The sequence below is a fragment of the Lotus japonicus genome, chromosome 2 (assembly GCF_012489685.1).
Source record: "Lotus japonicus ecotype B-129 chromosome 2, LjGifu_v1.2".
Lineage (NCBI taxonomy): Eukaryota > Viridiplantae > Streptophyta > Magnoliopsida > Fabales > Fabaceae > Lotus > Lotus japonicus.
Genome location: NC_080042.1, coordinates 65,388,175 through 65,460,263, shown reverse-complemented (window position 1 = coordinate 65,460,263; position 72,089 = coordinate 65,388,175). Strand labels below are relative to the sequence as shown.

Sequence of the window (72,089 nt, the reverse complement as noted above, 5' to 3'; positions counted from 1 at the left end):
TATTTTTGGACACGGTACCCAAGCAAATAGGTTTCGGCCACTATAGAAAATAGGGTTTTCGAACTTTTTCTTCGATCTAAATCAATTCTTAGGTATTCTTAGGCGATATCTAGGCCAGGGAAACTCTCAGAAAAATTATCGGGTCGAAAACTGTCGCAGGGGTATTTTGGTCATTATTTTCAGCTCAGAATTTCAAAATTGGAATTTCGAAAAAAAAATTGGATGGGATCGATCCTAACGACATTTATAACAACTAATCCTACTAAAGCTAAGCTCAGTCGTGAATTTTCAGCTTAAAGAACGGAACTTTACCCAAAAATGGGTTTTTCCAACAGAAATTGATCCCGGCGGCATTTCGGCGAGATTCAACAGAAAACAACCGGATATTCACGCTCTAGAGTAAGTAGGCAATAAGTTTAGACACCAAAATCGGCTTATTTGGACAGTTTTACAAAAAGCTCCAAACTTTGAGCTCAGAAAAACATAGAAAAAGTCAACAGATCTGACGATCAGAAGTGAGGGATAGTAACTATACCTCGATGTCTACGCGTAGCAACGAACGGAACGACGATCGGTCAAGATTTGAAAAAAAATCACTTTGCCTCCAATCCTCCAAGAGCTCTCGGCCGTGTGTGTTGTGTTTGTGATTTTTTTTTGTTTTTTTTTCATTTTTCATACTATATATAGGAAATGGGAAATGCAGAAAAATGAGAATTTCGCGATTCCGATTTTTCCTACTGATTCCAACGTATTTTAGACACGATATTCTTCCCGCTGAATCTTCTAATTCTCCAAAGAAATATCAGTATGATTTTTGGTTTTCGAGGCTTGTTTTTAATGTTTACCGGCTTAAAAATGCACTTTATGCACTTTATGCTTTTGACCTCGGATGCAGAAACTTCCTTCTGAAGAAAGATTCGGAACGTCGATTAGAGTGGGCTTGCGCGGATGAAATCTTTACTTGAAGCTCCGAATAGAAAAAGTCTTCATCGTCCGTCGATTTTAGGGTTTTTGAACTATCAGGGATTCCGTTTCGGCAAACTTCCGAGAATTGGAATTTGACGTTCGTACATTCCAGAGATTCGCATCGAAATACTTGTTTATAGACGAATAAGAGAAATTCTAACATTTCTCTGAAGATTTTTGGAATTAGTTTCCATCGCGTCCTAAAGTGTAAATTAGCTATTTACTAGTGTCTTTGACCTAGGCTTAGGCGAATATTAATCGTGCTATAACTCTTATCGGTTTTGATACAATCCTTGAACTTTTCCTGAACCTTCTCCTTCATAAATTTATTTCATCCAATAAACTCTTGTTCAGGTTTCCCTTTACGATACATCGAACTTATTCGTTAATAAGGAATTCACTAATTTATTTTAAGCTTAAAATCTTGGGTCTCACACATTCCAAAATTTAATCAGTTGTTGTTTTGTCTTGGGTCACTTTTCGTTATTTTTTTTTTCTCAATCTACATGAGAGGATTGTTCTCATGATTTACTTTATTTATCAATAAAATTCATTTCAACAATAAAGTACAAGATTAATTGTTATATGCAATTACAGATTCCTTTGTTGTATTAAGTTTATTTTTTTTCAGTAATATAAACAGACGTCATCTAAAGTTTATATTCAATTAGTCATTCGCTATTTTCGTAATTCATTCTGGATTTTTTTTCAAGTTTATATATAAAAAAAACTTTAGTCAAATACCAAAAACACGTTTTTATCTTACCTTTTTTAAAATATAAAACCGTTTTTAATTACCTATTTAAAGTTAGTCTAATATCAATAACATTAATTTCTAAATAATTCTCTTTTATAAATTGAAAAAAAAAATGTTTTTATAGTGAGCAATTAAATGCATAATTAGTCAATGTTAAAAGCAATTAATTACATTTCCCGTTTTGTTTCTTTTTAAAATTTACGTGATTTGTGCAATTATTAAATAGTTTTTTCTTTCATTATAAAATGCTTTAAATTATTGACGTAATTTGTATTCAAATCATAAAAGACATTAAATGCTATTACCAATAAATGATATAGTCAAATTTTTAGAAAAAAAACATACCGAATTAATTACTTACTTATTTTTTTTTGTTACAAGAGGAAATCAATTAATTACTTCTTTCCTTTAATTTCCTCATCTAATTATTTATTTAAAAAATTAAAATTCGAACTTAAATAATTATTTCCTTTAATGTCCTTATATAAAAAATTAATAACATTTTCCCGTTTTGTTTCTTTTTTAAAATTTACATGATTCATTCATTAAAAAATAATTTAAATTAGCAATAACATTAACTGCGAAATAATTTCCTTTTATAAATTGAAAAAAAAAACGTTTTGTAGAATCAACAATTAAATGCATAATTAGTCAATGGTAAAACCAATTAATGACATTTTCCCGTTTTGTTTCTTTTTAAAATTTACGTGATTTGTACACTAATTAAATAAGATATTCTTGCATTAAATAATGATTTAAATTATTGACGTAATTTGTAATTAAATCATAAAAGACATTAAATGATATATGCAATATATGCTAAAGTAAATTTTTTTAAAAAAAAAAACTGCCGAATTAATGACTAACTTAATTATTTTTTGGTTATAAGAGTAAATCAGTTAATTACTTATTTAATTCATCTAATTATTTATTTAAAAAATTAAAATTTGAAATTAATTAATTAACTAATGACATTTTCCCATTTTGTTTCTTTTTAAAATTTACGTGATTTGTGCACTTAGTAAATACTTTTTCATTAGTTAAAAAATGCTTTAAATTAGCAATAACATTAACTGCTAAATCATTTCCTTTTATAAATTGAAAAAAAAATGTTTTTTATAGTCAGCAATTAAATGCATAATTAGCATATGGTAAAAGCAATCAATAACATTTTCCCGTTTTGTTTCTTTTTAAAAATTACGTGATTTCTACACTTATTAAATAGTTTTTTCATTCATGAAATAATGCTTTAAATTATTGAAGTAATTTGTAATTAAATCATAAAAGACATTAAATGCTATATGCAATAAATGCTAAAGTCAATGTTTTTTTTAAACCTGCCGAATTAATGACTAACTTAATTATTTTTTGATTATAAGAGTAAATCAGTTAATTACTCATTTAATTCATCTAATTATTTATTTAAAAAATTAAAATTCGAAATTAATTAATTATTTCCATTAATTTCCTTATATAAAAAATTAATAACATTTTCCCATTTTCTTTCTTTTTAAAAATTTACATGATTCATTCATTAAAAAATAATTTAAATTAGCAATAACATTAACTGCGAAATAATTTCCTTTTATAAATTGAAAAAAAAAAAACGTTTTTTAGAATCAACAATTAAATGCATAATTAGTCAATGGTAAAACCAATTAATGACATTTTCCCGTTTTGTTTCTTTTTAAAATTTACGTGATTTGTACACTAATTAAATAGGATATTCTTGCATTAAATAATGCTTTAAATTATTGACGTAATTTGTAATTAAATCATAAAAGACATTAAATGATATATGCAATATATGCTAAAGTCAATTTTTTAAAAAAAAAATTGCCGAATTAATGACTAACTTAATTATTTTTTGGTTATAAGAGTAAATCAGTTAATTACTTATTTAATTCATCTAATTATTTATTTAAAAAATTAAAAATTGAAATTAATTAATTATATCCATTAATTTCCTTATATAGAAAACTAATGACATTTTCCCATTTTGTTTCTTTTTAAAATTTACGTGACTTAGTAAATACTTTTTCATTAATTACAAAATGCTTTAAATTAGCAATAACATTAACTGCTAAATCATTTCCTTTTATAAATTGAAAAAAAAACGTTTTTTATAGTCAGCAATTAAATGCATAATTAGCATATGGTAAAAGCAATCAATAACATTTTCCCGTTTTGTTTCTTTTTAAAAATTACGTGATTTCTACACTTATTAAATAGTTTTTTCATTCATTAAATAATGCTTTAAATTATTGACGTAATTTGTAATTAAATCATAAAAGACATTAAATGCTATATGCAAAAAATGCTAAAGTCAATTTTTTTTAAAACCTACCGAATTAATGACTAACTTAATTATTTTTTGATTATAAGAGTAAATCTGTTAACTACTCATTTAATTCATCTAATTATTTATTTAAAAAATTAAAATTCGAAATTAATTAATTATTTCCATTAATTTCCTTATATAAAAATTTAATGACATTCTCCCGTTTTGTTTCTTTTTAAAATTTACGTGATTTGTGCACTTAGAAATAATTTTTCATTAATTAAAAAAATGCTTTAAATTAACAATAACATTAACTGCTAAATCATTGACTTTTATAAATTGAAAAAAAAAACGGTTTTTTATAGTCAGCAATTAAATGCATAATTAGGCTATGGTAAAAGCAATTAATGACATTTTTCCGTTTTGTTCCTTTTTAAAAATTATGTGATTTGTACACTAATTAAATAGGTTTTTCATTCATTAAAAATTGCTTTAAATTATTGACGAAATTTGTAATCAAATCATAAAAGACATTAAATTCTATATACAAAAAATGCTATAGTCAATTTTTTTAAAAAAAAAACTGCCGAATTTATTAATTACTTTTTTTTGTTACAAGAGGAAATCAATTAATTACTTATTTAATTCAACTAATTATTTACTTAAAAAAATAAAATTGAAATTAATTAATTACCTCCTTTAATTTCCTTTTATAAAAAATTAATGACATTTTCCCGTTTTGTTTCTTTTTAAAATTTACGTGATTTGTGCACTTATTAAATAGTTTTTTCATTCACTAAAAAATTCTTTAAATTAGCAATAACATTAACTGCTAAATAATTTCCTTTTATAAATTGAAAAAAAAAACATTTTTTATAGTCAGCAATTAAATGCATAATTGATCAATGGTAAAAGCAATTCATGACATTTTCCCGTTTTGTTTCTTTTTAAAATTTACGTGATTTGTGCACTTAGTAAATACTTTTTTCATTCATTAAAAAATGCTTTAAATTACCGATAACATTAACTGCTAAAAATGACATTAAATTCTAATTATAATAAATGCTATTTTCGATGGTAAAAGCAATTAATGACATTTCCCCGTTTTTAAATACATTAATTTGTAATCAATTCATAAAAGACATTAAATGCTAATTATAATAAATTCTATATTCGATTAAAAACCCTTTTTAAATTATTAATTACTTATTTAATTCATTAATTATTTATTTAAGGAAATTAATACATTAATTTGGAGTCAATTAATAAAAGACGATAAATGCTAATTATAATAAATGTTGTATTCGATTTAAATAAAAAACCCTTTTTAAATAATTAATTACTTATTTAATTCATTAATTATTTGTTTAAGGAAATTAATTACTTATTTAGTTCATTTTCTTTTATGAATTATAGAAAAAGGTTTTTAATATGTGTTTTAGTCATTATTTCAAAATTAATGTGAGTCAAATATCAATAACATTAACAGCTGAAATCATTTCTTTTTATAAATCTAAAGAAAAAACGTTTTAAAATAAATTCATAATTAATCAATGGTAAAAACAATGACTACTATTTATTTAATGATTTTTTAATTCATTTTGAAATTTCTAAATTTTAATTACTTATTTAGATTAAAATACGACATGTATTAAATGCTGATTAATGAATTATCGTTGTATTAAATTAATTTTATTATTTATAGTATATTATTAAAAACATTAATAATTTTATTTGATTAAGATATATTTTAGTCAATTACTAAATAACATTAAATAATATTAAAAATTATTTCAATATCATTTATTATTTAAAAAATTAAAGGTTGTCAAATATCATTAAAAGTTAGTCAAATATCAATAAAATTAATTGTTGAACTCATTTCCTTTTACATTAATTGTCAGCAAATACAAAAATATAACGGATTGTGTTTCTTTTACTTTTTTAAAAAATGTTTTCAATATACCAAATTAAGGTATCTAAAATAATTAATTTCGTGTCAATGATCAAAACATTAAGTATTATATTCTTTTACTTTTTAATAACTTTTTTTGCAATACACCTATTTAATGGTTTTAAAATTCATTAATTATTGGTCAATTAATAATAAAAACCATTAACTTTTTTTGCACACCAATTTAATGTATTTTAAATAGCTTAATTTTTGTCAATGATGACAAAATTAACTATGACATATCCTCTCCGTTCATTAAAAATATCGGTTTTTGTTCTAAAAAAAAAAATATCGGTTCAAATACACAAATTTTAATGGTTTTGAATGCAAAATTATTATAACTTTTAAACTCTATATTAATTTCATTTTAAAAAACGTGTTTAGAATTCAATGTCTTTTAGTGTTAGTAAATGCATTAATTTTTATTCAAGGAAAAAAGCCGTAAAATTTAATATCCAATTTAGTTTTAGAAAAAGTGATTAAATAAACTTATTTAATTTTTTTCTAATAAATGAATGCCAATCAATCAATATTAACATTAACTACCATAGTCATTTCCCTTTTTATAAATAAAACTCATATTTAGTATACATGTTCAACGGTTTTTCAAATAATTTGATTTTTAGTCATTGATTTTCAGACAATGAAAAAAACATTAATTACTATATCTCATTCATTTAAACAAAATTTTAATATACAAATTTAAGGATTTTTTGCTACAGTACTTTTGAGTGAATTGATAATTGATAATTACACGCATATTATAGTGAGACACAATTTGAGACTCTATGTAATTTGTTGCTTTCCTTCCTCTATGCGTCGGGCCTCAAAATCAATTATCAGAAATCAGAATTGATAGGTTGTAATGTCCCTGAGGATGAAGTATCAAGGCTTGCAAACTTGTTTGGTTGGAGAGTGGGCTGCCTACCCATTCAGTATTTGGGTGCCCCTCTTGGTGGGAATCCAAGGAGATTAGTCTTTTGGAGGCCAATGTTGGAGAAATTGCGCAACAAGGCAAGGTCCTGGAATTCAAGCTTTATATCACTAAGTGGGAGATTAGTGTTAGTAAAATTTGTTCTGTGCACCATTCCGCTGTTCCTAATGGCGATATTTAAAGCTCCAAAAGGTATTGTGGAGGAGGTTGAAAAGATCTTCTGTGCCTTCATCTGGGGCCATTCTCAAGGTCAGCGCAAAATCAATTGGATTGGGTGGGATCATATGTGTTTGAATAAGGAAGCAGGTGGTTTGGGTCTTGGTTTTATTGAGTGGCGAAACAAGGCACTTCTTTTAAAATGGGCGTGGAGATATGGCAGGGAAAAGGACAGTTTGTGGAGAAAATTTCTAATAGAAAGATATGATCTTGAACCTTGCTCTCTATTGTTGCATAAAGGCTCTCGTTACTTGTCAAGGGGTTCCAGAATCATTCAGGATATATGGAGTACTTTACAAGATGACAATTTGATGGCATTGGGTTTTAGAGACAATCTTATGATTTCAATAGGTGATGGCAAATGTTCAAAATTCTGGTTGGACCCATGGATTAGTGAGAGAGCTCTTTGTGATCTGTTCCCTAGATTATTCACCTTGTGTGAAAATAAGGGTGCATTGGTTGATGATGTGGGCTCTTATTATGGAGGTAGATGGCATTGGAACTTGTCGTTCCGCCGTGAGTTTTTTCAATGGGAAGAGGAAATTCATTCTCAATTCTGCTCTGTAATAAATAGCTTAATCCCAGCTTCTGGAAAATCAGATGAGATTATTTGGTGCCTGAATCGAACTGGTCTTTTTCTGTAAAAGAGTTATGCTTTTGGTATGAAAATCAGTTGTATAATCATCATAGCTGGCAGGTTCCGAAAGCTGTTTCAAAGCTTCTCCCTCCAAAGGTTGCTCTATTCTTTTGGCAAGCACAGCGAAACCGTATTGCTACAAAGGAAAATTTACAAGCCAGAGGTGTTATTTTAAATGATTCCGTAAACTGCGTTTTGTGCAATGAGGTGTGTGAATCTTCATCCCATCTCCTTCTACATTGCTATCCTATATGGCGTTTGTGGGTTTCTATCTTAAACCGAGAAGGAACCTTATGGGTAATGCCTGCTTCTCTTGAGAATCTCATTTTGGAATGGGATTCTCTCCCTAGATTATCTGATAAAATCCTTTGGAGTCTCATTCCCTATGCTTTATCATGGTCTATCTGGACATCCCGAAATGAGGTATGTTTTAATCAGAAACCTTTTATTAGCTCTGAAGTTTGGGATTTACATGTACTTCGCATTGGCTGGTGGCCTCTCCCATTGCTTCAAAAATCCTCATATTCTCTAGATCAACTTTCGCGGAATTTTGAGAGTATTAAGCTTGTTGTTAACTCTCCTCGAGCTCGTTTTGCAAGCTGGCTTCCTCCAGAGCCAGGTATAATTAAAGTGAATGTTGATGGTGCTGCTAAAGGTAGCCCGGGGATTTGTGGCATTGGTGGTGTTCTAAGAAACTGCAGGAATGAAATCTTAGGCTTCTTCTCCAAAAATACTGGTTTGGGCTTTGCTTTTGAAGCTGAAGTTAAGGCTGTTCATGAGGCTCTGCAGTTCTATTTGCTTAGAATGATTCGCAATATTTCTATTGAAAGCGACTCCTCTTTGGCAGTGGGTTGGATCAATAACTGCAGCAATAGACCATGGAAGCTTCTAAGCATGCTAAACCAAATTGATCAATGGCTTGTGGAGGTGAATTGCTTGAAAGTGTCTCACATCTACAGGGAAGCGAATTCTGAGGCAGATAAGCTGGCCAAAAGAGGTGCTAATCACTCTAAGGATCTGGTTTATTTCAATGAGTCTATAGCTTGGTTGGGCTCTTAATGGTTTCGGTTCTTTGTATTTTCCTTATATAGAGGTTACCTTTTGTTTACTGTATGTTGACCCTTATCATAATATTTCATGTTTGGGGCTTTTCGCTAATATTGGGATCTTTTGTCTATTGCTTGAGTACTTTTTTTCCCCCTCTGGTTTTTTCCCATTGGGTTTTTCCTTTGGGGGTTTTAATGAGGCTCGGCTCTAGATCCATTGTGTTCCCAATTTTTAGCTCGGGGGGTTAGGCTTTACTTTTGCTAGTTCTAGATCTGTTCTCTTGCTTTGCCTTTCCATCTACTTGAGAGGATTGTTCTCATGACTTTTTCATTAATAATATCATGACTTTTATTCTCAAAAAAAAAATTACACGCATATTATAATTTTTTATAAATTAATGATAAATGGTTTCAAATTAAAATTTAACTTTGTCAATTTTTTCATATCTATATATTGAAGGTGACCAGTTGCAAAATTTGTGTTTGGCTGAGATAGAAAAAATACTACAATGAAATGACAAATCTCTAAAGGATCATAGTTGCCTGCCCTACCCGATATTTGATAATTTGGAACAGTTTCAAAACAAGTTCATAGTAGATGAGCTTAACTATAACAAACAAGAAATGACAGCTAAACAGGCATCCTACATAACAATGATGACAGCAGAACATAATGGTGTATATTACAACATAATGCAGTCGGAAATTAGTCCCTCCCCGGAAAATTTACAAATTTGGGTCCTCTCGTTTGCAATAAGTCTGGGGGAGATCCTCATCGGAGCCCGGAGCTCCGGCGAGTGATGAATAGACATGCTGACTGGACAAATGATGCTGATGTGTCAAGGAAAAAAAATTAAAAATTAAAATAAATATACAAATCAATTTTAATTAATTAAAATTTCCTAATTGACCTTAACATCTAACTAATCCTAATCAAAGTCCAAAAACTAATCTAATTAACATAATCTGATTCCCCCAAAATTAATCTACAATTTCCCCCTCAAATTACCCCCAAAATCGAACCCTAATCATATTCAACCTGTGTTTCTATTCTTCAACCTCTTTCAAGTCATATCATTGTACCAAATGGAAGTCTACGGTCCTATACACACATATCAAATTCTTTTTTGAACGAACACAAATCAAATTCTGATATCAAGGGATTATGATCTTCATCCTCATCCATCTTGCTTTTACTTTTAGCATTTTCTTTGCCTTTCAAACCAGTGCTCAATAGTACAGTTTGTCCACCAGATTTCTCCACCAAACCTGCAACCTCACCATCACCCCCACCCAACCGAAACCCCAAACCCCCACCCCAAACCGCAACCTCAATCCAACAATTAAAACCCTAAAACATGAGTTCCAAGACCGAACAACAGCCAAGCCACCTTCAACCTCAGAACCAGCGATCCACCCTAGCTTCCAATCTCAATCCATAAAAACTCAACCCAGAAAAACACTGATTGAAGCCAGAAGAAGAAGAAGAAAAATCAAGAATCGTAGGGAAGAAGGTTAGATCTGGTGCTCAATTTATGAATCCCCTCATTGTTTCAGCCATGGAAGAGAAGAGGCAGAGATCGAGAGAGAGATCACCTCTATTCCTCCTTTTCCAGATCTGGGTTCATCACCACCCAAACCCAGACGCGAACGTCAGTCAACTTCAGCCACCACGCCTAGCCACCACCAACACCACCCAAACCCAACAACCGAGCCACCACCACCACCACCCAAACCTAGCCACCGAGCCACCACAACCCAGAAACTTGCAATTGGAGCCAGAAAGAAAAAGGGGAGAAAGAGAGATCCGCAGAGAAGGTGTGTGGAGGAAGAAAGGAAGAGGCAGAGGTTGAGGGGATGAAGATGATGAGATGGAGAAGATGAAGATGATGAACAAGGAGATGTGGATTTGAGCTTTTCTGTGTTTAACGTGTTTAACTTCACCATGGATTTTTTTGATAAGCAGATTAGGGTTATTAGTTAATAGGTTTAATTTTAGTTAATTTGATTAATAAATCTTGTTTAATTTTAGGTTTAATTTATTTAGGGAAGATTGTTGTGATTTTTATTTTTTACTTAATAAGTTTCATATCAATTAATTAATTTGGTGTAATTTGAGTTTTTAATTTATTTAATTTATTTAATTTTATTTAGTTTTCTGACTTGTATTTTAATTTTTATTTATTTTTAAAATCCACTTAAGCATTTTTATTCCAGTCAGCATGCCAAGTCATCACTCGTTGGAGCTCCGGGCTCCGGTGAGGATCTCCTCCAAACTTATTGCAAACGAGAGGACCCAGATTTGTAAATTTTCCGGGGAGGGACTAATTTCAGACGGCGAGACAAAGACAGGGGCCAAGTAGACGATTAACCCTAATTATTTTGGTCAACAACCAAACATAAACTTTTATACAATAAACCAACATGTACAAACTATGAATAACAATCGACGACTAAATTTTTTTCCAGGGAATATAAGCTAACTGTTGGTTTAAACTACACTACAGTAATGTTCAATCCTAACATTCCACAAGCAGTGTGTTATAGACACGGGTATGTATGTAGTGAGGATATCATATTACTTTGAACAAGTTTAGTGGACAATAACAACATAGTTTTTGTTTGTGATTATTTGAGTGTGAAGTAGTTCCTACTCAAGTAATGAACGTTTTGATTGAAAGATTAAAAGTTGTTGAAGAAGGTGAGTTCCTAAAGCTTTTTCCAAGCACAAAGATTAAAAATTTGGTTTCATACAGATCAGTATGTTTTCCTCACTTTTAATTTAATTTATTAGACATTGATTTTCATTCAACAATTGAATTAATTAAACCATTACCTATTATATTATTTAATTAGTATTAATGATACATTTATTAATTTAGTAAAAAACTTATAATGTTAGCATTACACTACCCCAAACGTGTATTAAATAAAAAAAATGGGGATATAAATTTAGATACACTAACTACAAAATTAAATAATTATTAAATAAAATTAATAATGAGCTGTTTTTATTTTTTTAACGTATAATCACCTATTCAATACTTTTAAAAATGCACTAAATTGATAATTTATTATAGGAAAGTAATCACACATTAAAATTGAGATAAAATACGAATAATTTATATCATAAACTCTTATAATCTTTCATTATTTTTAATTGCTTTAAAATCATAACATTATAATAGGAATAAAAATATTTTGATACACGTCTTGAACAGATTTAAAATAGATTAATTTTTACTCAATGGGAGAAATGATTAACTACTGTATTTATTTCTTAAAATAAAAGTTTCTAAAACGGGTATTTAATGGTTTTTTAAGACATTAAATTATTACCAATTTTAAAAAAAGGATAAAAAAAGGTTTTTAGAAATAAATAACGTATTTAAAAAATTTAAATTCAGCTATTTAACGGTTATTAAACACTTAAATTTAAACCATTAATTTATTATTACAACGTACAATATCTATTGTACATGCCGCAATTAAGGAAATTGTGAGCACAGATGATTGGTATTATCATGATTGCGAATGTCACACATCAACATACTCCGACGGAGCACAATATTATTTTCCAAAATGCAACAAGCGCATAACTTCTACCATACGGTAAACTCCAAATTGCATAAATTAATTAATTTGATCAATATACAATCTATTTCATTATTTCTGTTTACATTAGGTACAAGTTGTTTATAAATGGTGCTGATAATACTGGCTCTGCAACTTTGACCATTTTTTTTTATCGCGAAGGTTGTTATTTGATCAATAAAAAAAGCAATGATATAGTGGAAAAAAGGGAAAATGTGAACATATTCATTTAAAAATAAATACTTTTTTTTTGGAAAACCAAAAGAGAAGGCTAACCCAAACTATGAAAAAAAATACTTTTACATTGCTCAATTAATTCATAATATATTTATTTTTTCATTTTATATAAAATACAATCTAGAACGGCTACATGGAACACCCCCCAAGAGAAATTGTTGATTTAGTCCACAAGGAATTTCTTTTCAAAGTAGAGGGGAAGGATAGATGCGGATGATGGTTTAAATCAGCATTTAACGTCCTGAAAATTTGCAATGACCCGCAAATAATTTCAAAATTCAAATCAAAGGTATAATTTTAAAACTTTTATTGCTAAATCATAATTGTTTATATCTACTTCATGATTTCTGATATTTTTGTTTCACATGTGAAATCTCTGACTGAGTTGTTGGTTATAATTATTGTAATATAGGTTTGTTTAAGTCAGTGGACTACTCATTGAATCTTACTATAACTGATCGAATGCAAATACCAACAATTAAAAGGAATATCAATGCATACAAATATTTGCATTTGAATTAATACCAACAAATAATTATCTTTTAAGAATAATTAACATTATGCATATTTAAAAAAAACTTTGCATGTCATAAATGTGATATAAAAAAAATTAAAGTCTTTAATGAAACATTATAAATTAGATATTACCAATTGTAGTAATAATAAATTAATACTGAAAATGCTCAAATTTAAAATTTTGAATGAAGTCGTTGAACATATCCAAAGAGATGGTCACACTGACGTTGACTCAATTGTTGATATACCACTTAAGATTGCCTCAGATTCCTGGAACCAAAAACTCGCGATGGATGCTATTGCAAACAACGTTTCTGATTCCAACAAAGCCAATAATCGTCGCTCCGACGAAGGTTCCATACCAGAAGATGTTGGAAATACAGATGCAAAAATGTAATGTTGAAGAGGATGGAGGTGGAGAAGATTTAGTATCATTTCCTTAAGATTGCTTACAAATAAATAGCCTATGTGCCAAACTTTTCCTTATTCGTCTTTAGCAACAATGACAATTTGTTTTTTTTTTGAATATTTACCTATGTGGTCAATTTCAATAATTTAAACAATTTTTCTTATTTCGTATATTGACCGTGATTATCAAATATTCAATAAATTGTTTCATATTCGTAAATCTACGTGCATAAATCTATTTATATGTGTTTTACACCCTACACCACATTACTTTGCAAAAAAAAAAACGCCGACAATGGCCTATTTTTTAGAACAATATTCTTTAAAACACACTAAAAAGAGACAAACACAAATGTGCAAAAAAATACTAAAAAAAAACACATAACTCTAATTAATAAAAATAGTATAAAATATTTATTCAAAAAAATTTAAACAAAAATTTAAAATTAAACTCCCTGTGCAAGGCACGGGTCATAAACTAGTACATATTGGAAAGGACAGTGCACTGAGGCCCAAATGATTGGCCCAATCATGCATACTAGAGAGAACATTCTAGAGTAGAGCTAAATTAATTAACTAATACTTATTATTCAAAGAAACTACTCTTAATACTTATAATCAATGTTTGCAGAACCGGACCGGTCATTGAACTGGTTGAGGCACCGGTTTAAGGTTTATTGGTTGGACCGTGGTTGAATCGGGGTCCAACCGGTGATCATTAAATAATATTTTTTAAATTGTTTACATGGTATATTAAACAATATTTATAACAAATGTGATATTTATAAATTTGAAAAAAAAATACTTTTTTTATTCATTATTTCACTAGATGTTAACTTTGATTCATTTATTACGAATAAAAACAAGAAGTGAAAGTTTTATTATATATTACGTGCAAGAAAGTCTATATTAGTTCATTTAGTAATGACTAGACAAAAAAAAGCCCAGCCCAAATTAAACCCTAATACACTAATACTAGGGTGCAGACACAAAACACCCAAGATTGAAGACCTGCGCAGCCAGCAAGCAGCCTCCCTTCTTTCTTTTGCAGCTTGAACTTTCTGGAGTAGACACAAGAAGGTATGAGCTCCTTCTATCTCGTGGTCATCCAAGCCATAAAGAACCATATTTCATCTTCTTCTATTAATTCTTTCCTCTTATGCTTTTATTTTCATCTTCAAATACTGGCATAACATCTTTGCATCTCCACAGTGTACCATCTCCGGCCGACGTTGACCGGCGCGACATCTCACCCTATTTCACTCTCTCACCGTCACGCCGCCGCATCTCTGAGAAGCACAGGTGCGTCTTTCTCTTAGTGATGCTGATATTAAAGGTCCATTTTCGGGTACTAAAAAAACTAATAAATAGATTTATTCTTCATTAATTATGAAAATGGAATTTTACTGAGCTAATGAAATTTCAGAGATCCACTATTTTGAGTGGAGATGTTATCATAAGTCATCTGGCAGCATACTCAAAGCGTAAATATGTTGTTTTCCTGGTATCCTGTGTACCCATTTTTATTCTTGATTTATTACAAATATAAAGGTCTTTAGGATATGCTAAACCGAATGGTCTTCTTGTGAATATATTGTGCCCTTCAAGTAATTAATGTTACAATTATGATGACAAACAGCAATTCTCACTTTTCATTTAGCCACATGTTTAATAACCCAAATAGCTGAGCTCTTCGCTAACATAGGTCTGTTTGGCTTTACTTCCTCTCTATACAAATAGGAAAATGTAAGTGTCTTGAAATACGTGTAGAATGGCATTTTGCTGGGTTAAATCTGTAGTAAATATGCATATGCAAGATAGGTTTACAAAGCCCCAGTTCTGTAGTAAACATGCATTTTGCGACACTATGATTTAGATAATGAATTTATGAGTTTTGCTATTGAATATTCCATGATAGTAATTTTGTTGCTCATTGCCGTATTTTTTTTTCAGATACATTCTATTTAGCTCATTTTGATACATATTATTTGGGCTCTAGACCCGAGCCCGTGTTAGCCTAGGCATAGGAGATGTCTCGGTGGTTTGTCGTGAGAGGCCTAGTGTCTACCGTCAATCATCGAGTCATCACCCAGATTATTACTGACCCCTTGATTAATCAGTGGATAGGGAATACCTACGTCTGATTAATCCTGTGGCCAGGACCTTGTCTGTCTACGTGACGGGGTAATCTGGGGACCAAAGTTTAGAGGTCAAAATGTCCTTCATCATCTACTTGCATGATTTAAAATTAATACTATCCTTCGTAATTAAACATTTCCAACATACTTGCATGTCTACTTGCATGTTCCCTAATTCAATAATTTTTTTTCTTAAGTAAACTTATGTGGTAAAATTTAGGCTTAAATGCACTTTTGGACTCCCAAGCTTACATTTTTTGCGATTGTTGACCATTGTCTTATTTTTCTACAAATTGAGATCATAAGATAATGGTCAACAATCGCAAAAAATGTAAACTTGGGGGTCCAAAAGTGCATTTAAGCCTAAATTTAATAAAAGCCTTCATCTTTATGGTATCCTTTATTAAGAATGTGAACTTAAGGTTAATTGATGAAGATTTTGAATTTTGGGTATCTTTGTTTTTTTTTCTTGTTAGATTCTGATAGTGAGATTAATTTATGATTATAAGTAATTATTACTTGGTCTATGCATGATAATTTGATGTTTCTAAGCTCGATTATATACACATACATAGTGTAATATGTGTGAGCTCATAAGGGGGTTTGTTAAGTACTATTATGTTGTAAAATTTAATAAAAGCCCTCATCTTTCTTTGTATCCTTTATTAAGGTCTTAAATGCTTGTTTGTGTTGATTTTTTGAGTTGAATTAAGTAGTTTATTCATTGGTAGTAATATCTTCTCCATCTATTCTTTTTCTTGCAGAATAGACAAATTTTGTTAACAAGTCCAAATGGAGGGGGTTCAAGCTGTGCCAGATATAAAGAGAAACATAAAGGTTTCAGCCGTGATCGATGACTATAAGGAACTCAAGAGAATTGTGGGGCTGGTTCCTAAAGGTATAACTTGCGAGTTTACAAGGGCGTATGGGCGATTTTTGAGCCTACTATATATCGAAGTAGACGTGGATGTTTTGAGCGCTTTGACTCAGTTCTGGAATTCGAACATCCGGTGTTTTGAGTTCTCCCAATTTGATGCTGTTCCTACTCTAGAGGAGTATACTACCATGATGGATTGTCCGATAATGGATAAGGTAGGTGTATACCTTTATAAGGAGCAGCATGTGGAGATATCAAAGGTGATAGGTCCCCTAAATATTCCAGAAGATTGCCTTAAAAAATGCCTTGCAAAGGATGATAACAACCAGGTCCGTGGTTTGAAAAGAAACATGCTTGAAAAACATCTTGACATGCTAGTTAAAATGAGAAATTGGGCCGCTTTCAAGAAGACTTTGCTCCTCATCATTTTTGGGGTAGTTCTCTTCCCTCGTGGAAAGACGGAAATTGACCGAGCCGCCATGGATGCCTACTTTCAATTTGTAGAAAATAAGGCGTGCCCTATCCCAGCGGTACTAGCAGAAACGTTGCGCACTGTGGATGTGTGTCGTAATAAAAAGAAACAAGGGAATCTTCAGTGTTGCCTTCAGTTACTTTACGTGTGGATTATAACTCATTGTTATGTCCGCCGCCATATGGACGTTTCTGCTCCGATTGCACTGGTGGATTTTCACAAAATACCGGTGAAAAAAATGACGGTCCTTGAATGGAAGGAAGAATTCGCAAAGCTAGAATCAGAGAAGTTCTTCTGGGTGTGTCCTTGGTATAAACCGAAAGATATAATCATTGGTTGTGGAAGTTTCCATCATGTCCCGCTGATGGGGACAAGAGGGTGTATATCCTACACTCCTATTGTGGCTCTTCGCCAGCTCCGACAGGTCCAAGTCAAACCATTGAAAGAGCAGCTTGGAGGATATAATTTCGCGTATACCGTTGGAAATGCCCTAGAAACAAATCTAGTGAAACGCTCTTGGAAACATGTCCACAGAAAGAAAATAGAAGGTACTGGAACACCTCGTCCTACCGTTACTCCTGAGTACACAGAATGGAGAGAAGCCAGGGATGTTCAAATTTATGTGCCTAAGGAGAGGATGCCTACAACTAAAGACTTGGCAGATATGACCATTCGTATTGAGGAGCTCACAGCACTGGTACATCAGTTGCAGCTAGAGAATGAGGCTAAAGATTTTAAAATTTCCAACCTAGAATATGAATCTCATAAGAAGGACCAGAAAATACAAAACCAAACTGAGAAGATAAACGAGCTTGAGGAAGATTATAGAAAATGTTATAAGATGTCAAAGAGGCCAAGAAGCGATGGAGGAACGTCATCAGCCACAAAGTTCCAAGAAGAAATTAGGGATTTGAATATGTTGATTAAAAAAAACTCAGATGAGAAAAGCAGATTGGAGAGTGTATGTAGAAGTTTAAGAGATGAAAATCGAAGGCTAGAAACATCATCCCAGGAGATGAAAAAGGAGTTGGAGTCTAAAATTAATCAGATGGAAATTACGGTTGGATTGACAAGAATGGCCGAGATAAGAAGGGATACAGATCTCAGAGCTAAGCAACAACAAATTGATGCCTTGGAAAAAGAAATCCAAGTTTATGAGGAGAATTTTGAAAAATTGCAAAATTGCCACTGAAATGTGAGACTCTTGAGACGAACGGGTTTTGCTTTGCTTTTATCTCTCTAGCCTCTGTTTCTCATATATTTTGGAATATATGTTGACACCTGTCATGGTTTGTTTTTCAATTGGTATTAGTTCTTGCTTAAAAGAGAAGGCTGCGTAATGTAATCTTTGGGTTTAAGAATGAATCAGTCATTTGATCCTTTAACATAAAATATTGACCGTCTCCTAATTTTGTGACTCACCATTTCCTCTGCATATTTATTTAGCATCATTTTCATTTAGATCCAATTATTAAAAAGAATATCATAGTCATATTAGTATCTATTGAATCTATCTCTAAAGTAGATAGTCACTACTAAAAATTATAATATACCCTTTAAAATAACTCTCTTTTAGTTTAAATCTCGCGTCATGCATTGATGGAATAAAACACTTTATCAACATATATCAAACATTTTCATATTTTCTCTTCATTTTTCATTTTTAAATATGTATATCACCTCACCTATTTAAGTTTTTTTTTCTAATCCTAGTTAAATTCATTTTTTTTCTAATTTGTCATTAATCAATATATCAAAACTATTTTAATCATCTAATCATTAAAAAAAGACTTTGTCATCATACATTTTAATGGTAGAAAAGTCATGTCACAATTGACTTTTGTTAATTATTCTAATGTCATTAATAACTATTAAATGCAATATTAATAAATTAATTATTTTCAAAAGTATGAAATTATTTAGGCTTAATTTCACAAATGTGCGATCTGCACCCCCTCTGTATAAAACGTGCGGTCAAGGTCCTTGACGTTTCTAAAACGTGCGATTAATGTCCTTCTTTTAGGTTTCGTCTGTTGACCAAACAGAATGCTGACGTGGCACTTATTTGATTGTGGTGAGGTATGGGTTAATGGTGGCGATTGCAGGTGCGTGGGGTGGGTTTGTTGAGGTTACAGATTGATTGGGGTGAGGTTAGGGTTGTGATTGCAGGTGGGTGGGAGAGGGAGTTGGTTGGGTGTTGATTGAGGATTTTATCTAGGTTTGAGTTCTTTTGTATTGATTAGGGAAGTTGAAGAGAAGCTTCTGGATAAATTTTGTTTTGAAATAATTTTTATTTTTATTTTTTGAAATAATGTTGAAATAATTTTATTTAGAAAATAAATTTTTAATTAATTAAATAATGCCACGACAACATTTTCCGTTCTGTTGACCAAACGAAATGCTGACATGACACTTATTTGATTGTGGTGAGGTATGGGTTAAGGGTGGCGATTGCAGGTGCGTGGGGTGGGTTTGTTGAGGTTGCAGATTGATTGGGGTGAGGTTAGGGTGGTGATTGCAGGTGGGGGTGGGAGAGGGAGTTGGGGATTTTATCTGGGTTTGAGTTTTTTGTTTTGATTAGGAAAGTTGAAGAGAAGCTTCTGGATAAATTTTTGTTTTGAAATAATTTTTATTTTTATGTTTTGAAATAATGTTGAACTAATTTTATTTAGAAAATAAATTTTTAATTAATTAAATAATGCCACGACAGCATTTTCCATTTGGTCAACTAAGGAACCAAATAGATTTGGACGGAATGACGTTAATCGCACGTTTTAGAAACGTCAGGGACCTTGACCACACGTTTTATACACAGGGGGTGCATATCGCACATTTATGAAACATTAGGAACCCAAAGTGGAATTAAGCCAATTATTTAATATTTAAATTATTAAAAAAATCAGAAAATATAAATATGACATGATCTAACTACTAATTATAGTATGAGAGAAAAATGAAAATAAGTTATATATAAGGGTGGTGCCCACTAGGGTGGGCAAGTAGCATTTTGGTCGACCGGTGCACCAGGGGATATTTTAGACTTTTCCCTTTCTTTCCTTCTCCCTTTCACTCTGCCTTCCACACTACCCTGAGTACCATCCTCAACAGAACATGAAACACCCTCTTACTCTGATGATTCTGATTATTAAGCTGCTTTAATATACTGGACAATGAAATTAAAATTTCCATTACTTATTATTATTTCTACTCCTCGATCTCAAATGATTTCAATATCTGTTATGTATATTATATAGGTAAAAATAAATTGGGGCCTTAAATAAGTTTGGGGCCTTAGGCAATTGCCTAATTATTCCAAAGCTTTACACGACCCTGAGCAGAGCTGATAGTTAATTAGTGTGGCCATGATGACGTCACCGAAAGTCTTCCTGATAATGGTGACCAAGTGACTTGTCTTGTTGATGAAGAGCTAACAACAATCTAACATTGTAAGATTTAGGAAAGTATTAAGCACTCACTACTACAGAAATGACATTTTGCCACTCCTCAATTGTCACGGTTATAGGCAGAACCGTGGCTAAAGCTCAATTGTCACGGTTATAAGCGGAACTGTGATAATAAGGGATAATATTTTTTTTTTAGGGACCGTGACAATAGAAATTTTTTGCCCAATTTTTCCTCTCTCCCACACTCTTCAAATTTTTTCAGAAGAAAACCCTAAACCTTCTCCCTCCGACTATCCCACTCTCCACACTCCAACCCTTCAAAACGACAACCGCAGATCCAAGCTCTCTCTTCTCGAGGTCAACCTCGCAGTTGAGGCGTGTGGTGTGTAATCCATTTATAATTTGGTCTTTAACCCAATATGAAAATCCCCTAAAATTTTATGCCTGGCACCCCACCGATGTTCATGATCCTAACTTTCTCATGTTTTTAAAGGTTGAACTTTCTCTTTTCAAGATTCAAATCCGCTAGTGGAGCTAGCTTAAAAGGGTTAGATATGTTTTTGACTCATAAAATATGAATTTTTGTCCCTAAATTTTTCTTTGAAACAAGTTTGAGTCTTTCTCAGGGTCAGGGACTAAATAATATACATGTTTGAGTCTTTAGGAGGGACTACAAAATATCCAAGAACTAAAAATGTAATTATAATATTAAAAATTACTATAGATGTGGTCTTTCAAAACGCAGTGTTAGGAACTTAAACATATGTGTATTTTCAAAATTTAAAAATAATTTTGTTTTACAAAACAAAGACCATCAATTTATTATTTTGCAGGGAGAAAAACACATTTACGCAATTGAAATATGTCAAAATGGTGTTTCCTTTTTTTTTTAAATCAACTAGCAAAATATATTAAGCAATAGAAGACATAGAAGTCAATACATCTTTGTTAATATAATCAAGTGGACCAGTTAACAGAGCCTCTTCTACCCATACCTGGTCGGAATAAGTAGAAGCATTTCGAGCTAGAAAAAGTCAATGAAACCCAAACGTGTAATAAAATAAAAATTAAAAGACACAAAATCTAGATAAAAGTTGGAACAATCTCGCATAATCGCATCTAAATAAGAACACCCATTGGAGCCCCTCTTCCACTATAAGAACATAGACAGGAAACCAGTCTCAAAGCACACCACTTGAAACTGAGTTCGACCTAACCGCAATGGCCACTTGAAAGCTGCTGCCTCTCCTAGCAAGCTCGATAGACAAGACACGGGGTAGAAGGTGGCTACCGCCATCACCTGCCCACGATCGTTTGTAGCCACTCGCGTTGATCCCTACCTTCCATGCAATTTCGAAGTTTATCTTTATGATACCAAAAAGGTGTTTCTTTAATCTTATATGTAGCCATGTACAGGGGCGTAGCCAGGATTTTCACACGGGGGGTGCTATTGATCAAACAAAGTATTTATATGTGCATGTTTGATAATACTTTAAAAAATTATCGTGGACAAAAATAATGTGAAGTTACTTTTACAGACTATAATTTTGGTGCGTGGTTTTTATTGTACATTCAAACATTCACTAAATGAAAAAAAAAAATATTTTTCGTCATGAACAGAAGAGTACGTTTATATATCAATCACATGAATTACGAAACTACCAAAATTTATATCTCATATTTATCTCTTATTTAGCAATGAAATTTTTAGTAATTTTATATCTAATAGTTTTACATTATTTTACTCAAATAATATTCAGTTTTTAAACTTACTTATGGGTATAATTTCCACATACAAATTCTATATTTTATACTTTATTTTATCAAATTTTATTATATCAAACGTAATTTTATTAAATAGTGACTCTACATGAAAAATCAATTGATATTTTCTATAAATAAAATAAATATATAAATAGTTTGAGTATAAGAGATCCCAACAAAAAACTGTGTTTGTTATCTAAAAAAGTAATAGAAAACAACACATGAAAATTGGTATGAAATATTTATCATATTGACCAATAATGTTCTAGTGTTACGTTTAGGAGTTTAATGGATATGCACTGACAGTGTAAAATAGTTTTACACAGTCAGCCAATTGAATTCCGCCAAATCAGAAAATATCTTATTATTTTAATTAAAATTAAAGTCAAATATAATTATCTCTCCTATGTGACATGCTTTGATTGGATGTCTGTGTAAAACTATTTTACACTGTCAGTGCATATCCATTAAACTCTACGTTTAGTTTACTGGTAATTGATTTTCATTATATTCTTCTTGGAATGGGTTTGACTCCCATTTGCCCCGTTTTGTCCATTTTTTAAATCATTTTTCGTAAAAAAAAATGGCAGATTAAGGATTCGAACCTGAGTCCTGCATAAAAATGATTATATTGCTTACTGCTGCACCTCACGTAGTTTATGCTCTATTTTAACTTTTACATTATATTATCGTCATCCCAGGGGCTAGAAAAAAATTTCCATAGTATCAATATGAAAAACTAAAATATCCGGGGGTGCGGAGCACCGGTAAGCCACCCCGGTGGCTCCGCCCCTGGCCATGTAGATGAGTTTGGATAAATTAACTATGTCAAAATGGTGAGTTTCATTTCCTTTTTAGGTTGAAATACGTGTAGATGACCGTTTGCATAATAATCAAATACAAGTAATCATCGTCCACAGATAAAAGGCAGTAACAAGACGCTATGTAAAGTGATTTAATCAAACAAAACAAAAAAATGAATAAAAATTGGAAAAATGAAAAGAACCTCCAAATAATAATTTAGAAAAATAATTTAAAGGGATTATATTAAATTAAAAGTGTTACAATCATGAGGGGCCCCACATTGCTCAGTGCTGTTGGCTCTGTTCGATTATGTGTCGGTGCATAAGTGATTTTCTCTCACCGCGTTATATAATCAATTAATTATATAATACAACTCGTGCCACTTTATTAGACTTTACAACATGAGAAATACCAATCTTTTCCATAAATTAAATGCAGAAAATGAATAAATTATTGATAACTGAATTAAGAAATTGATAAAAAGAAAAAAAAGAGGACTGAAACTCAATCATGGTGAAGAGCTACGCTGACAAGGTACAAGGAATCCTTTCTCTCATTGATGCGTTTGCACAATCATTTGACTTTCTTTCTTTACTTAGTGATTATACCCGTGCATCGCACGGGCTCTAAATCGTTAATATCATTGAAAAAATTACAGTTAATTTAATCCAACCATGATTCCTCATTTTATTATTATTGGAATCCCACAGTATCACATATATTTATATTATTTATTTTTTAAATTTATAATTTAAAATTAAATCAATGCTCCAATTAAAAAATAATTAATTAATATTTATAACAATATAATTTAAAATTAGATTTAATTAATATTTACATTCGGATAAAGGGGTCTAAAGTAGGCGCAAAATCAGCTCTAGTGGTTAACCCATACAATGCACGAAGACTAAATCATTGATTTCACTTTGATTTCATTTAATAAATTAAATTGAAGTTATCATAGTCCTAAAACATCTATTCTCTATAGGGAGAGACATAGCTTGGCTGCAACCCCAAGTTCATAGAATCAAGCCTTCTATGATTTGAAATAGAAATACAATAACCAAAAGAAATACAATAATTATAAAAGGAGTCACCACATCTGCTCAAATGTTCAAATCACTCGGTTGATATCAGCTTGGCTCTGCAAGAAAATAATAAAATAAGAAAGAACATTTTTTTATCGGTCCAAAATGCAGAGAAGGAATGTGTTCTAGGAATGAACATTGAAGAGAGGTATAGTACCTAGAGGTAGAGGGATTGTGCTAAGAGAGAATGAGAATGAGAGAGAGAGTGCTGAATTTCAAGTGTTATTTCATCAAATGAGCCAAAAGTCCCTTACAATTGATAACTACCTCCTATTTATAGAGCTTGGGTACTACCTATTGGGCCAATTGGGCCTCCGAGATCAAGGCCCAATTTAAGGCCAAGGCCCCGCCTCGGGGCGGGCTACATGCCGGGCGTTGCCCCTCTAGGGGCTCGCCCAGTCCACTAGTCCACAAGACACCGAGCTCGAAGTATGAGAGCTAAGTGTGTCTTTTAAATGCCTTCATACGTGTCCTATTGTATACTGGGATCTAAGCTGTTAACATGACTTGAGAAAAGTGTGGTAAACTACGTCGCCAACATGGCGTGTGTAAAAGGAAACTAACATCTTTAGCTACCTGGCCCACTGACTCGGCGAGCAACCCGAGCCGGCAAGTCCACAAGTCCACAAGTCCACAAGTCCACCAGCGGCGAGAGCGATCGCTCCGTGCTGGCGATTAAATGGAGCGGGTACACGATCGCTCGCCGGCGGGCGAGGTGGCAGGCGTGGTCACGTACTGATTATCCCACCATGGGCTGGCAGTATTCCCGGCGAGCGACTAAACTTTGTTGCTGGTATCACCTGTCAGGCGATGGTGTTTGGATTCTTTAGTGGCGAGGCCTTTCGCGCTTTCCCTTATTTCAAAAACCTTTAAAATTCCTAACTGCCCCACGTGACCGCCCACGTGATGCGTCAGTTAAATCAATTTCCCTCTTTCTCCGGAACCGTCACTTCACTTTTCATAACCGTCCCATCATGCGCAGTAACTCCCCATTACATCCCATCATGCGCAATAACTCCCCATTACACGCAACCCATTTCCCCAAAAAACCATCATGACTCCCAACCTTCCCCACGCGTCCAACACGCGTCACTCTTCCGGCCCTTCCCCTTTCCCTATAAAAACCCTCCTTCCCTACAAACATCCCTTTCCGAAACCTCTCTTCACCTCCCTAATCGCTTACCAAACCCCCTCTGCCAACTTCCGTTCCGGAGCCGTTGCCTATCACCCCTTCCGCTACCCACTCTTCACATCTTACTCCGGTGAGTCCTACTGCCTTTATCTTTGCATCATATACATACTCATCTTTTCCTTTCTTTCACTTCGCTGTCTTCTAAAAATGGCTTCAAATCCTACCTCCCCTAATCACTCCTCTTCCACCTCCGGAAGCGACCCCGACTCCACCGCCGCCGGCGGCCTCCGTTTAGAGGTCCCAGAGATCCCTTCTTACCGATTAAAAACCTTTGCCACTCTGCCCCTTCCAGTCCAAAATGCCCCCACCCACGAGGCTATAGACCAACCTTCCATTTTCCAGGATAGCGATCTCATTGTGCAATTCGTGAGCTCCCTGGGTGGTTTGTCCAATGACGATGAGTTTAACGCCAAACTCCGGATCTGGATCTGCAGTTCCGGGGATCGCCCCTGGCTTCATAAGCCAAACGGCGACGTAAAGAGATCCCACTTTTTCTTTGCGTACGAATACATGTTTAGTGAGCTTGGAATCAGGCTTCCCTTCTCGCCCTTTGTCCAAACCGTCCTCCGCGACATCAACGCGGCTCCCTGCCAACTTCACCCCAACGCCTGGGCCTTCATTCGGTGCTTTGAAATCTTATGCGCCGCTGTTGGCATCGCCCCATCCCCCACCAGTTTCTTCTACCTCTACGATGTCGACCCCAAGTCCATCAAAAACAAAGGATGGATTTCCTTGAAGGCCCGGGCCGGCCGGAAGTGCTTGCATCCCCACAAAAGTAACACGAAGTCCTCCTTCGCGCGGAAGTACTTTCGTGTGGCGGTTCACCCCGCCTACCCAGAGGCATTCACCCTTAGGGACGGGACCGCCCTTTTCCCTCTTTATTGGACGGAGAAGCCCAATGGGATCACCGATCCTTCAGAGGAATCTTTGTCTGCCAACGACAAAGCCTTTCTTAATCTCCTTGCCCCACTTCCCATCCTCGACTGCACAACAGTCCTTGAGGGCGCTGACCTCTCAAGAACTCCCAAATACTTAGGTTGTCCATAGTTTACTTTTATTGTCGACATTTTCTTTCCCGTTTCCTATGCTGTCACTGATCCTTTTGTATTGTTGCAGAAGATATGAACTTCACGAACGCCGAGCTTCTGAAGGCTCGCGAGAGGAGAATGGCTCGCTTTTCCCCAAAGTTCAACGCCGAGGGCGACGGGAAAAAACGGGGCGGTGCCGAGAACCAAGGTGAGGGCGCCAAAGCCCCTAAGAGGAGAAAATTGGTCAAAGCCTCCTCCGTCGCCGACACTTCAAACCCTGGCGCTCAGCCCACCACTGCCGCTGCGTCCAAAGGCAAAAGTGTTGCTAAAGCCTCCGCCGCCACAGCTACCGAGACAACCACTGTCCCGGCCTCCAAATCTGCCACCGCGGACGTGGCCTCCGCAGCCGCCGCCAAGTCCACTACTGTAGGTGCTACAGCTGCCTCCACCGGTGCTGCAACTACCTCTGCTAATCAGTCACCAACCGCTGACACAACCGCCAACATCTCCCAACCCTCAACTGTTGAGGAGCCCGCCACCATTAATGCCACAACAGCTTCCGCGTCATCTGATGCTCCTGCCGGGGGGAAAAGAAAAGAAAATGAAATCCCCAAGTCTCCTCCCCGCTAGGACGCACCTCCTAGCCCGCCCCCAACAGATGATGGGTGCCCCGTGTCTTCTCCACCTCGCCGCGAAGAGGGACCTTCTGATGTCGCCACTACCCAGATCGAGCAGGCTCCTGGTAAAGAGAGCGGTTCTTCCAGCTACTACAACATGCTTCCCAACGCCATTGAACCCTCGGAATTCTTGCTTACCGGCCTCAATCGCGAAGTCATAGAGAAAGAAGTTTTGAGTCGGGGCATTAATGAAACCAAGGAGGAAACTCTTGCTTGTCTCCTACGCGCTGGGTGCATCTTTGCTCATGCATTTGAAAAGTTCAACGCCGCCACCGTCGAAGTTGAGCGGTTGAGGACCGAGAGCGCTCAGCATCAAGAAGCCGCCGCCGCTTGGGAAAAACGCTTCGACAAACTGGCGACGCAGGCAGGGAAAGACAAAGTTCAAGCCGACAAGTTGATTGGCTCGGCGGGAATTAAAATCGGCGAACTGGAGGATCATCTGGCGTTGATGAAGGAAGAAGCGGATGATCTTGATGCAAGTCTTCAAGCTTGCAAAAAGGAAAAAGAGCAAGCTGAGAAGGACCTGATCGCCAGCGGCGAAGCACTGGTTGCTAAGGAGTCAGAGCTCGCAACATTGCGCGCTGAGCTGGAGTTAGTGAAGAGGGCGCTGGCGGAGCAAGAGAAAAAGTCTGCTGAGTCCTTGGCCCTGGCGAGGTCTGACATGGAGGCGGCGATGCAAGCCACGTCCGAGGAAATCAAGAAAGCAACCGACGCTCATGCCGAGGCCCTCGCCATAAAAGATGCCGAGATTGCTTCCCAACTGGCAAAAATCAAAGTGCTCGAGGATGAGCTGGCGGCGGAAAAAACCAAAGCCACTGAGGCGAGGGAACAAGCTGCTGACATCGCCCTTGACAACCGCGAGCGCGGTTTCTACCTCGCCAAAGATCAGGCCCAACATTTGTACCCGAACTTTGACTTTAGCGCCATGGGAGTAATGAAAGAGCTAACCGCCGAAGGACTGGTTGGTCCCGACGATCCTCCCCTGATTGACCAACACCTCTGGACAGCGACTGAAGAAGAAGAGGAAGAAGAAGAACAGGAGAAAGAGAAAGAAAACAATGAATAATGTAATTTTAACATCACTTTAGCTTTTACTGTCACCTTGTAGTGTACTTTTCCGCCATTCATCTATGTTTAAGCAACCCTTCGCCATAGCTTTTTATATCGCCGTTGGATATTTTGTAAATCATGTTGGAATGCTTTCGCCGTACATTTTTTGGTCGCCGCCTTCTTATTGCTTAAAAAATTTAAGAATGAATTTCATAGTTTAACGCCCCAACACGCCGGAGCAGTAAAATACTCAACATCCTGAGTGACCAAGCACTCGCCTTCCACCTTATTCATTCGCCGACCTTATATCTTGCGCTATTTTTCACGCGTCATATGATTGAATTACGCCTAACGATTTCGTGCATTAATTTTAACTAGGACTTGTTGCTTGGTATTCCACCACCAAGACTTTAGACGTTTTCCCCAAAGGAAGAAACGACCTCCATTCTCGAGGGCTTCGCCCGGGGCTTTGCCCGCTCGGGGCTTACAATGCTTGGATCCCAATGGCCATTTGGGGGTCCCAAGACTTTTGCCTAGTTAACGGTGCTCGTCGTATTCTGGCGAGACTTACCCAGCACATCGTTTACGGGACCGGCGATCACGTCAGACTTTCCGGGGGGTGATTCCCAGGCGTCAAAGGCCATTTGTGGAATCGCCGCCACCTTCAGGGTTCCAGCAAGCCCCTTTGGGGATCAAGCTTGTCCCACTTAGTGATCGCCGTAATTCTTTATGTCGATCGGCAATTCCGATCGTCAGGGAATCCCTGGAATTTTTGGACACGAATTTCGTGAATTTTCGTTTTATTTTATTGATGGAGCGCCTCATTAAAAAACTCCTTTCGGAGAAAAAGAGCACACTTTGTTATTGCAATACATTGGAGAATTTGAAAACACTTCAGAAAATTTTAAAGATATCTGGCTCCGGCGACTCCGCCTTGTTCACTTTCTCGCCTGCGATCAACTATAATAGTAGCGCAAGCTCAAACCATTGAACGACCGAGGTAACCGCCTTCCATCAAGCTCTTCTAAGTGATAGGCCCCATTACCAAGAACTTTAATAATGCGGTAGGGCCCTTCCCAGTTAGGAGTAAGCTTGTTTCCCGGGGCTCCCGATCGCCACTTGAGGACCAGGTCGCCGACCTACATATCTCGGACGCGAACCCTGCTGTTGAACTTTGCCGCCACGCGCTGCTTCATCGCTGTTTCCCGAATGTGCGCCTCATCACGCGTTTCCGACAAAAGGTCCAGCTCCATCGCCATGTTGGCCTGATTTTTCCCTTCAAAATCTGGTTGAGTCCGCCATGTAAAGTTGTCAATCTCCACCGGCAACATGGCATCTACCCCATAGGTCATTCTAAAGGGGGTTTCCCTTGTAGTAGATTGCACAGTGGTGTTGTACGACCACAGCACCACCGGAAGTTCATCCAGCCAAGCTCCCTTAGCCTCCGCAAGCCGTCGTCTTAGTCCTCGTAGAATTACCCTGTTTGCAGATTCCACCTGCCCGTTCGTCTGCGGATGCTCAACAGAGGCGAACCTCATCTGTATGCCCATTTCCTTGCAAAACTCCCTTGTTTGGCTGCTTGAAAACTGGGTCCCGTTGTCAGATACGATCGCCCTTGGGATCCCGAACCTGCAAACAATATGCTTCCAGTAGAAATTGACTATCTTTGCAGAAGTAATCTTGGCCAGGGGCTCAGCCTCAATCCACTTAGTGAAGTAGTCCACCGCCACTAATATAAACTTCATTTGCGCCCTGGCGGTCGGAAAAGGTCCGACTAAGTCCACACCCCACATGGCGAAAGGCCATGGGGCGCTCATCGTTACCAACTCTTTTGGCGGTGCCTTAGACAAATCCGCAAACACTTGACATTTCTTGCACTGCTTCACGAAGTCCATACAATCTTTCCTGAGGGTGGGCCAGTAAAAACCCGCCCTCAACACCTTGCAAGCCAAAGACCTTCCCCCGATGTGGCTCGCACACACTCCTTCATGTACTTCAGACATTATCGCCTCGTACTTCTCTGGCGGTACGCATTTTAACAACGGCGTTGAAAAACCACGGCGATACAAGTGTCCGTCAATGAGAGTATAGTGGCTCGCCTCCCGCCGTTGTTCCTTCGTGCATTGCTCCACTTCCGCCGGGTCCCCCGCCAAGATAGATATTATGGGACCCATCCATGTTCCCCCTCTGTTCACGCATGCCATGAGCTCGCCTTCGATGCTTGGGTACGCCAGCGTTTCCTGAATCACACTTTTGTTATTGCCGGGCTTCCGCGTGCTCGCCAATTTGGCCAGCGCGTCCGCCCGCTGATTTTCTGCCCGAGGAACGTACTCTACCACGACCTCTTGAAAAAGTGTCATCAAATATCGTACCCGCTCAAGGTATTTAATCAGATTGGGATCTTTGACCTGGAAAGTTCCCTTCACTTGATTCTCCACCAATTGTGAGTCCGTTCTTATCAACAAACTCCCGATCTTCACTTCCCGCGCCAACTTCAATCCGGCGATGAGAGCTTCATATTCTGCCTGGTTGTTCGTTGCTTTGAACTCGAATTTCAGCGATTGCTCCAATACTAGTTCCCCCGGCCCTTCTAACGTTACTCCCGCGCCGCTGCCACTACTATTGGAGGATCCATCCACGAAGAGAGTCCACTGAGTGTCCACTCTTTCAAACCGATCTGGAGTCAACTCGACCACAAAGTCTGCTAGCGACTGCGCACCAACCGTGCCCCGCTTATCATATTGTAATCCATACTCTGACAATTCAACCGACCAGGCGACCAATCTACCTGATAAATCCGGTTTTTGTAACACTTGTCTCAAGGGCAAATCCGTCCGCACCTTCACGGGAAAACTCTGAAAATAAGGTCTCAACCGCCGGGCGGTGACGAGGACCGCCAGCGCCGCCTTCTCAATTTTCTGATATCTGACCTCTGCGCCCTGGAGTGTGTGACTAACAAAATAAACAATTCGATGCTCGCCATCTACCTCCTGCAACATCACAGAACTCAGAGCACTATCGCTCACAGCAAAATACAAATGCAGCGGGTGTCCCTGTATTGGTTTCGACAAAATTGGTGGTGACGATAGGAGTTCCTTGAGGCGAACAAAAGCTTCCTCACACTCCGCCGTCCACTCAAATGCGACATTCTTGCGAAGACACTTGAAAAAAGGGAAAGATCTGTCACCAGACTTAGGAAGAAACCGGGATAATGCTGCTATTCGCCCTGTTAAACGTTGGACCTCTTTCACATTAGAAGGGCTTTTCATCTGCTGAATCGCCTTGCATTTATCTGGGTTTATCTCTATTCCTCTGGATGTGATCATGAATCCCAAAAACTTGCCACCCTGAACACCAAAAGAGCATTTCTCCGGGTTGAGGCGCATATTGTGCTTCCTTATCTCGCCAAATGCTTCCTTCAGATCTTGATGATGGTCCAAACCACGTACTGATTTAACTATCATATCATCAACGTAAACCTCCATGTTTCTTCCCACCTGCCCAGCAAAAACCCTATCCATCAATCTTTGGTAGGTCGCCCCAGCGTTCTTTAGTCCAAACGGCATGGTGCGATAGCAATAATTGACTCTGGCGGTCATGAAAGCCGTTTTGTCCTCGTCTGCCGGGTGCATGCGGATTTGATGATAGCCAGAATAAGCATCCATCAAGCTAAGCAGTTCGTTGCCCGAGGCACCATCAACAAGGCTATCGATGCTAGGAAGAGGATACGAATCTTTTGGACATGCTTTGTTTAAATCTGTGTAATCTACACACATTCGCCATTTCCCGTTCGCCTTCTTCACCATTACGACGTTCGCCAACCACGTCGGATACTTCACTTCCCTGATGAACTCTGCCGCCAGCAACGTGTCAACTTCCTGTTGCACCGCCTTCCCTTTGTCGCCACCCAAGCGCCTCCTGAGTTGTGAAACTGGCTTGACACTTGGATTCAATGCTAATCGATGGCAGATGAAGTTTGGATCAATTCCAGGCATGTCTTTGCAGCTCCAAGCAAACAAGTCTAAGTTCTCCCCAAGCAGCTTTGTCAGGCGCGTCTCCTGCTCTTCCGTCAGTCTGGTCCCAATCTTCAAAGTGCGATCGCCAAACTTTAGCGCCTTCGTTTCCTCAATTGGCGTGGGCCTATTTACTCGCCCCTCGCCCCGTGGGTCAAGATTTTCATCCGAAGCTTCAATTTCATAACATCTATGACCGACCAACGCACTCTTCTTGCCGTACAAGTTAAGGCAATTATTGTAACACTCCCTCGCCATCTTCTGGTCCACCTTCAGCTTTCCAACCTTTCCACTGCTTAGCGGATACTTGACCGCCAAGTGGGCTGTTGAAATTACAGCACAAAGGCGATTCAATGTATTTCGCCCAATGATGACATTGTAAGACGCCACCACCTGGAGAACCAGATACCTTACCTTCAAAACCCTGGCACACTCATCTTCCCCAAATATTGTGTCTAGATCAATGTATCCTCGCACCATTACTTGCTCCCCCGCGAAACCTACCAAGGTGCCCGCATATGGAGTCAGATCATTGTCAGTTAGTCCCAACTTGTCAAATGCATCACCATAGATAATATCAGCCGAACTACCCTGATCCAGGAGTACCCTTCTAACGTTGAAACTGTTCATCCTTAACTGCACCACGATCGGGTCATCCTTATGAGGCTTTATCCCCTCAAAGTCTGCCATCGAGATTGTTATGTCAGGGTGTACGAATCCGAAAGCGACCTCATGAACGAAATTAACGGCACGAACATGGCGTTTCCGCGCCGCATGGGTGTCGCCACCGCCGCCAAATCCTCCGGCGATGGTGTTTATGGTCCCGACGGGCGGTCCTGAGTGTTGAGCGAACGTGTCATCAACCCCTCTCGTGGCGATAGCCGCTGATTCTTGCTTTTTCTTGCCCTTAGTATCCGCTCGCTCCTCTTCTCGCTTATGCGTTTTGTTGTGATCGCCGTTGTTGCGCCACTGGCCTTGGCGATTCCCTTGATATCCCGCCCGAATCAACTTATCAATTTCCCGCTGCAAAGTCCAGCAGTCGTCCGTGCCGTGCCCGGCGGACCGATGGTATTCACACCACTTCTTGGGATTGGCGTCCCGTGATTGATACTTAGGGGCCTCCGGCTCATCCACTAGATTTACGCCCCTCGCCTCGCGGAGTATATCTGTTAATTCAGTATTCATCACCATGTCAGCTTCCTCCCGCTGGCGATGGGACTTGGATTGCCACGGCCGACGTTGTTCATAATCATCACGCCGTGGATACAACTGCTCCTTGGTCGGCCTCAATGCCGCCTTCCCTTTATCTTGCCTTTGCTGCTTGCCATCCCCCTTATCTTCGCCATTCTTATCTTTTTTCGCGCGCTTGGGCGACGTGTCGCCCTTTTCCAACTTCGCGCGCTTTCTTTTGAAAGCGTCGTCCTCCTCGTCAAGGATATAAGTGCTGGCGCGAGCACGCATCTCTTCCATTGAACGCGCCGGCTTACGTGTCAATTTGCTGTTCAACCCTCCCGGTAGCAAACAGTTTTTAAATGCTAGAGCACAAGCTCGAGGCTCCTCGTCCTCTACTTTGACCGACGCCGCGCTGTACCTTGCCATGTACTCCTTCAGTGACTCTCCTTCCTTCTGGCGAATATTGTATAGGTCATTGATCGTCACCGGCTGATTCTTATTCGCCGAGAATTGCACTAGAAACTTGGATGAGAAGTCTCTGAAATTCGAAATCGATCCGCGCGGCAAAGTTGTGAACCACGCCATCGCCGTCGATTTGAACGTCGATGGAAACATCCTGCACTTCACCGCATCTGACGCCGCAATTATCACCATCTTCGTATTGAAATACAGAAGATGATCCTTCGGATCGGAATCTCCGCTGTAAGAATCCAGAACTAACGTTTTCATATTATCCGGAATCGCCACACTCTCAACATCCTCCGAGAACGGACGGAACTCAGCCACGGAATCTGCTTCTCTGCTTCCATCGTCTCGCTGCTCGCGACGGTAGAAATCCAACTGAGCCTGTAGATGCTCATTCCATTGCTGGATGTTGCCAATGCTGCGCATCAAATGGCGCCATTGCTCCTGTGTTACCGCCGGTTGTTGCTCCGGAGCAGGTGAATTCTCTGGTGAGCGCTCCAGAGATCCAACCTGTGAAGGCGATGGAGGAGGTGGTGATGGAGGAGGAGAAGGCGGCTGTACTCCCGCCGTTCGTACCGGAGAATCCAGGACCACACGATGAGGCCGCCGAGGCGGCGAAATTCGCTGTCGCACTGGTGAATGATGTAAGGCCCAAGTTTTAACGCTTTGGATAAGTGAATAAAATAAAAGAGTTATTTGATTAAGATAAATTTGGGAAGGAAAAAGGTTCAGGAAAAGTCCAAGAATTTATCGAAAAACCGATAAGAGTTATAGCACGACTAACATACGCTTAATCCTAGGTCAAAGGTATTAGTGAATAGTTAATTTACGCTTTAGGACACGATGGAAACTAATTCCAAAAATCCTCAGAGAAATGTTAGAACTTCTCTTTTCCGTCCTTAAACAATCATTTCGATGCGAAATCCTGGAAAGTACGAACATCAAATTCCAATTCTCGGAAGTTTGCCGAAACGGAATCCCTGATAGTTCGAGAAAACCTAAGATCGACAGACGATGAAGACTTTTTCTATTCGGAGCTGCAAAAGAAGATTCCACCCGCGTTCTCCTATTTCTCTCATCATTCCTAATCTTTCTTCAGAAGGAAGTTTTCTCATCCGACGATCACTGCAAAAAGTAGTTTTTCGGGATAAACCGACTTACACCGACTTATGCCGATTTTGGATCTTTTGGTTTAATTCCAAGAATCCTGTTTTGAGTTCTGGAATTCTGTCGCCAGAACCTATCTTAGAATTCGCAGAGGAACGCGCAGGAAAAATCGGAATCGCAAAAAAATCATTTTTCTGTTTTTTCCAAAACCTATAAATAGCTCAAAAATTAGATTTTTTGCCAAAAACTACCCATTTCCCTCCCCAAACCCGCGAGCATCAAGAGAGAGAGAGAGATCCGGATCTTCGTCGTTTCTTGCCCGTTTGCTTCACCGATCGTCACTAATCGAAGACCTCGAGGTAGGTAAACTATACTCTCCTTCGAATCGTCGTTTCTGTCCACTTCTCCTACGACTTTCTGAGTTCAAAATTTTGAGGTTTTTGAAAAACTGTTCAAATACGCTGATTTCAGCGTCTAAACTTCTTCCCTGCATGCTCCTGAGCGTGTTCTGCGGATTAGATTTTGTCAAATGTCGACGAAATGCCGCCGGGATCAATTTCTACCTTAAATACCCATTTTTCGGCAAAGTCGCAACCTTTACGCTCTAATCTATCGACTTGCTTAGTGCTAGTAGGATTTGTCTTCATAAACGTCGTTGTGGACGTCCCCATCCAATTTGTTTTTCAAAAATCCAATTTTGAAATTCTGAGCTAAAAATAATGACCAAACTACCCCTATATCAGTTTTCGATCCGAAAATTTTTCCGAGCCTAGAACCGTCTTAGTTACGGCTTATGTTAACCTAGGAACCAAGTTTGATCGAAGAAAAATCGACCCTCCCAATTAAAGGAAGTGGCCGAGAGCTATATCAAGGGGGGGGGGAGAATCCGATTTTTCGAAAACTTGTCTTAACGCGTTAGATTGTCGTATCACGGAGGTAGTAGTGTACCGTGTAACCCTAGGACTCTTTGATTGCTGAGTTTCTGACTCTTGGTGTTGATTTCTGTGATTTTTGCTTAAGGTTCGTTTGAGGAGATTCCCAGAGATCAAGGAGAAGAGCTTGAAGAACATTTTGAGGAAGAAGCTGGAAGACCCACCGGTGAGGGCTACTCTCTGAATTACTAGATAATGCTTTAGGTGTCGACAAGTTCGACTTGATTTATGTGTTATGCACTTAATTGCTAAATGTCTGAATTGTTCTCTGAGGCTTCGGCCGACCTTGTTGAGTAATTGATGCCATGATATTGTGTGCTAAATGATTCACATGCTATGTGCTACATGGTTAACTTAGGATGTGTTGGAATATGCTGTTTATGCTTTTGACTGAGCTGTTTTATTTATGCTATTCCACTTGTACCTGAGATTCTGAAGAGTGAGGATTACGGGCAGGTCATGCCAAATTTTTATGAGATTTTGAGAGAGTTTTAAAGGACGAACGGAGTTCGGACCTTGTTATGTTTTAATGGATCGAGACCTTCTCAGGGAATTATTTGAGATTATGGGATCTCTGAAAACTCTTAGGAAGTATTATAAGATTAAAATGAAAACTATTTTATCATGGAAAACTCATAAGACATTAATCAATTTCTAAATCCTTTGAACAATAATAATACCCTTAGATAAGAGCTTAGAGCCTGAATATTAGTTTGGGAAATATGAGAAGTGTCGTCGAGTCCACGTTATGAGGAAATATACAAGTCTTCGAGTATGTTGAAACTCTTTCGCTCGATGAGCAGTTTAATGTTTGGCTATCTAAAGTTTAGCCGGAGACTATAAGTTTCCAAGTACTTCGGTACCTTTTCGCTAGATGAGCAGTTTATTGATTGGCTATCTAAAGTTTAGCCGGGAACCATGAGTTCCAAAGTATCTTCTTCTTCTTTTGATTAATTCATTTTGTCGCAGAATCGACGTTTGCCTTAGGGTAGGTTTTTTAGAGACTTTAAGTTATTTAGAACACGTGGCGACGTGTCGGGTGAGGTCGGAGACGTTGTTTGGCTAATCACTTGCATTCATGCACTCATTTTGAGGTTAATACACGGCGTGATACCGGACCTCGGTGGATTCCAAAATGGTCATAAGACCCGGATTTCCATATTTAGGACACTACGGTGGTCCTCAGTAGCAGACGGAATGGCAGACCTACGGGTTCACTGCTGATCTGACTACTTTTGTGTGGTGTAAGAGACACGCGAGCAGGAAGGTACCCACCGTGGCTGGTGTTAGGGCCGCCTCGTTGATGTCCATCCTTCTTCCGGAATGCATTTTGTTACCCAGCATTGCATTTCATGCAACATACATGCTGACTTAGTTGCTGAGTGTGATTGGTAACTGTTTACCCTATTTTTGAGGCATGCTACTTGTTTTTATGGTTCTTTATATTCATTGTGATACATGCAACCCTAGGAAGCTATCCCAAAACTTATAAGCCTGAGAGGCAAGTATTTATTATCCTATAATTATATCTGGATTTATTAATTATATAATTCTTTGGAGTTGACCCTCGCGTCTGCTGTGTGTGTTTGGGCGGACTACGCCATTTGTCAGATGAGTATGGGGGATTGGTTTACCATGGTCAGCCCCTCGGGGGGGACCAGGTACGAGATGCTTGATCAAGACGACCCAGGTGCATGGGTGGTCGATCCCGAGGGCCACCGTGCGACCTACACCGGTCGGGTCATGGAGGACCGTGTCGACCGATTCGGACGCTTGACGGAGGGGGTGATGAGGAGGCACATAGTGAGCTTCAACCTGCCTCCAGGTGTACACTGTGGACCCGGCTTGGGAGGACCTCCACCGCCACCATCCCCTTCGGATGATGAGGACCCCTCTGAGGAGGTACCAGTAGGTGGGGCTTCGACGGAGTCTAGTCCGTCTACTGCTGCTGCTGTCGTCGCGGATCTCGTTCCGGGCCCCGAGCCCGAGAGGCCAGTGCAGGAGCGCATTAGGGTGGACAGAGAGGGCAGTGTTGAGTATGTCGACTTAGTCGTCCTGGATGCAGATTCGGATGACGACCGCGCTAGCTTGTAGGATCGAGTGCTAGTGTGGGCTCCTCGGGTAGGGATTAGTGTAGGGGTAGTGTCGATGCTCTGACCGTCATGCTTCAGTTTTGGGGACAGGGTAGTTTCCTACCGGTAGCTTTTTGTGTGGTTTCCTATGGAGATCACAGAGAGCTGGTTGGAGTTAGGGGGTCTTTTCTTAGGCCGCTGGGCCAACTTGTTCTCAGATTTTGAGGTTCAGTGTTGCGGACACAGTATTTTTACCTTGGACTGTACATATTGCCTTCGGGCGTTACTCTCTTTCTGTCACCCGTCACTGGAGGTTACTCGTGACGTGGTTGTATTTAGCGAGGCATGTATATATAGTTGTATAGTAGCTTCTTTATCTTTTGTTGGGGAGTTTATTGCTTTCTGTCTTTAGTTATATTGTCGAAAAAAAATAATTCACGTTTTTTTCCGCTTAAGTATTTCTTTTGGTTACTAAAGTGACGCCACCGAAATCGGGGTGTTACATTGTGGTATCAGAGCTTAGTCGAGTCTTTTGGGAGTCTTGGGGAATAGGTCTTCTGTGCTAGGTTGTGTGACTCTGCAAAGAGTAAAAAATTGATTGTCTGCCAAGCGATTTTTTTTTCGCTTAGAATTGCTTGAAGTTATTGCTTAATCATATTGTATAGTTATATTAGATGCTATCTTATGATGAGCACTAACTGTTTGTTAATTTAGCAGAACATGGTGAACGCTAACCAACTAGCTGAGATGATGGCCACTATGGCCCAAGCTGTGACTGCACAGGCAAACGATAATGCTATGAGGCGTGCTGCTGAGGAGGCACGTGATCAGCACCAACGCCAGAGGGAAGTGACAATGGACCAGAACAGAGGCCTGAATGATTTCAGGAGACAGGATCCACCTAAGTTTTCGGGGGGTACTGACCCGGACAAAGCGGATCTCTGGATCCAGGAGATTGAAAAGATCTTCGGTGTATTACAGACTGCGGAGGGGGCCAAGGTGGGAATGGCAACCTTTCTACTGTTGGGTGATGCTGAGTACTGGTGGAGAGGCGCCAGAGGAATGATGGAAGCAAACAACTTGGAAGTGAATTGGGTTTCGTTTCGTGCTGCTTTTCTGGAGAAGTATTTTCCAGATAGTGCTCGGGACGAGCGGGAGTCGTAATTCCTGACACTTCGTCAGGGTAGCATGTCCATCCCGGAATATGCTGCCAAGCTGGAATCGTTGGCCAAGCACTTTCGATTCTTCCGCAATGGGGTCGATGAACCCTACATGTGCAAGCGCTTTGTGAATGGGCTGAGGCCTGATATTGAAGACTCGGTGAAACCGTTGGGAATCACTCGTTTTCAGACTTTGGTTGAGAAAGCCACTGAGGTGGAGATAATGAAGAACAGGAGACTGAACCGTGTTGGAACAGGGGGGCCGATGAGGTCGGGCTCTCAAAATTTTCAAGGCAGAGGGAGATTTCAGAGCAGGAGGCCGTATCAACGTCCTGCAGGTAGAGGAATTGCTTCAGGATCTTATAGGCCCATGGTGGGTACTGCTGGAGGTTCTGGAGGTCAGACTGTGAACAGGGAGATGACCTGTTACAGATGTGGGCAGCCTGGGCACTATGCCAATGCTTGTACTGACATGAGGCCCAAATGCTTTAACTGTAACAAGTTGGGGCATACTGCTGCTCAATGCAGAGCACCCAAGACAGAACCAGCTGTTAACACTGCTCGTGGGAAGCGTCCTGCTGCCAAGGCAAGAGTCTACACCATGGATGGTGAAGAAGCTGAAGGGGTTGATGGTCTGATCAGGGGAGACTGCGAGATTGACGGTAATCTCCTAACTGTACTTTTCGATTCCGGAGCAACGCACTCTTTTATCTCTAGGGAATGTGCTGCTAGATTAAAACTTCCCGTTACTACTTTGAGTTTCGATCTTATAGTTACCACACCTGCCAAAACTCTGCTTGCCAATACTGCATGCATGTATTGCCCAGTAACCTATAGGGATAAAGTTTACCATGCTAATCTAGTGTGCCTAACTCTCAAGAACCTAGATGTTATCCTAGGGATGGACTGGTTGTCCCACTATCATTGTCTTCTGGACTGCAGCCGAAAGAGAGTGGTATTTCCTGACTCGGATCTTTCCGAGTATCTATCCGCCAATCATATTAGCGTCTCTCTGAATGAAGGATCTCAAGAGTATTCAGTTTTGTTAAGCTTGGAGAGTAAAGGGAATTCGGAAGTGAGTAATATTCCAGTTGTGAGGGACTTCGCGGATGTTTTTCCTGGCGATGTACCTGGTTTGCCGCCCGTACGCGACATTGAATTTGCTATTGACATCGTACCGGGAACAGGACCGATTTCGATTGCACCATATCGGATGGCACCTGCGGAATTGGTGGAGTTGAAGTCTCAACTTGAGGATCTTCTGTCGAAGGGATTCATCCGACCAAGCGTTTCACCTTGGGGAGCACCCGTCTTATTGGTGAAAAAGAAGGATGGGAAATCTAGACTTTGTGTCGACTATCGACAATTGAACAAAGTGACCGTCAAGAATAGGTATCCGCTACCTAGAATTGATGATTTGATGGATCAACTACGAGGAGCTGCGATATTCTCAAAGATAGACCTGAAGTCGGGTTACCATCAGATCAGAGTAAAGACTGAGGATATCCAGAAGACGGCATTCCGGACTCGTTATGGACACTATGAGTATCTAGTGATGCCATTTGGGGTGACAAACGCACCTGCTATCTTCATGGATTACATGAACAGGACATTCCATCCGTTCTTGGATCGATTCGTCGTGGTGTTTATCGACGACATTCTGATCTACTCAAAGAACGCTGAAGATCATGAAGGGCACTTGCGTCAGGTTTTACAAGTGTTGAGAGAGACAAAGCTGTACGCCAACCCATCTAAGTGTGAATTTTGGCTCGAAGAGGTAAAATTCTTGGGCCATGTGATCTCTAAAGAAGGTATAGCTGTGGATCCAGCAAAGGTAGAGACGGTGTTGTCATGGGAACGGCCAAAGACCGTGACTGAGATCAGGAGTTTTGTCGGTTTGGCGGGATACTATCGTCGCTTCATTGAGAATTTCGCCAAGATCGTTGGACCCTTGACCCAACTTACGAGAAAGGATCAACCTTTTGCATGGACCGAAGCGTGCGAAACTAGCTTTCAGACAATGAAGGAACGTTTGACGACGTCACCTGTACTCGTCTTACCGCAACCAGAGGAACCGTATGAAGTGTACTGTGATGCTTCGCATCAAGGTTTGGGATGTGTGCTGATGCAGCATCGGAAGGTGGTGGCTTATGCTTCACGACAACTGAAGACTCATGAGAAGAACTATCCGACTCATGACTTAGAACTTGCTGCCATTGTGTTTTCGTTGAAGATCTGGAGACATCACTTATATGGATGCAATTTCACCATATTTAGTGATCACAAGAGCTTGAAGTACTTGTTCGACCAGAAGGAGTTGAACATGAGACAACGACGTTGGATGGAGTTTCTCAAGGATTACGATTTTACCTTACATTACCATCCTGGAAAAGCTAATGTTGTTGCTGATGCATTAAGCAGGAAGATGCATATCTCGTCAATGATGGTGAAGGAGCTGCAACTGCTGGAACAATTCCGAGATTTGAGTTTGGACGTAAGAGTATCCGAGGGAGAACTGAGGTTCGGGATGATCAGTGTAACACCCCGATTTCCAGGTGTCACTTTAGTAACCAAAAGTAAACTTTACGCGGAAAACAGGACCACAATGTAACACCCCGATTTCCAGGTGTCACTTTAGTAACCAAAAGTAAACTTTACGCGGAAAACAGGTAATTTTTTTTTTCGTTTGATTCCTTTTAAATCAAGCAATAGAGAAATAAAGACATAACCCCAACACTAACTAACCAATATACAAATATATACACATGTACAACCTCAGCTGCACTCTCCCGTCACGCGCACTCGCAGTGACTCCAAAGTAGTGTGCCCGTAGGCAAATAGTTACAGATCCAGATGTGTGAGTGAGAAAATTATAATTACAAACCACTAGGAGGAAGTCGGCCTCAAAATGGCCTAAGGAAAGACCCCTATGGTCCGACTGTCTCACTGTGATCCCTCAGTAAGAGAACCACACAAAAGCCATGCGTCGGGAACCTACCCTGTCCCAAAATATGAATGACGAATCAGAGCTATTACAGTAACAACCAACTCAAAAGACTCTAACCACCCATAACCCACACTACTATCATCGACCCTCCCTCGATCAGTCATGAAGTCCGGGTCCTCGTCGAAAGCTTCAGTAATAGTCGTTCCGCTCCGGCTCTTTCCCGCACAACGAATCATCACGAACCGGCTGACGGACGCCTGGCGGCAGGCCGACCGCCCAAGCACAAACATACAAACAAAGCCAAGGCGCTAGGGTCAACTTACAGAATACAATAGATATACAATCCACATGCGATAAAAGGGGTATATATATATGTTGTATATATACATATAAGTTATGCACTGCTTACCCTAAGGTTTATACATAGCATGTTATCAAATCTCTTACACAATTCAATCATAATAAGATGCATTGTGTGCCAGTGCAGAATATGCTGACACAAATCCGAATAACGTCACTCTGCTTGGCGACGGGACAAAACAACAACGTCACTCTGCTTGGCGACGGAACAAATCAACAACGTCACTCTGCTTGGCGACGGAACAAATCAACAACGTCACTCTGCTTGGCGACGGAACAAATCAACAACGTCACTCTGCTTGGCGACGGAACAAATCAACGACGTCACTCTGCTTGGCGACGGGACAAACCAACGGTATTGCCACTTATAGGCTGGGCACCTCGAGACGGTCGTAACACTGGCCTCGTGTTTAACCATTTCTGCTCGGGCGTCGCTTATCACCTTTGGCTATAGTCAAGACGGTACAAACTCTACATGGTTTGACCATTTCTGCTTGCTATGCCGAACATCAACAGGCACGATGCAACTCTACATGGATGATCGTTACCTCCTGTTGTGCCAGATATAGTCAGGACCGATTCAACTCTGCATGGCTGATCGTTACTTCCTGTTATACCGAAGTACTCTGCTTGGCACTTCATCGCGTATATGCACGTGTGCAATATGATTATCAAAACCAGAGTCAGTGTCGGTCAATACAACACGACTCGGAGTTAGTGTCGGTCAATACAACACAACTCCCACCACAAACCCCACAAACAAAACCCAGAGTCTGTGCCGGTTAATACAACACGACTCGAACAACACTACCAGGAGTACTAGAGTACTCGGTGACTTTCAATCATCACCATAGCTCACCTCAGTGGCTTTCCCCAATTCCAAACTCTCCAAACCCACAACATAAGTCGACTTTTCCCCGCCTTTCGTAAATATTTTTCCCCTTCAGTTCTCCTATGCTTAAACGTTAATAAAAATTGTTTCAATTCGAATTAGCCAAGTTATGAGTTTATTTCTCAAAGTCTAAGTTTCCCAAGTCTTTATTTTCCGAAAGCTCTATCATTCTAAGTTTCCAAAAGTCAACCACCCAAAATACATTTCCCGGGGAAAGTCTAGGAATTCCAACGAATCCCAACAAATGGCTAAGTCTCAAACCCCACATTTGAACTTGCCTAGGGTTGTTCATCCAACCCGAAATGTCAAAGATCCCCAGATCAATGAACCCCCACTCCGAAGTTGCGTCAAAACGCTCAATTCAACACATCATCAATATCATAAGTTATGAAACAATCATAACAAGAAATCATCATCATATACAACATCAGATAAAGCATAGGTCTAGTTTATCGACGCCTATCATGCAATCATAGCTAAATATAGCAAGTTGCCCTAACCTCGAGCTGTTCCAGCTTCGCAAACAAAGTTCTCCTCAAACAATTGCTCTGAGTCTTCCAAAGTTCCCTCAACTGAACCTCGGAGAAAAACAAAGCAGAATCCAAACAAAATCGATTAGTTCGATCGCAATACAATACATAAACGATAGACAAAGCATTAAAGCTTCAGAATAGGACAATCAGGTACGAAAAGACAAGTTTTCGAAACCGAAAAACTCCCCCCTAAAGGAAATAGTCCACGGCCTCAAAGGAAAAAGGGCTTCGACTCTTTTTCTTTGATCAAATCAATTCACAAGGTAGTTTTAGGGTAAAACTAAGGCAAAGAAACTGTCAGAACAATTTTCGGACAATCGGGCCGGAATACGACTACGCAGGGGCATTTTGGTCCAAAATAAAGGCTCAAAACTTCAAAGTTATCAGTTCTGAAAACAAATTTGACAGCAACGATCCTCATGACATCCGTGACAACAAATCCTAAAGGCACGAAGTCAGATTAAGTCTTTTCGACAATAAAGTTTCGAAATGTGAGACAAAAAGAGTTTTGAGTCAATTTTTCAGATCCTGGACAACTGAATCGCAATCAGAGTTTACTGACAGAGGTTTTAGACTCAGGGGAACATAAGGAACATAACCCAAGCAAGAAATCAGAGAAATCGGACAATTTTAGAAAAAGCTCAAAACTTAGAGCACAGAAACGACTTCAGAAACGCAACAGAAACAACAATCAGAGGTAGGAATCGTGTTAGTTACCTTGATACCTAGAAGTAGGGACGAACTGCACGAAGATTGGTCAAGTTTTCGCGGAAATCCCCTCCCCCCTTGCTCCCCACGAAATCAGCCACAAATGGAAAGAAAATGAGAGGATTTTGCTTTTTCGCGCTATTTATAGGCGGGTGAAATCGCGGGAAAATGAAAATTTCGCGATTCCGATTTTTGCAGCACGATCACCGAGAAATTCTAAGAGAGATTCTGGCGTCAGAAATCCAGAACTCAAAACAAATATCTATGATATGGGAAAAACGATATCGAAAATCTCAAAAGCGGTGTCGGTTAATCTGCCCCGAAAAACTACTTTTTGCTGTGATGCTCAAACGACAAAACTTCCAACTGAAGAAAGATTGGAAACGTCGAAACAAGTCTGGCAACGCGGACGGAATCTTCGTTAGAAGTCCCGAATAGAAAAAGTCTTCATCCATTGCTCGAAAATAGGGTTTCGAAGCAAAGAAATTAGCGTCGGCGGACATCCGAAAAGTGAAACCTATCGTGCGTACAGTCCAGAGTTCCGAAATGAAACGCTGGTCGATGGAAAAATAAAGAGAATCTTTAAATTTTCCGAGAGTTCGAAATCTCACTCAAAACGTTGCTTTAAGAGCGAAATAGCCTATTCTGGACACGCTCGCCATAAGGCAGGTGTGCAGACAACTCGCACTAATTCCTACAGCGACGACGCAACATACCTCAAGCAATTCCTGAACTTTCTTCTTCATTGATCTTTCTCAAACAACAAACTCCTGTCACGTTTACACTGATTCTACGCGTGAGTCGGAAATTAACTTGTTCCGAAAATCCGGGTCTTACAATACTCCCCTCCAAAAAGAAAGTTTCGTCCTCGAAACTCAGAGTTCTGAGAAAAGTTCGGAATACAGTTCCTTGATCTTATCTTCCAATTCCCATGTAGTAGTGCTTGTGTCATTGTTCCTCAAAATCTTTACTTAAGAAATCTGCCTTCCCCTTAACTGTTTCACTCTTCTATCCCCACTGTTAACTATCGGCGTCTCAAAAGACAAAACATCATTCAACCTCATGTCGTCTGACTCGATTACTTGCGTCGGACCTCTGCTTGAAATGATACCGGTTGGCATTCCGTGCAGTCGCACAACCTTAGCCACTTACTTCTTTACTTTCGGTCGTCCGAAATTCTTCTTAAACTCGGTGCCTCTCTGTCATCTTAAGGTAAATACTATAAACTCGTCCTCGTGATCTTCATCTACAGTCCAAAACTCCACTTGTCCGTTCGATAACTCCTAGACGAAATATTGCGTTGGAATCTAATAGTCCATTAACGTCACATCCAACTTCGTAACTATCATCACTCGCACAATGAAATCAATCTCCTACTTAGTCACCATTCGAATTAAAAATCGACTTATGTCCTTATTTCTTGTCCTTCACTAATCTTATCCCCTTCAACATCAAGTTATCAACAACTTATAAGATAATCCTCTTCTTAATATCTAACAATCCATTATTATCGTCTTCTTCCTTAGAACTTCCCTCACTCAAACCTATTTACACTTACTGAAATCCCTAACACTTCGCACAAATCGAGACTTATCCTCTAGAAGATTAAATCATAACTATACATCGAGGGACTTAACTAGCCATTTTATCATCCGATCCTTCAACATTCTGAGATTTAACTGTTATCGTAGCCGCTAACACCACTAAATCTCTTATGTGTACATGAATCTCAGCTCACTAGGTCAACCTTAGCCCTAGGATTCTCATTCAACTTTAGTAAAATTCACTTGTTACCCGTAATATGCATCATCAAAATCCATAACAAAGTCCCATTGACTCTTATACTCTACGAAACTCGTCAAAATATAACAACCTCAGGTATTCATCTTAATACTAACACCTTCCTTTTTGTGACTCAATCACCATCTCGTCAATCAACTTCTTAATCTCTCAATCAAATTCTGACAACCTTCGAGTCTTACACACCTTAGACAGACATTCATAGATTTAAAACCTAAACCTTCACCAAGTTTGGTCCTCTAGTGACCTTTAATCCTTCAATACTTCTTAAATGAATATCCGTTTCTTAAAAACTATAACTCCTTCACTTACCCAAACGACCTGACCAGTGGCGTCATGCTTTCACATTCACAACTTATTATGCTAACATCATTCAAATCTTGTCACATGGTCATTATGTCCGTAACCTCATAATCAACATCAATCGATCACCAACCTTAACACTCCACACAACCCAGAATTCCTTTACTTCAAGATCTCTCTTATAATATACCTCAATGGTCTTAACCCGAAACTCACCTTCAGGTCTTCAATCTTCTAAGATTCAACTCCTATTGTCACACCTACAACCATAAGATCTCCTACTCGTACGCGATTCTCGACTCTCAAGATTCAATCTTAACCCTAAGATTTCAATCCAACTTAGTATATCTCACTTAGTAATCTCAGCATATTTCTTTGGAATCCATATCAACAACCTCAAGTATTCAACTTATGCTAAAACTTTCTTTCTCCAACTTAATCATTAATTCAACACTTTTCAAGCGAAAATTCATCTCTTAAGACTATAATGTCTCCACATATTAATCCAACGCTTAGCAAAACTTATTCCTCGAACTCGACTATAACAATCTAGTTCAGAGTTAATTCTTCTCACTCTCGCTACCATCAAGCTATCATCTAAAACCTGATTACATTCAACTTATTTAGTCTCTAACAATTCCACTCAGTAATCACATAACCTATGACTTCATAACTTCCGAGAAACTACTTAATACTTTTCCGGCATTAAACCTCTTGACTTAGTCTACCTCTACTTGGAGTAATCACACGAACTAACCAATCAATGTCTATACGACACTCATCGACTTCCAAAGATTTAAATCTTAATCTTTTACAATCAAATGCTTAACACGAACTTTCCTCCCAAATCCGACTAATCCTCAATCAATTCAAATTCATCTTACACATCCTTCTATCAAAGTCCATAACCAGCTGTGATTCCGAATATCACCCCCTCAATATTAGGTTGATCAGGCCTAATACATCGAAGGTGGAAATTTAGAAAAACCCACTGGAACAGTCAATGAGTTCCTATCCTCCAGTAGTCACAAATATCCTGATACTAAATCCTTTAATGATCCCGCTACGGAACTACACACCCTCAACATAACACGTATACTACCTATAAGGAATCTCCCTAAGATTCGTTCTTCAACTACTAGCTTCCTCATAAACGCAACGGTGGAAGACTACTTTCTAGACTTAGTGTGCTATTCCCAACCTCGTGTAACTTCTATAGTTAAATCACGAGCAACCTCGAATAAGGTCCTACATCGTTCCCACGTTCTTCCTCGTTCAACTCCTCAGCTCTTGCCCTCCTTGGCATGAATCCTTTCCTCTGTAGCAAATTGTTTTCCTTTCCCAACATTCCCTGATGATTCGCCCTTGAGTGCCTTGCAATCTTGGGAGAAATGTCCCGGTTGGTTGCAATTAAAGCATAGTTTTCCCTTGATCTTGCACTTACTAGCATAGTGCCCTACTTCCCTGCACCTGTAACACGTCACTGCTCTTCCCGAAGTCTTGTTTCCTGTCCCTTCGGTAGCATCATTCCCTTTCATCTTACTATCAGACGTTTCCTCCTGGGGTGTCTTGCAGTTCACAGCTAGATGCCCCTCTCGGTTACACTTGAAGCATCTCCATCCAGTCACTGAGCACTTGTTAGCAAAATGCCCAAACTTTCCACAATGAGTACATGTCACACCTTTGTCACCAACTGGCTCCCCTCCAGTATCAGCAGTCGTTGGTTTGTAGACTCTTGAGATAAGATCTCTTCCCTTGAAACGCTGATACGGTCCCCACTGATGGTAGCTCTCCCTTCTGTTGTAGCCTTGAGATCCTGACCTTATTGGTCCCCCAGCTCCAGTTCGGTTCATTCCTCTTTGTTGATACATTGCTGTCGCCATCAGTCGTTGATGATGCTCACGTGTAGCCTCCGCCATCCGGTTAAGATCCACCATCCTATATCCCATCGAACGTCCGATTAGTACTAACCATACGGTAGCACTAGACAAACCACTCAATCCGATTGAGTAGTAACGCAAGCAATTAGAGCGAAAATCGCTCTGCAGACAATCAATTTTCACTCTTTGCAGAGTCACACAACCTAGCACAGAAGACCTATTCCCCAAAGACTCCCAAAAGACTCGACTAAGCTCTGATACCACAATGTAACACCCCGATTTCCAGGTGTCACTTTAGTAACCAAAAGTAAACTTTACGCGGAAAACAGGACCACAATGTAACACCCCGATTTCCAGGTGTCACTTTAGTAACCAAAAGTAAACTTTACGCGGAAAACAGGTAATTTTTTTTTTCGTTTGATTCCTTTTAAATCAAGCAATAGAGAAATAAAGACATAACCCCAACACTAACTAACCAATATACAAATATATACACATGTACAACCTCAGCTGCACTCTCCCGTCACGCGCACTCGCAGTGACTCCAAAGTAGTGTGCCCGTAGGCAAATAGTTACAGATCCAGATGTGTGAGTGAGAAAATTATAATTACAAACCACTAGGAGGAAGTCGGCCTCAAAATGGCCTAAGGAAAGACCCCTATGGTCCGACTGTCTCACTGTGATCCCTCAGTAAGAGAACCACACAAAAGCCATGCGTCGGGAACCTACCCTGTCCCAAAATATGAATGACGAATCAGAGCTATTACAGTAACAACCAACTCAAAAGACTCTAACCACCCATAACCCACACTACTATCATCGACCCTCCCTCGATCAGTCATGAAGTCCGGGTCCTCGTCGAAAGCTTCAGTAATAGTCGTTCCGCTCCGGCTCTTTCCCGCACAACGAATCATCACGAACCGGCTGACGGACGCCTGGCGGCAGGCCGACCGCCCAAGCACAAACATACAAACAAAGCCAAGGCGCTAGGGTCAACTTACAGAATACAATAGATATACAATCCACATGCGATAAAAGGGGTATATATATATGTTGTATATATACATATAAGTTATGCACTGCTTACCCTAAGGTTTATACATAGCATGTTATCAAATCTCTTACACAATTCAATCATAATAAGATGCATTGTGTGCCAGTGCAGAATATGCTGACACAAATCCGAATAACGTCACTCTGCTTGGCGACGGGACAAAACAACAACGTCACTCTGCTTGGCGACGGAACAAATCAACAACGTCACTCTGCTTGGCGACGGAACAAATCAACAACGTCACTCTGCTTGGCGACGGAACAAATCAACAACGTCACTCTGCTTGGCGACGGAACAAATCAACGACGTCACTCTGCTTGGCGACGGGACAAACCAACGGTATTGCCACTTATAGGCTGGGCACCTCGAGACGGTCGTAACACTGGCCTCGTGTTTAACCATTTCTGCTCGGGCGTCGCTTATCACCTTTGGCTATAGTCAAGACGGTACAAACTCTACATGGTTTGACCATTTCTGCTTGCTATGCCGAACATCAACAGGCACGATGCAACTCTACATGGATGATCGTTACCTCCTGTTGTGCCAGATATAGTCAGGACCGATTCAACTCTGCATGGCTGATCGTTACTTCCTGTTATACCGAAGTACTCTGCTTGGCACTTCATCGCGTATATGCACGTGTGCAATATGATTATCAAAACCAGAGTCAGTGTCGGTCAATACAACACGACTCGGAGTTAGTGTCGGTCAATACAACACAACTCCCACCACAAACCCCACAAACAAAACCCAGAGTCTGTGCCGGTTAATACAACACGACTCGAACAACACTACCAGGAGTACTAGAGTACTCGGTGACTTTCAATCATCACCATAGCTCACCTCAGTGGCTTTCCCCAATTCCAAACTCTCCAAACCCACAACATAAGTCGACTTTTCCCCGCCTTTCGTAAATATTTTTCCCCTTCAGTTCTCCTATGCTTAAACGTTAATAAAAATTGTTTCAATTCGAATTAGCCAAGTTATGAGTTTATTTCTCAAAGTCTAAGTTTCCCAAGTCTTTATTTTCCGAAAGCTCTATCATTCTAAGTTTCCAAAAGTCAACCACCCAAAATACATTTCCCGGGGAAAGTCTAGGAATTCCAACGAATCCCAACAAATGGCTAAGTCTCAAACCCCACATTTGAACTTGCCTAGGGTTGTTCATCCAACCCGAAATGTCAAAGATCCCCAGATCAATGAACCCCCACTCCGAAGTTGCGTCAAAACGCTCAATTCAACACATCATCAATATCATAAGTTATGAAACAATCATAACAAGAAATCATCATCATATACAACATCAGATAAAGCATAGGTCTAGTTTATCGACGCCTATCATGCAATCATAGCTAAATATAGCAAGTTGCCCTAACCTCGAGCTGTTCCAGCTTCGCAAACAAAGTTCTCCTCAAACAATTGCTCTGAGTCTTCCAAAGTTCCCTCAACTGAACCTCGGAGAAAAACAAAGCAGAATCCAAACAAAATCGATTAGTTCGATCGCAATACAATACATAAACGATAGACAAAGCATTAAAGCTTCAGAATAGGACAATCAGGTACGAAAAGACAAGTTTTCGAAACCGAAAAACTCCCCCCTAAAGGAAATAGTCCACGGCCTCAAAGGAAAAAGGGCTTCGACTCTTTTTCTTTGATCAAATCAATTCACAAGGTAGTTTTAGGGTAAAACTAAGGCAAAGAAACTGTCAGAACAATTTTCGGACAATCGGGCCGGAATACGACTACGCAGGGGCATTTTGGTCCAAAATAAAGGCTCAAAACTTCAAAGTTATCAGTTCTGAAAACAAATTTGACAGCAACGATCCTCATGACATCCGTGACAACAAATCCTAAAGGCACGAAGTCAGATTAAGTCTTTTCGACAATAAAGTTTCGAAATGTGAGACAAAAAGAGTTTTGAGTCAATTTTTCAGATCCTGGACAACTGAATCGCAATCAGAGTTTACTGACAGAGGTTTTAGACTCAGGGGAACATAAGGAACATAACCCAAGCAAGAAATCAGAGAAATCGGACAATTTTAGAAAAAGCTCAAAACTTAGAGCACAGAAACGACTTCAGAAACGCAACAGAAACAACAATCAGAGGTAGGAATCGTGTTAGTTACCTTGATACCTAGAAGTAGGGACGAACTGCACGAAGATTGGTCAAGTTTTCGCGGAAATCCCCTCCCCCCTTGCTCCCCACGAAATCAGCCACAAATGGAAAGAAAATGAGAGGATTTTGCTTTTTCGCGCTATTTATAGGCGGGTGAAATCGCGGGAAAATGAAAATTTCGCGATTCCGATTTTTGCAGCACGATCACCGAGAAATTCTAAGAGAGATTCTGGCGTCAGAAATCCAGAACTCAAAACAAATATCTATGATATAGGAAAAACGATATCGAAAATCTCAAAAGCGGTGTCGGTTAATCTGCCCCGAAAAACTACTTTTTGCTGTGATGCTCAAACGACAAAACTTCCAACTGAAGAAAGATTGGAAACGTCGAAACAAGTCTGGCAACGCGGACGGAATCTTCGTTAGAAGTCCCGAATAGAAAAAGTCTTCATCCATTGCTCGAAAATAGGGTTTCGAAGCAAAGAAATTAGCGTCGGCGGACATCCGAAAAGTGAAACCTATCGTGCGTACAGTCCAGAGTTCCGAAATGAAACGCTGGTCGATGGAAAAATAAAGAGAATCTTTAAATTTTCCGAGAGTTCGAAATCTCACTCAAAACGTTGCTTTAAGAGCGAAATAGCCTATTCTGGACACGCTCGCCATAAGGCAGGTGTGCAGACAACTCGCACTAATTCCTACAGCGACGACGCAACATACCTCAAGCAATTCCTGAACTTTCTTCTTCATTGATCTTTCTCAAACAACAAACTCCTGTCACGTTTACACTGATTCTACGCGTGAGTCGGAAATTAACTTGTTCCGAAAATCCGGGTCTTACAATCAGGATTACCAATGGATTGATGGAAGAAATCCGAGACCAACAGTTACAAGATGAATTTTTACTCGGAAAAAGGAATTTGGTAATTCAGGGTAAGGACCCGGAATTCAAGGTAGGAAGTGACAATATCCTACGGTGTAAGGGTAGAGTTTGCGTACCTAACAACCCTGACTTAAGGAGGTTGATAATGGACGAAGGTCACAAAAGTAAGTTGAGCATTCACCCTGGAATGAAAAAGATGCATCAGGACTTGAAGGTGAATTTTTGGTGGCCAGGAATGAAAAGACAAGTGGCAGAATATGTGGCTGCATGTTTGACCTGTCAAAAGGCGAAGGTGGAACATCAGAAATCTGCGGGTATGCTACAAAGCTTGGATGTACCTCAATGGAAATGGGATAGCATATCGATGGATTTTGTCGTGGCATTACCAAGAACTAAAAAAGGATATGATTCGATTTGGGTAGTCGTGGATCGATTGACTAAGTCGGCTCATTTCATACCTGTGAGAACTACGTACAACGTGGATAAGCTATCAGAGATCTATATAGCTGAGATTGTGCGACTTCATGGAGTGCCAACAAGTATCGTTTCCGATAGAGACCCGAAGTTTACTTCACATTTGTGGGGAGCTCTTCATGAGGCTTTGGGAACGAGGCTGAGATTAAGTTCTGCTTATCATCCACAGACCGATGGGCAAACTGAGAGAACTATCCAATCATTGGAGGATTTGCTACGAGCTTGCGTGTTAGACAACAAGGGCAGTTGGGATACCCTATTGCCACTGATTGAATTCACATATAACAACAGTTTTCATACGACCATAGGTATGGCACCGTATGAGGCATTGTATGGCCGCAAGTGTAGAACACCTTTATGTTGGTATCAAGATGGAGAGAATTTGTTAGTAGGACCGGAACTTCTGCAACAGACGACTGAGAAGATTAAACAGATCAGAGAGAAGATGAAGGCTTCTCAGAGTAGACAGAAGAGCTATGCAGATCAAAGGCGCAGAACCCTGGAATTTGAAGAGGGAGATCATGTGTTTCTGCGAGTTACCCAGACTACAGGAGTTGGTCGAGCAATCAAGTCAAGAAAGCTTACGCCAAAGTTCATTGGACCTTATCAGATTACTCGTCGTGTAGGACCGGTAGCTTATCAGATCGCACTACCGCCTTTTCTATCAAACATTCACGATGTATTCCATGTGTCACAACTGAGGAAGTATATTGCTGATCCGACGCACGTCATCGAGCTGGATGACATTGAGTTGAAGGATAACTTGTCTTTCGAGACACCGCCAATCAGCATTGGTGACACAAGGATAAAGCAGTTGAGGGGAAAAGAGATCGAGTTAGTGAAGGTTATTTGGAACAAGGACACCGGCGATGCGACGTGGGAGCTGAAGGAAAAGATCAAGGAACAGTACCCAGAACTTTTTACTGACCCTTAAGTTTCGAGGTCGAAACTTTCTTTTTGGAGGGTAGTAATGTAAGGCCCAAGTTTTAACGCTTTGGATAAGTGAATAAAATAAAAGAGTTATTTGATTAAGATAAATTTGGGAAGGAAAAAGGTTCAGGAAAAGTCCAAGAATTTATCGAAAAACCGATAAGAGTTATAGCACGACTAACATACGCTTAATCCTAGGTCAAAGGTATTAGTGAATAGTTAATTTACGCTTTAGGACACGATGGAAACTAATTCCAAAAATCCTCAGAGAAATGTTAGAACTTCTCTTTTCCGTCCTTAAACAATCATTTCGATGCGAAATCCTGGAAAGTACGAACATCAAATTCCAATTCTCGGAAGTTTGCCGAAACGGAATCCCTGATAGTTCGAGAAAACCTAAGATCGACAGACGATGAAGACTTTTTCTATTCGGAGCTGCAAAAGAAGATTCCACCCGCGTTCTCCTATTTCTCTCATCATTCCTAATCTTTCTTCAGAAGGAAGTTTTCTCATCCGACGATCACTGCAAAAAGTAGTTTTTCGGGATAAACCGACTTACACCGACTTATGCCGATTTTGGATCTTTTGGTTTAATTCCAAGAATCCTGTTTTGAGTTCTGGAATTCTGTCGCCAGAACCTATCTTAGAATTCGCAGAGGAACGCGCAGGAAAAATCGGAATCGCAAAAAAATCATTTTTCTGTTTTTTCCAAAACCTAAAAATAGCTCAAAAATTAGATTTTTTGCCAAAAACTACCCATTTCCCTCCCCAAACCCGCGAGCATCAAGAGAGAGAGAGAGATCCGGATCTTCGTCGTTTCTTGCCCGTTTGCTTCACCGATCGTCACTAATCGAAGACCTCGAGGTAGGTAAACTATACTCTCCTTCGAATCGTCGTTTCTGTCCACTTCTCCTACGACTTTCTGAGTTCAAAATTTTGAGGTTTTTGAAAAACTGTTCAAATACGCTGATTTCAGCGTCTAAACTTCTTCCCTGCATGCTCCTGAGCGTGTTCTGCGGATTAGATTTTGTCAAATGTCGACGAAATGCCGCCGGGATCAATTTCTACCTTAAATACCCATTTTTCGGCAAAGTCGCAACCTTTACGCTCTAATCTATCGACTTGGCTTAGTGCTAGTAGGATTTGTCGTCATAAACGTCGTTGTGGACGTCCCCATCCAATTTGTTTTTCAAAAATCCAATTTTGAAATTCTGAGCTAAAAATAATGACCAAACTACCCCTATATCAGTTTTCGATCCGAAAATTTTTCCGAGCCTAGAACCGTCTTAGTTACGGCTTATGTTAACCTAGGAACCAAGTTTGATCGAAGAAAAATCGACCCTCCCAATTAAAGGAAGTGGCCGAGAGCTATATCAAGGGGGGGGGGGGAGAATCCGATTTTTCGAAAACTTGTCTTAACGCGTTAGATTGTCGTATCACGGAGGTAGTAGTGTACCGTGTAACCCTAGGACTCTTTGATTGCTGAGTTTCTGACTCTTGGTGTTGATTTCTGTGATTTTTGCTTAAGGTTCGTTTGAGGAGATTCCCAGAGATCAAGGAGAAGAGCTTGAAGAACATTTTGAGGAAGAAGCTGGAAGACCCACCGGTGAGGGCTACTCTCTGAATTACTAGATAATGCTTTAGGTGTCGACAAGTTCGACTTGATTTATGTGTTATGCACTTAATTGCTAAATGTCTGAATTGTTCTCTGAGGCTTCGGCCGACCTTGTTGAGTAATTGATGCCATGATATTGTGTGCTAAATGATTCACATGCTATGTGCTACATGGTTAACTTAGGATGTGTTGGAATATGCTGTTTATGCTTTTGACTGAGCTGTTTTATTTATGCTATTCCACTTGTACCTGAGATTCTGAAGAGTGAGGATTACGGGCAGGTCATGCCAAATTTTTATGAGATTTTGAGAGAGTTTTAAAGGACGAACGGAGTTCGGACCTTGTTATGTTTTAATGGATCGAGACCTTCTCAGGGAATTATTTGAGATTATGGGATCTCTGAAAACTCTTAGGAAGTATTATAAGATTAAAATGAAAACTATTTTATCATGGAAAACTCATAAGACATTAATCAATTTCTAAATCCTTTGAACAATAATAATACCCTTAGATAAGAGCTTAGAGCCTGAATATTAGTTTGGGAAATATGAGAAGTGTCGTCGAGTCCACGTTATGAGGAAATATACAAGTCTTCGAGTATGTTGAAACTCTTTCGCTCGATGAGCAGTTTAATGTTTGGCTATCTAAAGTTTAGCCGGAGACTATAAGTTTCCAAGTACTTCGGTACCTTTTCGCTCGATGAGCAGTTTATTGATTGGCTATCTAAAGTTTAGCCGGGAACCATGAGTTCCAAAGTATCTTCTTCTTCTTTTGATTAATTCATTTTGTCGCAGAATCGACGTTTGCCTTAGGGTAGGTTTTTTAGAGACTTTAAGTTATTTAGAACACGTGGCGACGTGTCGGGTGAGGTCGGAGACGTTGTTTGGCTAATCACTTGCATTCATGCACTCATTTTGAGGTTAATACACGGCGTGATACCGGACCTCGGTGGATTCCAAAATGGTCATAAGACCCGGATTTCCATATTTAGGACACTACGGTGGTCCTCAGTAGCAGACGGAATGGCAGACCTACGGGTTCACTGCTGATCTGACTACTTTTGTGTGGTGTAAGAGACACGCGAGCAGGAAGGTACCCACCGTAGCTGGTGTTAGGGCCGCCTCGTTGATGTCCATCCTTCTTCCGGAATGCATTTTGTTACCCAGCATTGCATTTCATGCAACATACATGCTGACTTAGTTGCTGAGTGTGATTGATAACTGTTTACCCTATTTTTGAGGCATGCTACTTGTTTTTATGGTTCTTTATATTCATTGTGATACATGCAACCCTAGGAAGCTATCCCAAAACTTATAAGCCTGAGAGGCAAGTATTTATTATCCTATAATTATATCTGGATTTATTAATTATATAATTCTTTGGAGTTGACCCTCGCGTCTGCTGTGTGTGTTTGGGCGGACTACGCCATTTGTCAGATGAGTATGGGGGATTGGTTTACCATGGTCAGCCCCTCGGGGGGGACCAGGTACGAGATGCTTGATCAAGACGACCCAGGTGCATGGGTGGTCGATCCCGAGGGCCACCGTGCGACCTACACCGGTCGGGTCATGGAGGACCGTGTCGACCGATTCGGACGCTTGACGGAGGGGGTGATGAGGAGGCACATAGTGAGCTTCAACCTGCCTCCAGGTGTACACTGTGGACCCGGCTTGGGAGGACCTCCACCGCCACCATCCCCTTCGGATGATGAGGACCCCTCTGAGGAGGTACCAGTAGGTGGGGCTTCGACGGAGTCTAGTCCGTCTACTGCTGCTGCTGTCGTCGCGGATCTCGTTCCGGGCCCCGAGCCCGAGAGGCCAGTGCAGGAGCGCATTAGGGTGGACAGAGAGGGCAGTGTTGAGTATGTCGACTTAGTCGTCCTGGATGCAGATTCGGATGACGACCGCGCTAGCTTGTAGGATCGAGTGCTAGTGTGGGCTCCTCGGGTAGGGATTAGTGTAGGGGTAGTGTCGATGCTCTGACCGTCATGCTTCAGTTTTGGGGACAGGGTAGTTTCCTACCGGTAGCTTTTTGTGTGGTTTCCTATGGAGATCACAGAGAGCTGGTTGGAGTTAGGGGGTCTTTTCTTAGGCCGCTGGGCCAACTTGTTCTCAGATTTTGAGGTTCAGTGTTGCGGACACAGTATTTTTACCTTGGACTGTACATATTGCCTTCGGGCGTTACTCTCTTTCTGTCACCCGTCACTGGAGGTTACTCGTGACGTGGTTGTATTTAGCGAGGCATGTATATATAGTTGTATAGTAGCTTCTTTATCTTTTGTTGGGGAGTTTATTGCTTTCTGTCTTTAGTTATATTGTCGAAAAAAAATAATTCACGTTTTTTTCCGCTTAAGTATTTCTTTTGGTTACTAAAGTGACGCCACCGAAATCGGGGTGTTACAAATGATGCTGCCTCCTGCGTCGAGTTTCCATCCCAACCAGGAATGATGCAAACGCGATCGGAAAACGAACACCGGTTACAGAATCAACCAGAGAATTGCCTAATCGCAATCAGAGATAACTTCCTGCACAATCAATCCACGTGAATGGGAGTAGAAAGTTTACAGTCCCCACAGACGGCGCCAAATGTTCTAGGAATGAACATTGAAGAGAGGTATAGTACCTAGAGGTAGAGGGATTGTGCTAAGAGAGAATGAGAATGAGAGAGAGAGTGCTGAATTTCAAGTGTTATTTCATCAAATGAGCCAAAAGTCCCTTACAATTGATAACTACCTCCTATTTATAGAGCTTGGGTACTACCTATTGGGCCAATTGGGCCTCCGAGATCAAGGCCCAATTTAAGGCCAAGGCCCTGCCTCGGGGCGGGCTACATGCCGGGCGTTGCCCCTCTAGGGGCTCGCCCAGTCCAGAATGCGACAATCTTCAATATGTTTGCCAATTCAACAAATTAGCCTTGGTTCAATAAGGAGGAAATGAGAAAAAGGAAGACTCATCAAAAGCATATCAATGAATGTGTTTTTGATGCGCAAGTACATCCACGTGTGACACATAATCAGCATATTCTTATCATTAACTATAGTTGAGACCTATATGCACTATAGGCACTCTTTTGTTTATTTTTCACTTTTCACTTTTAAGAAGTATACCATAAAACATAAGAATAAAATGCACTGCAGTTTTGTTCATCTTAAGATACATTCATCCTTCTCAACTATGAAGTTTCAGTAGTCTCTGAAATTTCTCTCAGTGGTCTAACTTCTTGACCAAGAAGTCTAGAACAAAAAGTATAACTAAAAGAATGATTTTCCAAAATTTAATTGTGTGAAAAGCAATTTTAGGTCGAAAGCAACTATTGCAGGATAAAACTTCGGCAACAACAAAGTTTATCCATCATTAGTGTTTCAACAACCCACTTCAGGCCAATATAATCTGCAGCAAAAATTACCAATCACCATTTTCAGCTTCTATCATCCAGAACATGTAACCCTTTTAGGCACTACAAGATTCAAATTTTAAAATTAACAATGCTAGAAAATAAAACCCAGAACTCAAACCATCCATAAGGCAAACCTACTAAATCATAATCAAAGTGAAGAGATAAGGCCATGTATTAGAGTTAAAATATCCGTTGTTTTTTACTATGGAAACAATATGAGGTACTTCAACCCAAGCTGACGACGAACTAAGTTGCAATATAAGAATCAATACAATGTCAAACCCTGTCTGGAGAAAGTGACGCTATGGCCCAAAGCACAATGCAATCCTCTTTAGAAACCAAAAATAATGTAAAATTCTAAAGGCAACCGGCATATATTTAAGACAGGCTAACAACTGAGAGACAACACTTCAAATACAAAAAAATTACAGACAATTCAGTTAAACTTCTCAATAGGCACATACATAAAAGGAGAAGTTGAAATAATCTTGTAATGATTTTGTCTTTAAATAAGAGCTTCTCTCATAAGTTAAAATCAATTTGCACCTCGTCTTTTCTAGAAGATCCATCATATAACTTCACCATATACACTTATAAAGGCATTTTCTTCGTTAGGAACCAAATAACAATTGAGAAGTTCCCATTCAATGAAGAGTTTTTTCTTAGGAACCAAATATCAATTGAATACTTTCTATAAGCTAGAAGCTAATCCAAACAATGCAGTAGTTATGCATGTATTAATTAGTTAAAAATATTAGTCCATCTTTAAACGTCAAAAATAGATTGCATGAGTTAGAAGAAAAAAATAGACTAATAAAATGAGCATTTTTAATTAGTAAGATTAGGCAAAGTTTTTTAAGTGAACTAAATTTGTGGAAAAGCATGTAATTTGATAATAATAAAAAATAAATATTTGTCAGACCTCCGATGGTAACCCAATTTCCTTCCATGAGTTCTTCTTTCTCCGTTCATAGAGAAAAAGTAGCTCACGATCACCATCAACCTATAAACACAAGCATCTATGAATTAGTTGGTTGCATCATCAAAATATTATGATTGACAGAGACATCAGAAGTAGTATCCCAACACCACATGAAATAAAGTGATGATAAAACCTTAAATAGAAAATCGACTGAATTCAAATTAGCATATTTTCACTTTAAGAGTCCTTTATAAGTGTGTGGTACATATGGATTGTCCCACCGTGTTAATTTAACAGTGTCAGTAACAACCTCCATTCAGTCCATTGAATCCATTACCAAATGGAAAAGAAAAAAAAGAATGGACCATGAGCTAGTGTAGTCACATTGCACCCTTTCCTTCTCAAATCTTATGTCGTGAATCACATGTGTAAGCCACAAAGAAATTTATTCTCATTCTTATTATGTTGCAAATAGATTAAATTAAATACATCCCATTTCGAAAGGCAATCAAGAACTTGAAAACCAAAGATCAGAAAGTCAATACCACACATGATTTAAAAAACACTAAAGCTTGGCTCAAAATAGAAAATACCATTCTTGTGTTTATCAAAACCCACCTGAAATATAGACCATTTGTCTCATGCGACAGTCTTTTTATGAACTCCTTTAAAAGCTTTGTGACAGTAGAGAGCAACAAAAAAATCTTTCCTCCCCATCTAAACACTTGGGCATTCCACATAGTACCATTTGGGCTTTTCACAAGATAACCATTCTTGAAATATTTCCAAATCAATTTTTATCTGCAGCAAGTGTTAAAAAAATTGAATCTAATTAGTATCAGATGTCCACATCATAATATGTCTATGTCAACCAAATCTGATAAAAGATGCAGCATGTTCTTACCATTAAAACTGAAATTAAAAGCCAAAGAGAGAAAAAGGTTAACAAATAAATTATGCATATCTTGCAGGCCTGAGAAAAAAGAAACCCTATTCTAAAAGAACATGCATCAGAGACAGAACTTGATTTTGATCTAGACATTAAAGAGGATGTAGAAGAAGAGTGTTCTAAATTTGGGCGGGTTAAGCATATCTATGTCGACAAAAGAAGTGCAGGTTTTGTGTATTTGCAGTTTGATACGGTTAAAGCAGCAAGTGCAACTCAACGTGCTATGCACATGAGATGGTTTGCACGCAGATTGATTTCAGCTATCTACATGCAACCTCAGGTATATGAAGCCAAGTTTAAAGGGGAAGTTTGAAGAAGAGGTTACAGACCTTGTGGCTCTTAAAGCAACAATCTGCATATTTTTCTCAGATTAGTTTTTGGAAATTGAGTTTTTAATTTATAAAATTGTAATTCATCACTTGTATTATTAGATGTATGACTGCAGAATTTTTACTCTCAAAAAAGAAAAAGAACATGCATCAGTATTCAGTACTCACCTAACTAAAGCACACCCTCAAATGTGTATATGTCATAAATTCGATGATGGCTTAAAGTCAAAAGTTAAGAAATAAACAATAGCAATCCAAGATGTATTTAGAAGAATCTCATGGAGAACCTCAAGTAATTTCCCTCCATTTGCTCATCCCGAATCCCGAACCATCATGACATGAAAAAAAGCTTGAAAAAAATGTGAAGGGCCAATTTTAATTCTCATTTTGTAAAAGTGTCTAGTGTATTTGGATAGGTGCACCTGAATAATCTTATGGAACATACATAAGCTGATCCAATTAAAGTAACAATCTGTTCCTACCTGTTCAGATCAGAAAGAGGAGAAAAAACTCAGACAAAGGTGGTTGTCCTCCTTGCTGCATCCCTTTCTCTTGGCCAATCTGTAAGCACATACAGTCCATAAAGAAATAAGTAGAATCCAAATCAGAATAACAGAAACACAGAATTCCACATGAATACAACCATAAATGGGGGAGTTCATGTTTTGTATATAACATGGATCATATGCATATAAAATACACAAAGTTCTTATGGAAGCCTGTGTTATAGAAATGCAGAAATTTCACAATGCCACAAAATCTTAATATCCTCTTCTTTCTCGAACCTTCATATCTCTCTCCTAAGCTAGAAACTTTTGCATTTGTCTCATCACCAATTTCCTTACTTACCTCTGTTTCAAACAGTGTTGTCAAATCGCGATCGCGGAAAATCGCGGCGAGGCCAAAATCCGCTATTTCATTTAGCGGATAGCGTCGCGGGCAAATAGCGGTAACCGCATAGCGGTTAAAATAAGTAAAATATTATACAAAAATAGCTTGTCACAAAAGAAGAACGAAATAAAATACAGAGACAGAATAAAAAGCAGAAAACAGAGGGTGAATAAATGAAAAACAGAAACCGGAACTGTGGAGAAAAAACGAAGTGAAAGAGATAAGGAAAGAGAGCAGAGTGAAAAAAAAAAACAGATAATTGTGAATAACGAACAAGTGAAAAGAGAAAGAGAAAGAAAATGTGAAAGAGATAAGGAAAGAAAGCAGAGTGAAAAAACATAAAAACAGATTCTGAATTCTGAAAGTTTGAATTGTGAATAGCGAACAAATGAAAAAAGAAAAAGAAAGAAAACAGTCTGGAAATTTGAAGAAAGAAGGAAGGAAAAAAGAAAAGGAAAGAAAAGAAAATAGAGTGTGAAAAAAAGAAGTGGCATTACATTCTCCAAGCGGTGCCATTTTAGAAAAATCAGTTGGTGGCATCATTCTCCAAGCGGTGCCATTTTCTTCCACTAATTGGCATCCAATTAAATCAGTCGGTGGTATTACATTCTCCAAGCGGTGCCATTATTGAAAATTCCCTCAAATCACGCATGAAATTAACTCCCACCCGATATTTCCGCTTTGCCCATCGCGGCGTTATTGCGAGTTGCGCCGCAATCGCGTTTGTCGCGGTGGCCGCGATGTCGCGGCGTAGCGATTGCGGCGGGCCAAATTTCCGCTACGCTATAGCGGGTCGCGGCCGCTATAGCCGCTATTTGACAACACTGGTTTCAAATGTCAAAGAATCCCCTTGTTCTGTGAAGCATTCCTTCTGGCAAACAGAACCTTTTGTGCATTTCTAAATCCTATCACTTTTGAAGAACCATATTCTCTATCTCTAACTCAAATATAACACCCTTTGATTATCTTAAATATTTAGAGTTTTCTATCAAGATCTAAAATGTCAATATGCATGGTGATTGGTGAAAATGACCATAATGGTAACCGTTAGTAAGAATCAAGGAGAAAACTTCTATTTTATCCATTAAATTATAAAATATAAAACACAGGCTAAAGAGAATCGCAATGGTTACTGAAGTTGAAGGCACTAAAACTTAACCTGCAATAACTTCTCCCCATGTGGATCAGGATTCACAGGTTTTACATGTCGTTTCCTAGACTTGAATACCTCACTAACACTAAACTCTTCATTCTTTTCCTCTGCCCCCTGAAAACAAAATAAAACAATAGGATGAATGAATGCCCTTCCTGCACCAAGTTCAAACGAAGCTGTAGAAATGAGTACAATACTTTCTTAGCTCTTGCTTCTGCCTTTCTTTGTTTTTGTCTCATCTTCTTTTTCTGAGAAGGAAGCAACTTTGACATCTCCTCATCTACTTTGACACCATCACCACTCACCAGCAAAGAGAAGCACATGATAGGAAGCAGTAAGCTTTCCAAACCAGCACACTCTAGTCATCCCTTTTTTTTGAAAGAGTAAGAATATCATTAGATTTATTTGAGATTAAGCCACTGTCAAAGTAATAATAAATACAAAAAAATTACTCATTAAGAGTTTATGATGTGTAAAGCATGCATCTGTAGATGATAAAAATCAATTTATGGCCAATGCACACAGCCTTTCCAGCAAAACCCAAATATGACATTATCACTCTTGATGAGTAATTATAGTAGCATGAACAAAAGCCCAACTGTGAAACAATAGATTGAGGATATCAAACAGCCAGCTAACATAGTTAAAGGCAGCATACCTTATGTTTCCATATGTTTCATAAAATAACATAACCAATCTGGCGAGTTTTCCCTTGAGCTGCTCATTTTGAGTGAAGAATGGTGAATGAAAACACGATATAAATCCTGAAAGGAAAAAAAACACAGTTGATAAAATGAATTTCAGTGAAGCAAACTAACGAACATGTTGTGTGCACAATCTTAATTAGAATGAAAACATTGTGAGAACTAATGGTAACCTGTGAAAGAGACAGAGAATCAGCCACATAACATTGAAGAAAAACGGCTGAAAATAACCTTGAGCACATGAAAAAGTTCCTAGAGCCAAGTTCTACCAGTTTCTCCTCCCTATGCAAACCTTCATAGATAAACAAAACAACCAGATCAATTTCACGATCATCAGAATTTATATTCATGATTTCATATGAAGATCAAGAGATTGTGAAGGGAAACAGGAAACTCACTTTCTAGGCTAAACTGCGAGTAATGAAGGTTGAAATCAGAGGCATCGTTGGTCGGCAGGATCGGACGGCGAACTTCCTTCACGTACTGTCGCGCCACCGCCGCCACCAGCTCGCCAACGGTGGATTCCGGCCTCATGAGAACCTGCACAGGCCCGAGGCTTCCAAGAACCGTCACCTTCAGGCATTTGAGAGAGAAAGAAGATGAGAAAGGGGGCAAATGGGGAAGAGGGCAAGCTTGCAGAAGATTTGCAAGCTGTAGTGAAGATATTCCGTACCCTGCAGGCTGCAGCTACCGTTTTCGGGTCTCCTGCATAGGTCTCGGAAAAACCGCACCAGAACCGACCCGTAACCCGCTCTTGCGGGTATTCTCTTATGAACAGTACTCCAAACCCTCTAGCTTTAGTAAGTAGTAGATTTCTTAGTGTATTTTAAATTTTAAGATTTATGTAAGGCCATATTAAATATGGTCAATAATAAGTTAAGCTAAAAGAGGACTTTGTTCATAAGAAACTCGAGGTGTAATAAACATGTCGGTTGATAGCATGTTTAAGAATCATTTTATAATTGAGTCTAAGAATTGTGAGGAGAAATTTGTGTAGGAAATGATTTTGAAGAAATATAAACTAATCTAAACATGTGATCAAGCTTGAAAGAATTTTATTTTTAATCAATTAAAAAGTTATGATTAAGATTATTTTAAGTCCGGTTTTATTGAGATGGATATCCACTTTGTTCGGGAAGAAGTCGTGCGTGGTCAGACTCGCGTTCTTCGTGCTCCTTCTCATCATTAGATTGCGAACATTTTTACTAAGGGTCTTCCTCGAGTTCTTTTTTATGATTTTTGTTCCCGTCGACCTCTCGCTTCGACTACGGGGTGTGATAGAATATGATATAATATGAATATTTATTTATTCATTTACCTGTAATTACGTATGTAATTAGGTTTAGACTTTATTGTTTAATTAGTCAACTCTAAACTGTATAAATACATTGCAAATTTTCAATAATATTCACGGAATTGATTTCCTTCAATATTTCCAATGGGCAGTATCGAAAGAGTCAATCGTCCACTTAGGTATCTTATTGAACAAAAATGGTGATATTGTTCCTCCATTGATCAAGAATCTTGATTTTTTGGAAGTATCATGGTCATCTAATAAGAAGGGTTTGTTCGAATCATGTCATTGAGTTGATTCTTTAAAATATATTCAAAATTATTTCTTTTAACTAATTAATTATTAAGCAAAAAACATTAACCAACTTGAATATGTATTTTTTTATTTTTATTAAAATTATTATCATTATTATTGTTATGATTATTCTTAATTTTGCTTCACAGATTGGATTAGATCGGCTTTTAAAGAAAAAATAAGCTAATTCAATCTCATTTGTTTTGATATATACACACTTGATCATTTTTTAAACACTTCATTTTCACTTATTTTTGTTTCTATCTCTCTTCTCATTCCACCTCTTCCATCTAAAAAAGAGGTGTATAACTAACATTATTCATGTGAATAGGGAAGCCAATATGTTGGCTGGCTGGTTACCCTCAGAGCCCTTTTGTTACCTTTCTGATATTGTATATGTTCCATTCCCCTTTAGAGAGTGTCATCGATTAATTAGGGCTGGCGTAGGAGAGGGCTTGTCCCCTTGGCCGTTTGAGTCAGGCACCCAGTTGTCCTTCCCTAGGGAGTAGGGACTTTGCCGCGCCATGTAACTAAAAAACAATTTAGGGATATGTTTTGAAGGAGTAAATAAATAATATTAATTTAATTTTCATTTAGTATGAAGCTTATGCCAAGTGAATTCATGCATAAAATTTAAGATTTAATACTTAAATTTAATATATAAAGAATGGATAAACCGATATATATTTTTTAAAGAGGCATTTACATCATTACAAGACACCTTGAGTCGAATGTCATCAAATTTCTTCTGATGTTATCACTATTATTCAATTTTGATTAGGACAAAATTTAGACATTGTTTTATTCATAATATTTTAACTTTTGTCCAATTACAACATTATTCGTTAGTTGAAAAATGAAAATGGAAAATGTTTTAAAATTAATAAAATACTAAAAATTATATGATTGAATTGAATATTTTTTTTGAAACTGAATTGAATTGAATATTGAAGAACCGTATAATACTTATAGTGCTATATATATAAGTTTTGTCTTTAGATTAATGTCCATACATTTTACTTTATCTTCTCTTCGCTCCCATTAAGTATTCTATCTTGTGAAGAAAAGAAAAAAAAAACAAATTTACGAAAATAGATAAATGCAAAGAGAAGAATATCCAAACTGTTATGAATATTTGGATGCCCATCAGAGTTAGGAGTCCATGGGCCAGACCCACATGTATACTTGTTCAACACTCTAAACCTAATAGTATAAATACAAGGGAGTCTGCACCTAGCAGAGGATCCTCATCACATTATTCTATATCTCTTGTTCCTCTATTCTCCTCTCTTATTTACTTGCTTACTCTTTATTCATAACACGTTATCAGCACAATAGTCTCTCCATAAAATTCCCAATTCCTAAGTGAAAGAGTAAGTACCAATTCCAGAGTAAGTACCACATCCATGTGGAAGGTTATAATTTGTTTTTATTTTCTCTCTTCTTTCTTCTTCTTCGAATCAATTTTTTTTTCTTTTATATTGATTCATAACTATGAGTCTAAAAGTACCAATTTTTGCATGAATCCTGAAGATTCATAGCCTTACAGTCCAGAAGTACTGTAATTGAATTATTATGCATGAATCAGAAAGATTCATAGCCTTACAGTCCAGAAGCACTGTAATTGAATTATTTTGCATGAATTAGCCTTACAGTCCAGAAGCACTGTAATTGAATTATTTTGCATGAATCAAGAAGATTCATAGTCTTAGTGTAATTGAATTATTTTAAAAGAATCATGAAGATTCATAGCCTACAATCCAGAAACATTGTAGTTGAATTATTTTGAATGAATCATGAAGATTCATAACCTACGAGTCTGGAAGTACCGTAGTAGTATTTTTAAAATATGAATCATGAAGATTTGTATCCTACGAATCCATAAGAATTGTATTGAGATATATTCTCTTTGAGCTATGAGTCTAGAAGTACCATAGCATGAATACACAAAGAGTTCTTGGAGAACTAGAAATTTATATGAATATAAAATCCCAAAAAGATTCAATCGATTTATTGGATACATTTGAGAGAAATTACTCTATGATTTAGTTGACTTGATCATTCTTCATTCCTTCCTTGATGTGAATGAAATATTATTGAATCTTGCCACCAAAAGTGGAAGAGACAAAAAAAAAAGGTCATGAGATATATCATAATGGAAAGAGATCAAGAAAAGATTCATAAAATACACTATATTATTAAATTGATCTCTTTATTGAATTTACTACTTTTCATATGATTTGTTACATAAATTCTCTTCTGATAATTGATTTGTGAAATACTATCTTCTAATTAAATTTTTTTTTTTAGATCACGGGTGTATTTTTTTTGGTGTCAATATCAGTTTTTTTATCTCCATGAAAATTTTATACTTATATAATCATACATTTAATTTTTGTTATAATCAGTTTAAATTCAATTCAAATTATATATATATATATATATATATATATATATTTAAAAGATATATGATCATGATGAGTTTCTTTTTATCTTTAATAAATTGGATATGGTTCCAGTCTGTTAAAAAATAATAATAATAATAATAACTGTTCTGGGAATGAACATTGAGGATAGGGATAGTACCTAGGGAGTGGAAGAATGTGCTAAGAGAGAGTGAGAATGAGAGAAAGAGTGCTGAATTTCAAGTGTTCCTTTATCAAATGAGTCAAAAAAGTCCCTTACAAATAGTAACCGCCTCCTATTTATAGAGCCTGGGCACTACCCATTGGGCCAATTGGGCCTCCAAAGCTAAGGCCCAATTTAAGGCCAGGCCTCCGCCCCTGGCGGGCTATACACTGGGCGTTGCCCCTCTAGGGGATCGCCCAGTCCACAAGTCCACAAGACACCGAGCTCGAAGCATGAGAGCTAAGTGTGTCTTTTAAATGTCTTTAAAAAGCATCCTATAGTACGCTGGAATTTAAGCCGCCAACATGGCTTAAGAGAAAAGAAGAAAACTACGTCGCCAACATGGCTTAAGCAAATGGAAAAGCATTTTCAATCTCAGTCCACTGGTCTCGGCGAGCAACCCAAACTTGGCGAGTCCACAAGTCCATAGTTGGAGTAGGTGAGCGATCGCTCGCCAGCGAGAAAGGTGGCAGGCATTGGTCATGTACTGATCACCTAAGTGTTGACTGGCAATTGTGAGGCGATGGCGCTTGGTTTTTGTGGTGGCGAGGCCTTTCGCGCTTTCTCTTATTTCAAAAACTTTTCAAATCCCTAACTGCCCCACGTGATGCGTCAGCTACATCAACTTCCCTCTTAATCCGGAACCGTCGTTTCACTTTTCATAACTGCCCCATCATGCGCAGTAACTCCCATCACACGCGCTCCACTTCCCCAGAACTCATCATGACTTTCAATCTTCCACACGCGTCCAACACGCGTCATTCCTCCAACTTCCCCCTTTTGCCTATAAAAACCCTTCTTCCCTACAATCACCCCTTTCCGAGACCCCTTTTTACTTCCCTTATCGCTTACCAAGCTCCTTCCTCCGACTTCCGCTCCGGTGCCGTCGCCTATCACCCTTTCCGCTACCCACTCTACACATCCTTCTCCGGTGAGTCCTCTTTCCCTTATCTCTGCATCATATATCTACTCATTTTTTCCCCTTTCCTCATTTGATCATAAAAGATGGCCTCAGACCCCAACTCCCCTAATCACCCCTCTTCTTCTTCTGAAAGCGACCCTGATTCCACCGCAGCCGGCGGCCTCCGCTTGGAGGTCCCGGAGATCCCCCCTTTTCGACGGAAAACTTTTGCCACTCTACCCCTTCCAGTCCAAGAAGCACCCACACACGAAGCCATAGACCAACCCTCCATTTTCCAGGATAGTGCTCCCATCGTGGAATTCGTGGGCAGCCTTGGCGGCTTGTCTGTCGACGACGAGTTTAACGCCAAACTCAGGATTTGGCCCTGCAGTACCGGGGACCGCCCCTGGTTTCATAAGGCCGATGGCGACGTAAAGAGATCCCACTTTTTCTTTGTGTACGAATACATGTTTGGCGAACTTGGAATCAGGCTCCCCTTCTCGCCCTTTGTTCAAACCGTCCTCCACGACATCAACGCGGCTCCCTGTCAACTTCACCCCAACGCCTGGGCCTTCATCCGGTGCTTTGAAATTTTGTGCGCCGCGGTTGGCATCGCCCCAACTCCCACCAGCTTCTTCTACCTCTACGATGCTGACCCTAAGTCCATCAAAAATAGAGGATGGATCTCCCTAAAGGCCCGGGCCGGCCGTAAGTGTTTGAACTTTGAATCCCTATAAAAGTAACGCGAAGTCCTCCTTTGCCCGGAAGTACTTCCGTGTGGCGGTCCACCTCGCCTACCCAGAGGCCTTCACCCTTAGGGACGGGACTGCCCTTTTTCCCCTTTACTGGACGGAAAAGCCCAACGGGATTACCGATCCTCCGGAAGAATCTTTGTCTGCCAACGACAAAGCTTTTTTGAGTCTCCTCGCTCCGCTTCCCGTCCTCGACTGCTCAACGGTCCTTGAGGGCGCTCGCCTCTCAAGGACACCCAAATTCTTAGGTCACCTATAGTTTACTTTTACCATCGACACCCTCTTTTTTACTCCTTATGTTGCTACTAATTTTTTATTTATTGTTTGCAGAAGACATGAACTTTACCAACGCTGAGCTCTTGAAAGCCCGGGAGAGGAAAATGGCCCGTTTTTCCCCGAAGTTTAACACTGAGGGCGACGGGAAAAAACGGGGCGGTACGGAGAACCAAGCTGAAGGCGCTCAGGGTCCCAAGAGGAGGAGACTAGTCAAAGGTTCCTCGGCTGGCCCTTCCAACCCCGGCGTTCAGCCCACCGCCACCGCCGTGCCCAAAAGCAAGAAAGCTGCCGCCGCCGCCGCCATTGCAACCTCCAAGTCTTCAACTGACGGGACGAGCCAACTCTCTACCGCCGAAGCTTCCGCCGCCGCGGCCACTGAGCCTGTCATTGTCACGGCCCCCGATTCTGCAGCCACTGGTTCAGCTACCGGTGCTGCCGCCAAGTCTTCCACCATAGGCGCCACAGCAACAACTACCGACCAGCCATCAACTGCTGGCACAAGCGCCGCAGCTGCCACCACAGGCTCTGGTGCCGCCGGGGAGAAAGAAAGGGAAACAGAAAAAGAAGACCCCAAGTCTCCCCCGCGCCAAGTCACACCTCCTAGCCCGCCTCCCACGAACGATGAGCGTTCCTTGTCTCCCCCCCCCCCCCTCGCCAAGAAGAAAGATCCACACCCGGTGCCGCCACTACTTCCGAGACAGCCCAGATTGAGCAAGCTCCTGGCAACAGAGGCGGTTCTTCTAGCCATTTCAACATGCTACCCAATGCTATTGAGCCCTCAGAATTCTTGCTCACTGGCCTTAACCGCGACATCATAGAAAAAGAAGTGTTGAGCCGAGGCATCAACGAGACCAAGGAGGAAACCCTTGCATGTCTCCTACGAGCTGGGTGCATCTTTGCCCACGCTTTTGACAAATTCAACTCCACAGCCGTTGAAGCTGAACAGTTGAAGGCTGAGAGTGTTCAGCATCAAGAAGCCGCCGTTGCTTGGGAGAAACGCTTCGACAAAGTGGTGGCGCAGGCGGGAAAAGACAAAGTCCATGCTGACAAGTTGATTGGCGCGGCGGGGATCAAGATCGGCGAGCTGGAAGACCATCTGAAGCTGATGAAGGAGGAAGCGGACGACCTTGATTCCAGCCTCCAAGCTTGTAGAAAAGAAAAGGATCAATTAGAGAAGGACTTGCTCGTCAAGGGTAAGGCGCTGACTGCCAAGGAGTCAGAGCTTGAAACATTGAGCGCTCAACTGGAGTTGACAAAAAAGTCGCTGGCGGAGCAGGAGAAAAAGTCCGCCGAGTCTTTGGCCTTGGTGACGGCAGATCTGGAGGCAATGTGGGCTGCTTCTGAAGAGATCAAGAAGGTGAACGAGGCACGTGGGGCGACCCTCGTCACGAAAGATGCTGAGATTACTTATCTTCTTACGAGGATTAAAGAGCTAGAGGGCGAGCTATCAGAGGAGAAAACCAAAGCCACTGAGGCGAGGGAACAAGCCGCCGACATTGCCTATGACAGCCGCGAACGGGGCTTCTACCTCGCCAAGGACCAGGCCCAACACTTGTTTCCAAATCTTGATTTTAGCGCCATGGGAGTGATGAAAGAAATCACTGCTGAGGGATTGGTTGGACCCGACGATCCTCCCTTGATTGATCAAAATCTCTGGACCGCAACTGAAGAAGAGGAAGAATAAATAAGAGAGGAAGAAGAAACAAGAGAGGAAGAAGAAGAAAGAAATAATGAATAATGTAATTGTAGTTTTTACTTAGCCTTTATCGCCCTCTTTCTGCACTTTCTTGTAATTTCTTCGTGCAAGCAACATTTCGCCATTGTTTTTATATCGCCTTTGAACACCAAATTTGATCGAGTGATTGCCTTCGCCGTAAATTTTATCGCCGCCTCGTAAATCGCAGCATTCTTATTGTTTTTAAAAAATTTAAGAATGAATTTCATAGTTAAATTCCCCAACGCCCCAGAGTAGTAGAATACTCAACATCCTGAGTGACCAAGCACTCGCCTTCCACCTTATTCATTCGCCGACCTTATATCTTGCGCTATTTTTCACGCGTCATGTGATTGAATTACGCCTAACGATTCTGTGCATTAATTTTAACTAGGACTTGTTGCTTGGTATTTCTCCACCAAGACTTTAAAC

General features: G+C 39.4%; 1 protein-coding gene and 1 long non-coding RNA gene across 4 annotated transcripts; one reads left to right on the top strand and one right to left on the bottom strand.

Moving 5' to 3' along the window:
- Nucleotides 1-14,488: 14,488 nt before the first annotated feature.
- LOC130738896 (uncharacterized) lies at nucleotides 14,489-18,452 on the top strand. Its single transcript, XM_057591073.1, has 3 exons — nucleotides 14,489-14,626; nucleotides 14,759-14,848; nucleotides 16,449-18,452. Exon 3 carries the CDS (start codon nucleotides 16,477-16,479, stop codon nucleotides 18,223-18,225), a length of 1,749 nt encoding a protein of 582 aa, XP_057447056.1. The 5' UTR covers nucleotides 14,489-14,626; nucleotides 14,759-14,848; nucleotides 16,449-16,476; the 3' UTR covers nucleotides 18,226-18,452.
- A 40,117-nt stretch (nucleotides 18,453-58,569) lies between these two features.
- Nucleotides 58,570-64,273, bottom strand: LOC130738895 (uncharacterized). 3 transcript variants are annotated; one of them, XR_009019653.1, is made up of 9 exons: nucleotides 64,197-64,273; nucleotides 64,030-64,090; nucleotides 63,753-63,858; nucleotides 63,292-63,462; nucleotides 63,101-63,208; nucleotides 61,533-61,611; nucleotides 60,391-60,573; nucleotides 59,773-59,853; nucleotides 58,570-58,910 (listed from the first exon to the last, which is right to left on the bottom strand). It is a non-coding gene; the product is annotated as an uncharacterized LOC130738895 (long non-coding RNA). The 3 variants fall into 3 exon arrangements; XR_009019654.1 differs by having other exon boundaries at nucleotides 58,570-58,843; XR_009019652.1 differs by having other exon boundaries at nucleotides 58,570-59,853; nucleotides 64,197-64,266.
- Between the last annotated feature and the right edge of the window lie 7,816 nt (nucleotides 64,274-72,089).

What these genes read in the sequence shown, in the direction of transcription:
- LOC130738896 (XM_057591073.1), top strand. Translation starts at nt 16,477, where the DNA reads ATGGAGGGGGTTCAAGCTGTGCCAGATATAAAGAGAAACATAAAGGTT.